This window comes from Melanerpes formicivorus, unplaced genomic scaffold (genome assembly GCF_026170545.1).
Source record: "Melanerpes formicivorus ecotype bairdi unplaced genomic scaffold, bMelFor1.0.p_v2 SCAF_53, whole genome shotgun sequence".
Taxonomy (NCBI): Eukaryota; Metazoa; Chordata; class Aves; order Piciformes; family Picidae; genus Melanerpes; species Melanerpes formicivorus.
Genome location: NW_027142405.1, coordinates 2,017,443 through 2,089,531, shown reverse-complemented (window position 1 = coordinate 2,089,531; position 72,089 = coordinate 2,017,443). Strand labels below are relative to the sequence as shown.

Sequence of the window (72,089 nt, the reverse complement as noted above, 5' to 3'; positions counted from 1 at the left end):
GTCCTTGTTGAGTGATCTATAGCAGACTCCCCCCAGGATATCTACTTTGTTGGCCTTGCTCCTGATTACCTTTGAACACTCAACTCTATAATCACCATCATCAACCTCAATATAATCAAAACACTTCCTGACATATAGGGCCATACCATCCCTTCCTTGCCTATCCCTTCTGAAGAGTTTATAGCATCAGTTGTGGCACTCCAGTGGTGTGAGACATCCTACCATGTTTCTGTGATGTTTACTATATCATAATTTTTCTCATAGACAATGGCTTCCATCTCCTTCTGTTTGCTTCCCATGCCGCATGTAGTAGTGTAGATGCAGGTCAGCTGGTCTAAAGGTCTTGACACCTTTTTCTAGTGAGATGTCCCAGTTTCTGCCTGGCTACTCTCAGATGCTCCTGTGTTGTCCTTGGGCTTACTTCTAGCAAACCCTATTTTGTGCCCTTTCCCATTCAAATTGGTTTTAAAGATCTTTCAAGGAGCCCTGCTAGCTCCTGGGCTATGATCCTTTTCCCACTCCATGACAGGTGTATCCTGTCGTTTGCCAGCAGAAATGTTGTCCTGTAAATCAGCCAAAGGTTAAAGAACCCAAAGTCTGGCCTGAGACACCAGGCTTGGAGCCAGGCATTGATCTGATGGCTTTTCCTGTTTATTACTTCATCACACCATGTTACTGGGGAGATAGAGGAGAAAACTTCTTGCACTCCCAGTCACTTAACCACTCTAACTAAGGCCCTGAAGTCTCTCTTAATTGCCCTTGAACTTCTTATCTTTCCTTCATCAGATCAGCTGTAGATAGTAGTCTGGGGGCTGCACTAGGGAAGGAAGGTTCCTCATCACATCACTAACCCTTGAGAAAATTAAGGTGATTGTAGGAATTCCTAAACCACAAAAGGTGTCAGGTAACCACAACAGGAAGGCAGCACAAATTCCCTGCAGACAGGACACAACTAATGAAAGGAAAATAAGCTTTGCAATAGATGTAAGGAATGACAGAAATAAAGGTATAAGAAAAGTTAATTCCTGCTTACAAAATCAGGACTTTCAGAAGATTTTGGGGTCCTGTTTATATATATACATGCTCATCTAGATGCACATCAAAAGTACTGTAAAATGGAATGGAATGGAATGGAATGGAATGGAATGGAATGGAATGGAATGGAATGGAATGGAATAGAATAGAATAGAATAGAATAGAATAGAATAGAATAGAATAGAATAGAATAGAATAGAATAGAATAGAATAGAATAGAATAGACCAGGTTGGAAGAGACCTTCAAGATCATCGTGTCCAACCCATCTTCCAACACCACCTAATCAACTAACCCATGCAACCAAGCACCCTGTCAAGTCTCCTCCTAAACACCTCCAATGACAGTGACTCAACCACCTCCCAGGCAGCACATTCCAATGGGCAATCACTCTTTCTGTGAAGAATTTCTTCCTAACATCCATTCTGAACTTCCCCTGGTGCAGCTTGAGACTGTGTCCTCTTGTTCTGGTGCTGGTTGTCTGGGAGAAGAGACCAACCCCCACCTGGCTACAACCTCCCTTCAGGTAGTTGTAGACAGCAAGAAGGTCTCCCCTGAGCCTCCTCTTCTCCAGGCTAAGCAACCCCAGCTCCCTCAGCCTCTCTTCATAAGGCTTGTGTTCCAAAACCCTCACCAACTTTGTTGCCCTTCTCTGGACACGTTCCAGCAAGTCAACATCTTTCCTAAACTGAGGGGCCCAGAACTGGACACAGAACTCAAGGTGTGGCCTAACCGGGGCAGTGTACAGGGGCAGTGTACAGGGGCAGTGTACTGTAAGCAGACTGCCAAGAATTAATTAAAAGAATATATGTATATTTTTCTGTATTTACTCTTTCCTGCCAGTATTTCACATAAACAGACCAGAGGAAAGGGGTGAGGAAACATTCACAGATAAAATGGTTGAATATTGCACTATCCTTCAAGGTTTTTGGCGTCAAGATTTTTCGTAGCTGCCAAAAAGAATGAAAAAAAATACAATTTAAAAAGAAGGGGGGAAAGGGAAATGTTTTCACTCAAGCAATCAAACAGAACTCATGTCCTGTTTAAAATCCAGTGACAACTCCCTTTGGTTCTAACACCAAAGGACAGAAGAATCATAGAGACCTAGAAACCCAGGGGTTAGCCTTTTCTCTTATCTGCTTATTTCTCACAGGATCATATGCACCCACAGAGGTTATACTGCTCCTTCATGTGCCAGCTGTACTAAACTTTTACAGCTTCCTGCATCCGTGAAAATGTGCACTAGCATTCAACCCCTTCCCTGTTACTCTTCCCAAGGGGCACTGCACTGGAACTGATTTATTCCAGCCCCTTTCCCTGCAGAGAGGCTGCAAGCAGCCGTGCTGAGAGCTCCCATTTTCCTTTGCACAACAGGTCATCGAAACAGCTTCTCTGTTTGTCAGCAGGTACTGTGCATGTATCATAACTGATGGACTGGACCTGTCACATAAGGGAAAATACTGAAAAGATCTGTTTCCCTTCTATAATACAGCCATGTCATATAAAACTACTGCACTGATTATCCCTGAGGCTTGGGACCATCACACATGGCTTCTCCTCTATATTTTACCACCTGCATCTTCTTTCTGTATCTCAACAAATGTAAATCCTCAGGAATGAAAAATACTTAAGGATTCCTCCCTCCTGAGTTCATGCACATTTTACAAACATAAAAAGACAAGCACGGTGCACAGCTCCATCAGAAAAATACACATTTGCTTTTTGGAGTTTTCTGCAGAGAACACATTACCTGAAGTACATTGAGGCAGGCAGAAAACACCACTTCTGCAATGTGTGACTTCAAAACACAGAAATATATTCTATTTTCTGAAGTTTTGCCTTTTTTCCCCTCTTTTTGTTTTTGTTTTTTTTTAATGTTTGGTTTTGGCTGAGATTTTTTTTTTCGGTCTTCTCCCCACCCCTGCAAAGCTGTTGCACTTCAGAGCTCTCAACTTTTTTTCATTCATGGGTCCTGGCTCTAGACAAACTCCAGAGGATGGGGCTCTATGATATTGCTAGGTACCTTTTTAGGAGACATTTAAAAGCTCCATCAGGAACACAGTGGTCTGAAAGCTTGCCACAAAAATGACTGCTTTTGTAAGGTCTATTAGTGGTCAGCCTCACTATCAGAGTTTGTAAGCATTGCCAGATTGCTCTGAGTGCAGTTAGATGTGTTGGTCTGGCTTAGCCTGTGGGTGTCCATCCCTCACAACTCTCCCCTACCTTGTCACTACCTTCCTGCTTCACATGCAATCATATAATAGTGAAATTAGAAGTGCTTCAGCTAACTGTGATCACATGAGCAGGTGCAGGACAAGGGAGACTGGGAGCTGTGGCAAGCTGGGAGACCAGGCAAAGACAGCAGGTCTCAGTAGTGAATCCTGTTTCAGGAAGACCTGTAAGGAGATCTCTCCTCTTGGAGGTTTCCAGCATTTCTATCCAACACAGTAAGTATTCAACCACTACAAAAGGCCATTGCTTTACTGTTTCTAATACAATGCCCAAAAAACCCACAGCTAGAATGCTTCACTCACAAAGACAAATCCTCTTGTTATCTCTAGGCAATTTTGCACACCAGGAAGCTTGCATTTGTTTCTATTAATAGCAGTAACAGATTATCTAGGAGGAATGAAAGGCAGCTGATGCTAAACTTGGTGCATGGGGTTGTCTGTAGACAAAACATGTTGCCTGTTTTGTTGTAACCATTCTAGCATAAACACAAGATATTTAAAGAGCAAACCTTAACTAGCAGTGCATTTGGGTGGGCTTATCCTCTCTTTTCCCTTCCAAACATGTATAACTTATTCATATATTTCAGTTCTGCTGTTTCCTACAAAATAGATTTTGGGAGAAGGAGAAAAGAGGTGATGTGTAGCACCCCAGGCAGTGTCCTGAGCCACACAGTGCAGTCCCCAGACCTGTATTCTGACTATGCAGCTCACTAGAGTGACCAAAGCTGTCCAAATCCTCCCCCCTGGCCCCCATCCCCTCCCATTCTTCTCTCCCTGTATAGATACTTCTACAGGATTGGCTCAGTTTTTATTGTGACACTACTTTAATTAATCATAAGGAAAACCCCCCAAAATAACAAACTTCCAACAGACATTGCTAGGACTGATCATCTATCTCAGCTATTGAATCCTCAAAAAAGCTCCAACCTAAAAAGACCCAGCTAGAGAGCTGGGATGTGGGCAGCCCTCAAAAGCACCTTTATAATTCAGCTCCTCCCACAGCCTACCACGAGACTACTGTGGGCTTGCTATACTTAAACTAGTGCTTGAACTCCTCTTTCTTTTTCTACTTCTAGTGGAAGTTTTTACCCAGGACACCTCCCACTGCCTTCCTTGCTACTGTAAAACTGAAACAGAATAAAAATCCAGCAATGTCTTGGCACTGTGACTACTGAGGTAACTCTGAGTGAAGGACCTGGGCTCATGAGAGAAGACTCTTGCTCTTTAGAAGGGGGAGCAGCACCTACTGTTATTGGAAAGAGCCAAAGAGATTATACAGCAATTCCGGGTGACTGCTGCATAGAGAAGCTCTGCCCTTTACAAGACTCTCATGAGACCTCACTTTGCAGTGAGCTGCAATCTATTTCCACTGGACTTCACCTCACAGTAGAGGAGCAACAGGAAGAGTCACTAGGCCCCATGTCCCCCAAGGGTACAGCACTCTACCAGCCAACTCATGCCCTCTTCCACTTCCAGGATCAGCAGACTCCCCTGAAAGCCTTCCCTCCTACAGAACAGCTAAGCTTCAATAGGATCACCTCTCCCCAGCAGGCAGATGTCAGTGATTAGCCCTTCCACCACCAGAACAAGGATAACATCTTTCTGGGACATGGGAGTAAAGAGAGATGTGTAATTTGAGGTAGTGAACCCATAACAGTACTGAGCACTGTGGGTACCAGAAGTGCCACGGATTTGTGGTTCTGGTGGGTGTGATTGTACCCAGTGTTGGTGTGACATATATCATCACATCCAGCTGTGTTGTAGATGCACTCAGAAACTAAACCTCTGTGAGGTATGAACTGCTGCCCTCATCTCAAGATGATTCACTTGGATGCCAAAACTTTAAATGTAACTATTGTTAACTCACAGCTCAGAAAAACACACAAGGGACTGGGAAGGGGTGGATTAGGAAAGTCTGCATGATTAGCATGAGTCAGAACTCATTTTGGCACCAACAGTGAACAGGCCATATGCCCACCAATTTTTCCTTGTCTTCAAAAATCTGAACCCCAAGGCAGGTCCTCTGAGCCCATCTACAAAGAGCCTAGTCTTCAAAGGGAAGCCAAACCAAAGGAACTAAGCAGAGCTCATGGGTATATTCCAACCCCACAGCAGAACATCTCAAAGAGTCTGCAAACACTTGCACAGGACAGTTTATCATAACAGAAACATATGATTTTCCAGCTCTAGCCATCTTCATGGAGGCTTAAGGAACTCTTGTTCACAAAGCCTACACAACCAAAGGCTGAATTTCTCTTCCCCTCCAGATCAGATACTTGTTCCATCCTTGTCTTTGCTAAGCAAACTTTTAACTGCAACTTTCCCAGCACAGTTAGCAAAGTGTATGCCTTCCTTGAACACAGCCTTGCATCTTACACCAGAAATGAAGGTAGGCTCAATAGCCACAATGCTGGATGGAAGCTGTGTTTGCTAAGCTGACACTGTGCCAAGAGTGAATGGTTTTGCTGAGGAGCGTGCAACACAGTGCCAGTTGCTTTCTGTTGAGTGTGGGTGAAAAACCACAGCAGAATCTCTATTAGATATAATGGAAACAGAGAATTTGTGGTAATGAATAAGGAAATTCCTGCAAGCCAAAGAGCAAAAGTTTATACCAGTGGATGTAGTGCAGAGCAAAGTGCACAGTTTGGACACTATGGATAGAAGGACAAAATTTATGCTAACTGTAGCCTATGCCATAGTGAGGGGAGCACAAGGACAGGAAAAATTCTTCCAAGCTGAGAAGAGGAGCTTCACATCTTTACCATTTCTCCAGTAGATAAATGTCACATCACTGTTGTTGGAAGTGCTGTGCTAATGAAGGCATTGTATTTAGAGTTTGTGGGTTTGCATGTCAAGAGGCAAACCAGTCTCACACCATTCCTTATGCTTTGTTATAGTCTGATTTGGTTGGCTTTTATTCCAACTCCAGCTTCACAACTAGAAGAGCTAGTCTACTCCTCCTGCCCTGCAATGGTGTGTGATATCCCTAGATAGCTATTCAACAGTGGGACAAAGCCTGCAGATCCATGGAGACCTGACACAATCTAAGTCAGGCTTGCGGTATGCTAGCTTTCCTCCTGTTTCTGCATTCCCCCTTTCTCCTTCATCAGTGCTGGAAGTTAACCACTTATGTGGCAAGCTCCCTTGCCACCACTAGCAGCAAACTTTGCTCCCTCGAGCAGCTCAGTCTGCAGAATCAACAGTTTGGGTGTTCAATTAGAAGTTAGCTGGTCAATACTTCACTTGCGGTTCTGTAAGGAGGAGGAGCTGGGGTGGAATTAGCAGGTTTCCAAGGTCTTCTTTGCTCATTTTTTTTCACCCAGAAAGCACTCCATGCTTTGCCTCAGGACTACATTCCCAATGATTCCCTGTATTCCTTATATATCAATCGTCTCTCACACTCAATGAACACAAACACATTCACCCTGCTGCGCTGGAGGATTTCTGCCTCTCTACTTCAAAACTAGTATCCTGTACACTGAAGGATGTCAGACTACACTGACTAGAACTTAGCTTCCTCTTCAGTGAGCACTGCTGCCCACCAGCAAGCAGGTTTCATCTAGTCCAAACTGCTGTAATATTACAGATAATGAGCAGTCCAGGTCTTTTTGAGGGATTTCAACCAAACTCCCTTACATACTGCCCTGATGCTGTTGATGATCAGTATGGCTTTAATTGGTTGAGGTTTCTTTCTATATGACACCAAAAAAATTCTGCCCAATGAAAACTAAATCTTGTTTAATAAATCAATCAAACTATCCACTCAGGAACAGATTCTCCCAAAACCTTTCCCTGTCAGTGAAGGGTGGTCTTAAATATTGTCCTTTGCTTCTTGATATGCTGTGAATAAAGAAAATGGACTAAGAACATTCCAAACTTGTTTTCTGCACAAAGTCATGTAAGTACTGCTGATATCTATTGCAGATGTGTGAGTTAAGTTTGGATACTGGCTTCAGGGTCTCACAGCTTTCAGCCATACAGAGATTGACAAAGACAGAGTCAAAATAGCTCTTTTTAGTTTCCCACAGCACCAATGTCATTCACCCTAGCACAGATGATCAGCATTTCTTCAATTCCCAAGCATCAAAGTGCCTCTTACAGAGCTGAACAATCCTTGTGACAAGACAGCTTGGGGAAAGAGGATTTCCCAAAATCCAGCATGACTTTTGGAGGCTGTTAGTCTCTGTGTGTACCTGTCATCAATTCATTTTTCTCTCTAGGACGGTGTAAACCATGAATGTGCCAGAAAGTTGCTGTTGTCACTCATTGCAAAGGTCTGGCTTAATTTCTGCCATGCAGAGCATCAACATGAGAGCACCCTTGAGCAGGTGCAGATCAATGTCTCTTGTAAAGGACTTACCACCACCCCCCAGCACACAATAAGGAGCTCCTGTGCATTGGTAGGGGGTGGGGGAAAGAAGGATGACATTTATTCCATGTTGTTAAGTATTATAAAGGCATTGGTTAGGTTTATCAGCAATGGATGGATTTGGGGTTAGGATCATTAGGATAGGAGGATTTAAAGAGTCTCTCATTTCCAATGTCCTTACCTTTTTTTTTTTATGGTGCCTTTTTTTTTTTTCCCCTCTCTCACAAGTAAATTAAAATTGTTGCTGCAGTATTGCTGACCTCTTTCACACAGGGCATCAAATCTCCAAAGAGTCTCCTTAAAGCCCTGTCCTTTCCCAGTGCCGTATCCTATTAGTGCACTGACCCTTTGTGCATCCAGCAGAGCTGCTAACCAAAAATGCCTTTGGAATCTGAAAGCTGTGGCACAAAGGCAGTCCTTTCATTTGAATAGGGCAAAGTGGAGGGTTTATTTCTTGTTGGATTGATCTCTTCTCCATGGCATGAGGGTTACAGTAGAGCAGGCGAAGACAGACTTTGGACCCTTCGGCAGATTTAATTCTCCTATTAAAAAAGGAAATAAACTGGAGTCTACACCAAGAGTTTCCCAAAACAGAGTTCTCACCAGCTGATTTTGGTTGTGTAAGCAGCCTCAGATACAGCCAGCTTCCAAGTCTAGATCACTGTAGAGGAAAAACTCTGTGAAAAATATGGGATTTAATTTGTATTGTAAAAGCAGCAGTCCAGTTGTGTACTACAGAGGGGCATCCCATTTAGAATGTAATAAAGGGAGCACTTAAAAAACAAAGTGTCTTCCAGGTATTAGAGCTAAAAAAGCCTTCTTGAAACATTCCTTAAACTTAAAAGATGGGAGCAGGATGTTCAGCAGCTTTATCAAGCCAATGTTTAAATAAGCTGCTGTGAGTTGGTTTAGAAAGCAGCCTCTTCCTTCATGTCTCCGAAAGTTTTTGAGAAGGAGTGAGAAACAGCTATATGTAGAGAGCAAACAGATGTCCTAGATTATCTGGGACTATCTCAAAATACAGTGACTGTTCTGATGAGTGTACCTGGTCTTCAGGAAGAAAAATCCAGTATTAAATTATATGCCAGAGACACCCCATCAGAGATCAAGGATCCTGAGTGGACCTATTTCCAGTACCACTATAAAAGACTATTAGGTGAGAAGCCTTGAACTATAAGGCATACTCCTGCATCCCAAATGCTTGCTTTTCTTTCCCTTTGCCAATCCCACCAGTGGATTTTTTTATCAGTATATTTTCTTGCTCAGTAAGAAACTTGGGGGAAATGACAGTGAGATGGATTAGGAACTGGTTACACAATAGAGTGCAAAGAGTGGTGATCAATGGCACCAAGTCCAACTGCTGACCCCTAACTAGTGCACCCCTCAAGGATCAATGCTGGGTCCAGTCCTGTTCAACATCTTCATCGATGATATTGATGAGGGGACAGTGTCTGCTCAGCAAATTTGCTGATGATACCAAATTGGGAAGCTTGGCTGATACACCTGAAGGCTGTGCGGCCATTCAGCAAGACGTGAAGAGACTGGACAGCTGGGCAAAGAAGAACCTAATGAGGTTCAACAAGGATAAATTCAGAGTCTTGCACCTGGAAGTGATCTGCTGGAGAGCAGCCCTGTGGAGAATGACCTGGGAGCCCTGGTGGATAACAAGTTATCCATGGGACAGCAATGTGCCCTTGTGGCAGACTGCCTTAAGAAGAGTGTGTTCAGCAGATTGATGGAGGTTCTCCTCCCCCTCTACTCTGCCCTAGTGAGGCCCCACCTAGAATATTGCATCAAGTTCTGGGCTCCCAGTTCAAGACGGACAGGGATCTACTTGAGAGAGTCCAACAGAGGGCTACAAGGATGATTAAGGGACTGGAGCACTGCCTTATGAGAAAGGCTGAGAGACCTGGGACTTTTTAGTATGGAGAGGACAAGACTGAGAGGGGATCTAATAAATATATATAAATACATGAGGGCTGGGTGTCAGGAAGGAAGGGAGAGCTTCTTCTCACTTGTGCCCTGTGATAGGACAAGGGGCAACGGATGTAAACCACAGCACAGAAGTTCCACCTCAAAATGAGAAAAAACCTCTTTACTGTAAGGGTCATGGAGCACTGGAACAGGCTCACCAGAGAGACTGCGGAATCTCCTTATCTGGAGACTTTCAAGACCCATCTGGATGCATTCCTGTGCAACCTACAGTATGTTCCAGGGCGGGCAGTTGGACTCAAAGATCTCCAGAGGTCCCTTCCAACCTCTAACATCCTGTGTGATCCTGTGATCCTGTGGTGAAAGACAGCTGAACTTCTGAAGATAATTATCCTATCACAAACAAGAGACCACATTAACACAGCTGTGTTTAGCATTTAACTTGAAAGTTTTTGGTATCTACAATTTCATCTGCAATTATGTTTACCCTCCAATCCCCACTTTCTTCAAACCACACTTTGTTCACAGGTCATTTGAGCTTTCTAATTTCTCTTATCCTTCAATTCAGGTGCTTCACATAGGAAATAAAGAGTTAAAGATTGGATGTCTGCACCTATTACAATACTTTCTACAATCTGTCTTTCACGTTGTCATTGCCACCTTCCTTCAACAGGTAAGTTAAGAACCCCTGCCAAGTCTTCGACAAGTTAACAGGAGGCTTACAATGATACATTTGTCACTTCACTAGAGCAGTCAAAACAGAAGTCTGCTTTTTCTTCCTTTCCCCACCTCAACACTTACTATTTATGTATTTAACTAACCTACCTAGCTGACTGACTGTGCCTTCCTGCATAAAACAGAGATTTCAGTGTCTGGTCCCCTCATTTGCTGCAGCCCAGAGGTATCTTAGCTCCGCCAAATCCCTGAATCACCTTGGCTGCAAAGGAAGCATGTGACAAATCCCTTGAAGTTAATATTGAAAGCACTTCAGGTACAGAGACTTGAATTTTCTGTAAAAGATTTTTTTTTTAAATATTGAGGGGGGAAAAGGGGATATGATCTTTTAATATTTAATCAACTTTGCTTAACATATCTCATCTTCAAAATGAAAATTAAAGATGAATATTTTGTGAATATTTTCAGCTATAATTTGCTCCAGTAGCTGCAGAGAAAATGAAACAAAGACACATGCTGTGGCCTCTACGTGGTCTAAAGCATACACTTCTTTTGGGGAGGTTAACTTCTTTAAATGAAGCCAGGAAAGATGACGATAAAATAAGAATATTGAGGCTAATATAGTGAAAATAATTGGCTCTTTCCCTTTCATTTCCAAATATTTCTATTATTATCAAAGAGGGTAAACTCAGGGACAAAGGGAGAGTAAAATGTGCCAGTACTATCATAAGCTTAATATCTGCACAGATCAACAAATAAAAATCTGTCCACACTGATTATATGTTTCTCCTAGCAGCAGACCTTCTGCCTTTAAGCCTGTTTTCTTCACAGCTCTGTGCTCCTGTAAGCCTTCTCTTACAAAGAGGATCTCTTGGGTCCCTCAACCATTCTGGGGTCCTCAAAGAAAAGGGGTATGAAAAGTAAGAGGGTGCAAGAGATTTTCCATTTCCCTTTCTTTTTGCTTTTTCCTGCTTACATTAGCCTGCTGTGCATGGGTATATGCAACATTAATTTCATTAATAGTCTACTAGCATCCTGGGAGGCAGGAAAATAAACTGGAAGCATTGATTTCAAGCTTCAGCTGGAACAGGCACCCAGCACCCACTGCACAATAAAAAAGACAGAAGCCAAGGCCTTTGGCGACAACCACACACCAGTGTCTCTAGCAGGGTGCTCCCACCTAGCTGCATTTGTTACTCCAGAACCATAGGACATCACACATCTCTGCAGCGCTAGTTCAATGAGATCAGTACCATTTCCATAGCTGACTCTGTTTACGGGCCACCAACACTGGTCCACCCCTCACCTTCCAGCCTCCCCTACTGCAATCACAGCTTAAGCAAACACCAGAAGCTCACAGCCATACTGAAGGACCTAAAAAGCTGTGAACAAATCCAACCTGGAGCATAAATTTAAAGACTACAGCTAACAAAACCAAGATGTTTTGCCCAGGATTGGTATGAGTCTAATACAGTTTTTAGGACTTTTTTTTCCTCTTGTCTTCTTTCTTGGCACTTAACTAATTGATGACCTGAGCAAAGTGGAGAGCAAACCCACCTCAAATTCACCTGCTCTTGCACCCTCTTATCTAGCAATTCTCTGATACAGTTCACCTTGTTTGCAGTTAGATATTTCCCTCATTGCTAGAAAACAGGTGTACAAATTTCTGTTATCTCAAGGTAAATAGCACACTTGTGTTAACCTGTTCTGAATATACAAAGCAGAAAGGCAAATTGAGCTCTTTGCCAACATCTACATGCCATTAACTCTAGCAAAGGGTGCCCACATGATCGCATTTATTACCCCAGAACCATAGAAGTCATTCTGCATCATTTTCAGTGCAGTTAGTTCATTGAGTCAGCTGCAGACAGGCAGTACTCCAGTGTAAAACTAGAGAGCTCTGTTGGCCCTGTGTCACAGGACAGGTCATATGCACCTCAGGGTTAAAAAAAAATACATCCTGTTTGTCTTAGTTAAGAGCAAAGAGCCTACCTCAGAACATCTTCTCCTAGTCAGAACCCTTAGTAAGACTGACAGAAGAGCACCACAGTGATCAATACAACTGAAAAGTATGAGGCAGTTTTCATAGCTTTCTTGCAGAGCTGGCTGCTGCAATCAGAAGTGTGCTGTCTAGTCCATCACTCTGCAAGAGGCCTCATTTCTGACCTTCTTCTTGGTAATTATCCCCTTATACAGTTCACAGCAAATGAGACTTATCAGGAGCTCCAGCTGCATGCAGTCACCATCTTGGTGTATATATCTTGTGACTCCTGAGGACAAGCAGGCAGAAGCCAAAAATAGCCTCCTCATCTTATTTACACAACAATCACAAGCACTGTAATAAACAAATAAGCTCTGATGAAGCTGCTTTATACAATTACATCAGATTTAAATAATTTATCTTCCACCAGGCAGGGTAAGCAGAAGTGCTAGCACTATCTTGAAAACAATAACCACATAGAAAATCATAACTGCTTGCTTGTTTATTCCTAATGTATGTGTGAACATTAAAGCTAATCAGAAGCATGGGAAATTTTTTTTCCTCCCTTCAGTTCTTATTAAAACATCTCAAGCAAATGTGTTTCATTCTTGCTCTCTTTAGCATAACCTATGCTTCAGTTCCATTGACCTTAATGAAACTTAGACAAGCACTTAATTTTTCTTTTGATTAAAGCGTTCCCCCAAATCAGAGTGCATAACTAAAGGCAAAATTAAAGTACAAAGAAGGAAAACTGCAGCAGAAACATGATCCTGAGCATGAAAGAGTTCACTCATGGGGAATCTGTTCTCTGCTTTGTCCAAGCAATCAGATCAATCAGTTAAAAATTTACAAGGGAGAAAGTTTTCATGCTCCTATTGCATGCTGGGAAGCTTCAATTCAGGTTTCTTGTTTCATGTAACTTTTATCAAGCTTCCAATTCAAGCAGTTGATGTTTTTTTAAGACCAGGATTCTGGAAACAAGGGAAGCAAGCTCTGAGCTACCTATCTGTTCTCACAATGACTGAGCATGCATGGCGAAGGCACACTGGCCTTACCATATCAGCTAAATCTTGTGATGTTGATCTGTTTGGTACCAGGACTGTGATGAGCAAGCTGCTGTAAAAGAGAGAGTCACCTCTGCAGCTGGAGAAACCTCTCACTCCACAAACCCAGTAGAAATTTCATGCCTCATTGCTTACAAAAGGTGAGCAATCTTTAAAGCTGTATGACCTCTGAAAGCAGCAGAGGAACTTACAGGGAGATCCTCATTTTAAACTTTGGTGGCACTATGAATGTCCTTGTAAGACTGATTTTAAAAAACACACAACCCCTTTTTTTTACCCTGCATAATGTACTTTATAAGTGGACTGGACGGATTTTATTGAGACTGCAATTACGGCCACTTTGAGCTTTATTCCGGGGAGCATTTATGTAAGACCTCTGTTGTTGGAGCTTGCATGGACTCCTCCCACAAGGATCAGGCACTAACAGAGGAATTAGGACTCCCAATCTCAGAATCATTCATTTCCACTTAAAGTACTTCCTGAAATCTGGAAGAAACTGAGCATTGCATTTGCACATTTGTATGCCAGCACAACATAACATATGCTTGACACGTCTAGAAACATTATGGTGCTGCTTCCATTTCCTGCCAACCACTACAACTCTTCCTTTTCGTTCATGATTTTAGGGTTTGTTTCAGTGCAGGAAGAGGAGGAATAGAAGAGCACTTCTGTACCTGGGAAAAGAAAGTGTTTAGAGGAAATCAGCAAAGCATGTGTTCTCAGGATCAGTTGGCAGAGGAGGCAGAAAATACCACAGAGCGTGACACAAACTGAGAAAAGATTTTGTACTTCCTTTTCGTTTGTTCCCATAACAGATGTGTGCTGGTCTGACTCAAACACTACAAGAAGTAGCAGCCATTGCATATGCTTCCAGATCTGAGACAACCTAGCTGAAGGCAAACGCACTGCTAACCAAACCAGCGGCTGAGAGGCTACAACCATGATGGCTACACATCCTCAGAGTTCCATCATAGCCTGCAGAGCCTAAGGGTCCTCCCCCAGTCCCTTCAAGATTAATTGGTTTTGGTTGTCTCTGCTTTGAGCAGCACTAGGTTCAAGGTACATAGCAACGCTGATAAACTTAGTATTCAGTTTTTGGAAGACCACAAATGGAGGATCCACCCTTTAAACAGGTTCAAATTTGGAAGGCAGTCAAACATTGGAATGATTTGCTCCTTATCTAAATGATTCAAACCATCTGAGCACCATGCAAGTCTGTACAAATGGACTGAACTCCCTAGAGAAAACCCTTTCTCATGAAATCTCGAGTATTTCCAACCCTGGCTTGGCAAGAAGTAACATGAGAGCAGATTCTCTTGTGGTATTTTGGTATTTCTGATTCCAAACCCGGAGCAAAAAGATGTATTTCAAGACATTATCTGAATTTATTAGACATATAAAGTATTTTAGGGTTTTTTTTAATTACAAACTCTCCAATATTTTTGAGCACAGACACAGTAATCTTGACTTGTGTGACACCTCAACTCTACGGTAAGCTTCAAAGCCTAGCTTCTCAGCATTGAGTTTTTGTTTGTTTCAAACATAATTGCATCGCATCGCAAAAATGTCTCTTCCCTCCTTCTAAAAAGTTACCTCAGTCCCATGGCAGACCACTGCTCAACAGAAAGGCAAGAGTAAGACTATGCTGACATTTCTACAACAAGAATTTCTCTGCCTGTTATGCTTGCTATTGGCAAGGTAAGTAAGCTGGCTCTAGCAAGGGTTGATGTCAACTCACATACTCCCAAGGGTCAAAAGGGGACTGTGATCTCAGGGCCAGTTTAAACAAAGTAATAAAGGGCATAGTCTCACACACCAAACCAAACCAAAACCACACAAAGTATTTTACCCAGAGTCTGACTCCTGAAGATGTCTGCAGTGGCAAAAATAGGATAATTGTAAAATAATAGCTCACGATCTTCCTGTTGCTTGCGTTTTTTCCATGCTGCTAAAAGCCATTCACTCAATCAGCTGTTGGCCATCACCAAAATTCCCTCCTTCATCTCTATATTCCACTTAGGGAGTAGCACACATAGGGCACTCAGTTCAGAACTTTTGGGTTTTTTTTCAAGCAATAAATATCTTATAAAAATGAAATTAGCTGTTAGTTTACTGGCCATCAGTTGAGCATTATGCTGGGAACAGGAGATCTTGAAAAAACTCATTCCATGACTATAGGGCTGATTGTCTCATATTAAATGATCATGGCATGATTCCAGATGCAGAAAAGCCAGCTCCTGCAGGATGGTTTGTTCTTGATTTTAACTAATCCTTCCACTCTAAGGACTATTCTGTAATAAACCAAAAGGGCTCCCAGGGTGCAACACTCCCCTTCTCAAAACTTGGATCTGTATCCAGTCACGCAAGCTAGTCTCATCCTACACCGAGGCACACATTTGTGCACCCACCACTAACTTCCAGAATGCCTTTAGCACAGACATTCTGGGAAAGTGGTTATCTTCCATCTGCAGTTTCTTTTTTCAGCTGGTCTTCATAATCAGCTGGCTTCCTTATACCCCTGTTGATCACAGTCAATATTTCTATAGCAAGATCTGTACGACTGCTTTAACCTGGCACAAGCCTGGGTGTTTTCTGCTTTTTCCACAGCCTTTCTGACAAAAGGTCATTCTTCCCAGAATATACCAGAGTGAACCAGCCTGCAAATAATTCAGGACCCAACCATCTCATTAAAGGCATACAAGACTAGTTAAAAATAGAAAGAAAAGGGAATTATATCTCGCATTTATTTTGTTTTAAATGCATCCAGCAGACACATCTGTTAAATAAAGGCTAAAAGAGGTTCAATTTGACTTTATACAGCAAAAAACTTACCATAATTACAAAGACCAGGTTCTGTGTAACAGTGATCTTGTGTGCCTCTCTCTTCAAGCACCCTCCCAGCAGGGAAGCTTCTTCTCTCTAGAGCATTATCCTGTCTCATTGAAATAACTATAATTCTACTATGCCCTCTCACAGTTTCCATGGACAAGATATCCCTTCCCTCCTCTCAAACCACTCTGTGACATTGTTATGCACAATCACCATGCTGTGCTCCATCTCAAAGGCATTTGAGGTCTTTTAGGATTAAGAAAAGGTGCAAGGTAAATGTTAGATATGTTATTATTACTTTAATTAGGTGTCTGTCTACTAACAGCTCCTCAGTGAAAGCATGAATTTAAAACGGGATTCTATTAACTTCCTGCCCATCGTCTGCCAGAGATAGCAGGAAATTTACTGGAGCCTGGGGAAACAGGAGACACCCAATTGACCACACAGTAAACATTAATGCAAAGAAGAACCCCTTTCAAATGCAGCACCCTGGTTTTGTAGACCCCGTGTGTTTCATCTCTCAATCTACTTCTTCAGAAGCCCAAACATCTGAAATTAGTCTGGAAGGTATGGATGGAGCCAGGTCATTCTTCCACCAACAGCTCTAAATACTGCCAGCACAAACCCCCAGAGCTATCAGCATTTTTCTTTTCCTTTCCTGCTCCTTCCTTGACAGCCCACTGAGACAAAGTATTTGTGGAAAGCCACTGAAAAAGACCATGTCAGTGGAGCAAAAGCCCCAACCAGTGAACCAGCCTCCAGTCCTAGAATTATCACCTGACCAAGCTGACATGAATTTCACTTGAGCTAGCTAAATTTACCCATAATTTGCAAACATTCTCAATTCATAAATCAGTAACAATTCAGAAGCTATCATTGCTGCATTACATAATTTTCTAAGAACGACATCACAATGCAGCTGCTTGCTACATCTGTGAGTATTTTATGGATAATATTCACAAGTCAAAGAGAAAAAATTTCTGCCAGTGCTCAGCAGTTATTAACATGCTGAAAGAGTAAAGGTAAGCTAAAATGAGGACTGATTTACCCTTCATTTCTTATGAGTTATGTTTCTATCTGCTTAAAGCTCCACTCTTTGAAACAGCTCATTTGAATTTCCATCCCCAAATCTATCCTTTCCAATTTGGCAAGGTAGGAAAATTCTCCATAGAGGTGTAATACAAGTTGCTGCAAATCAGGACTCAGGTGCTTGGCAGGTATATGCATTCAAAGTTCAGATAACACCTGGCTGTATTGTCCTGCCTATAGCTTGAATGGTGATTGCCTATCTACTGTGATTTCAAGGAAAGCAAAAATGCAGACACCTAGAAAATAAGCATAGTGCAGATTTACAGAAGCCACTGGGTCTTGAAACCTGGTAGGAAGCAACTAAATCTCATGGTGTGAAGAGGCAATCAGCTAACTCAGCTTGCTCTATCTCCCTTCTCTTGCTCTTGGATAGCCTAGTTTTCCTATCAACTATTTTAATAGTTGCTGAATAAAACATATTAGCTTTTCAGGATTTTACTTTAAGCAGTTGTGTGATTTGTGTGCCTATTTGAGGTTTAGCTATGTAATCCCCTTTGGCAATTTTTCTATCAGAGGTTCTAATACTTCTGGAGACAGTATCAAAATTATGCATATATTTATGATTACGTACAAAGCTGGCATTACTCAATGGCAAATCTTAGCCAAAAGAAGAATGGAAACTCCCTAAACCAAAGATTATTAAAGAAAAGAAAAAAAAAGTAATGTCTTTAGATCACACAATGTCTGGTGCAGCTCAGGTTGCCCTTTTTCCACCTGGTCCTTCTGCTTTATGTCCATACCCTATGGACTGAGACATGCAAGTCACTGCTCGATTCTTGTACCCCTGCCCACATGTTTAGGCTGCCATTAGTAAGAGACAAGCTGGAAGAGACACACTCCAAGGAAAGCAGAGCCAGAACAACCCCCTTCTCTGCAGCCAAGTACACTGTGCTGCCAGCACATCTGCTCTACACCAAGCCAGCAAGCCTCAAGTTTATTTTGGGACCTACCTACATCTACACCAAATGGTAGCACAGAGCACTAGCAGCATGAAACACAATAGCTGAAACCTGCAGTTCGGGGACCAGCAAGCACAAGGGCAACTAATTTTGAAAAAACAGGAGGCAGATGTGTTTTCAGGGGCACAAGGCCCTGCAAAGTACTAGATCATGATGCACTGAAGTGGGCACAAAAGACCCTCATAAGGAGGATTTGGGTTGTGCCTTTATCAAGACAAAGCTTCCAGCAAGAAAGTATGGCATGCACAGACTTCAGGTTGTTGAAGACCAGTGCCCTCTCCCTGACAGAGGCAGCAGGCAACCTGCAAGATGCCTTTTTCCTGGGTGAACAAATAAGGTCTGCTGCCCAGAGCTCAGTCAGTCATGTGGGGCTTGAAAGGGAAGATGAGTAAGCATTGTGGGAGGGCGGACAAGGTGAGTTCAGCAGGGACCAGTCCTCCCCTGTGAGTGGGTGGACCCCTGGGACTGGAACTAGCATGCTGGTCCCCTTCTCACAGCCAGAAGGCCTGCTCTAAAACATCCTGGCTTTCCTGTTACTCTTGTTTATCTGTCATCATGGTGGGGGAGGCTTGAGGTCAGGTGCAGCTTTTAGTGAGGACCCGATGCCTGGTGGGCATTCAGCCTCTAACTGCACAGGGCACCATTTACACCCTGTTGCAAGGAGAAGCTGCCTACCTGGGTACCTGTGCACCAGGTACCTGCCTGGTACCTGGCACCAGTGGGGCAGAGCACCAGTACTTGATCCTGGGCTTGATACTGGGTAGTAGATACTCCAGTGGGCTTAAGCGCCACAAACTAGTCCCCACCTTCACTGTAGCTGGCACACACAGTCAGAGCCATGCCTGCCTGCAGGGCTAGCACCTGCTAAAAGATGAACAAAATATGGCTTCGGAGGTAGGGAGGGAAATGTGGGAGACATGTCAGAAAGCCATAGCTGACAAACAATGTTTAACCACCTGTCCAAGCAGAAAAATGAGATCTGTGATAGCTAAAGCTGTAGGAGGGTTTGCCCTCTCTTCCTAGAGATGCAGTACAGCATCGCCTGAAATGCTCTGTCTCTTTGGTGCCCAGAAAAGTGCTCATGGGCTCCAGAGCAAGCCTGGTCATCTGCACAACTACAGGGTCTGCTCCTGCAAGAATGTACTTCTCCCTTTATGCAATCCTTGCTCATTTATACTCTTACATCCAACCCAGCAACAATGCTACTACTGCTAGAATTATGTACTTGAATGTGAAATCCGCAGAGACTGCACTTAGGGAAACAAAGTGAAGAAAATCTTGAAACAAGTCCAAGGAGTTCAAGTCTCACTCCTTGCTGCAGACCTTCACCAGCACATTGAGACATAACAGAAAGAAAAGTAAATAGAGAAGACACCTAAGCAATACAAATGCTCATTTAGGATTCATCAGCAACAGCCTTTCACACCCTTTAAATTTCCCTGAGGGCTACATCCCCCAGCCAAGATCCTCTCTGCTGTGCATGGCTGGAGTGCATGGTAGAGGCATCACCTGGCCAGGATCCAGCCCCTAAATGAGAAATGGGGCATGCAGAACTCCAGCCACAGCTGTCCCCCACAGCCCTGCTCCCCCAGGGAAAGCTGCAGTTTTCAGGCAGGTGATATTTTGGCAACACCTTGAAACTGTACACAGAAAACAAGCATTTTGCATCATTACTTATGCAGATACCGAAAACACGGGGGGGTTTCCCCTCGTAAAAATATTTCAACAACAAAATTGCTGTAGCCCTCCTTTGAAACCAACAAAAGCAGTACTCCCCACGAAGACATGAAGTGTACTAGAAACTGTATAGAACTTTGGTTTACAAAAGTAACGTGTGCACATCAAGGCATGCACATCAAGACCTGATCAGACCACAGGAACTATTTGCTTCTGGTCAGCCTGTGATTTACATGCTACTGTACATGGGAACATAAAAATAAATGTTTAGACATTACTCAAATAAACTTTGGCCTCTGTGCAGTTACATTTTAGTTGCCAACCTAAATAAAACATTCATCCAGCATGAATTTATATCCAGTCTATTGTCTGAAAGGCCTTTTCTGTTCATCACTTGAACAGAAATATGCCTTTTGTTTGTTTTGAGACATATTCCCAAAACATACAGTTCACAATTCTACCACTGCCTCTTGGATCATAACAGTACAGGAATTAAAATAGTTTCCTTTTGTTTTTCACTAGAGAAAGTATCCCTTCCTTTTTTTCTGGTCAGTCTTCACAATTGCATATCAAACGGCTTATAAAAGCACTACAGCTGCTGATTGACTAAGAACTGCACACAGCAACTAGTTTCTTGAAATATCCTGTGGTTTTGACACTTCCTATTTCCAGGTGCCTGTCATATAGACTTACTTTTGGGGCAAGGAACAGCTTTTAATATTCAAACAGAGCAAAGACAAAGAGAGGCTCAAGGCAGGTGGATTCAGCAGGCTCTAGACTACAATACAAACAGCTCAGAGTATAAACCTCACCTAGTTTTCACTTACAAATAATAGATATGCCACACTAACAAGTATCAGTTAGGGTCCACAATCAAGGAAGCATTGCCAGATTTTCACTTATTTATTGAAAACCCTAATGGCTGAAAGAGAAACTTTGAGGAATAGTGTTGAATAATTCTTACAGAACCAGCAGCCTGTAACAGAAAACCAGTCAAACCCTGGTAGATCTCCTAGTAACTACTGAGAACAGCAAAACTACTGCAGTTCACTCAACAGGAAAACAAGCAGACAAAACTACTCAGACATCTTCTGCATCCACTCTGATAAAGTGTCACAGGAGAGGTCAGGTCATCCTGTAGCCCACAACATGCCAATAATTTCTATTAAATTCTGGTGGAAAAACTCAGCATCCGGGAAAAAGAAAGCTTCCTTCAGCTATTGTTTCCTCTCCAAAGATCATTTCTTCAGCCAAAAGGATGGGGAAGAGGAAAGAAAGAATGGAACTGGGTGAATAATGCTCCGTGACTAATAGCCGTGGTCTGACCAGTCTGAAACAGCTTCAAGTATCCATGACCTTTTGAAAAGCCACAAGTTAGACGCTAACAAAAACGCATAACACAAACTCTCACACCCCCTTCCTTTAATCAGATAGGATGAATAAGCTGACAAAAACAACATGGAATTAATCTGCTGAGTAATTCCTCTAATAATGCACTGTGGGCTGGTTCTGAGAGTTTGAGGCACACAGCTACGAAGGCACTGCATTGACTGTATTTGAGATGACAAATTCTTCTTAATCACACACAAATATTACACATTGTTCCACAGCTGACACAGATGTTCTTCTGAAGCAGCACTCACTCAAGCCATTAAGAAATTGCTGAGCCCTCCCACATATTGCATTACACAACTTCTCCAAAAGGACATGAATGCTCTCACCCAACTACTCCACATCTCCTACTCCCTGTTATCATCCTATGTGAGTTCACTCAGTTCATGTGTTCCCCACACCATTTAATGGTCTTTGGTATGAATTCTTCTTTCAGGGGGGACCACCAGGTAACTGTTGGAGGGATTCTTTTGAGTGTCTCTTCTGTTGACCAACACAAATCCATCCCAGGCTGCAGCATCATTAGATCAAGTTTGGCAAAATTAGATAATAGCAACTCTGACACAGTGTTTTACTACTTTTCAGCAGCAGATTTAAGGAGGCCACTGACACTGTACAAAGGGGTGCAATATACTTCTGTGGCTTTTCCCTTCTGATCTTCACCTGCAAGGAAACTGCTTAGCATCTTTCATACTGCTGGACTGCAGATCCAAATTTCACTAAAGACACAGTGAGTCCTGTAAATATAACTTTAAATCACCAGCAGAACAAAATGCATCATATGATTACCATTGAAATAGAGGGAATAATTCATAGGACACAGTTTAAGTCTTTTTCAGCTACAGAATATATAACAGTCATAGTCATTGTGCCAGCTGTAATTTAGCATTTGAAGTTTCATGTGTTTTTATTCCAAAATCAATGTTATCACATTGAGTTTGACCTATTAATATTTAGATTAAATGATCAAAATTACATGAAATGCTGCTTTATTTCATAGATTCATAGATGCATTGATTCATAGATTGGTTTGGATTGGAAGGGACCTTAAAGATCATCTCCTTCCAACCCCTCTGCCACAGAGCAGGGAGCATCCACACCCTCCCCAGGCAACCTGTTCCAGTGTCTCACCACCCTTACTGTTAAGAATTTCTTCCTAATATCTAGTCTAAATCTGCCCTCCTCAAGCTTCATTCCATTTTACCTTGTCCTATCACTACAAGTCCTTGTATAAAGACCCTTTCTGGCTTTCTTGTAGGCCCCCTTCAGGTCCTTGAAAGATGCTATTAAGGTCTACCAAGATCCCTCTTTATTCAGACTGAGCAGCCCCAACTCTTGCAGTCTGGCCCCATAGGGGAGATGCTCGAGCCTTCTGATCATCTTTGTGGCCCTCCTCTGGATCTGCTCCAGCAGTTGGTGCCTTCTTATTCTGGGTGCACCAGAAATCCTTGTCCTGATGGTCACACTTCTTTTGATGCATCCCAGGATATGGTTGGCCTTCTGGGCTGCAAGTGCACACTGCCAGCTCATGTTGAGTTTTTCACCAACTGACACCCCCAAATCTTTCTCCTCAAGACCACTCTCGAGCCATTCCTCACCCAGCCTATATTTGTCTTTAGGATTGCTCAAATCCAGGTGTAAGACTTTGCACTCGGTCTTGTTGAACTTCATGAGGTTGGCTTGGGCAAACCTCTTAATCCTGTCCAGGTCCCTCTGGATGGCCTCCCTTCCCTTCAACTTGTTAGCTGGACCACATATCTTGGTGTTGTCTGCAAACTTCCTGAGGGTGCACTAAATTCCACTGTCCATGACGGTGATGAAGATGTCAAATAACACTGGTCCCAGTACTGACCCCTGAGTGATGCCACTTGTCACTGCTCTCCATTGGGATATTGAGCCATTGATCACAGCTCTGTGAGTGAAGCCATCCGGCCAATTCCTTACCTAGTGAGTGGTCCACCAGTCCAGACAGATGACATCAGTTGCTCTTCCTTTATCCACTGATGCTGTAACTCCATCACAGAAAGCCATCGAATTTGTCAGGCATGATCTGCCCTTGGTAAAGCCATTTTGGTTAACACAAAACACCTCTTCTTCATTTTCTGTATGCCTTAGCAAAGCCTTCAGGAGGATCTGCTCCATGATCTTGGCAGGCACAGAAGTGAGACTGATTGGGCTACAGTTTCCATTGGCCTCTGAGGACTCAAGATTTCCTTAGTAGACAAGAACACAGTTCTGGTTCAAATACAGAAACACTTCTCAAAACAACAAATGTCACAAAGCAACGTGATCCTTTCTGTAGTGCAGAAAAAAAATAACTATGGTGGTTACATTTTGAATGCATGCTGCCAAATTCCCTAATGATTGCATGATCAGAAAAAAAATGCATCCCGTTAACTATAGCTAGATAGCAAAGCTATCTCAACAAAGCTTAATGGAAGGTGTTCAAAGCTCCCAACTAAATCATCTACTAGCTGTACAAATCAAATCACATTTGCTTAAATGCCTAAGTATTATTTAGCCAGCACTCAAGTTGAGAACATTGTTCTGCCTTGTGGGGAGGAGAAGCCTGAGCCACCCAAATCTCTGGGGAAAGTCTGGCAGTGTATCCAGAGTTCACACCTACCTAGCACATGCTTGTGTAAGGCAGAATTCTAAAATCTGCATACAAAACTGAAATGTAAGGGGAATTTAACTTTCTGGCCACACCTATCTAAAAGGAAATGTGCTTGAAATTGTGAGCAAAACTCAGGATATTAAAACAATGCAATAGCACAACATAAGTCATATGAAGGGAACCAGGGTTCTTTAATATGAGGGAAAAAGAGGTTCATGGGAGACACTCTCACTTGCTACAACTATCTGAAAGGAGGTTGTAGCAAGGTAGAAGTCAGCCTCTTCTCCCAAGTAACAAGCAACAAGCCATAGGACAAGAAGAAATACTCTCAAGTTGCAGTAAGGGAGGTTTAGGCTGGATATTAGGAAAAATTACTTCCCTGAAAAGTTTGCCAAGCCCTGGAACAGGCTGCCCAGGGAATTGGTGGAGTCACCACTCCTGGAGGTATTTAAAAGGTGTATAAATGTGATATTGAGGGACATGGTTTAGTGGTGACTTGGTAGTGCTAGGTTAATAGCTGGACTTGATAATTTGAAAGGTCTTTTCTAAACAAAACAACTCTATGATGCTATGAACTTCATGCAGCTGTTGAACAACAAAGCAGAACATAGAGATACAACCTGAGTAGTGAATACCAGGAGACAAGACCAGTTCTGTACTAGGGAAAGCAACAAACATACCTAAAATAACATGGTGGCAGTACAACAAACTGTGGGACCTTCTCAATTGCAGACTTGTGAACAGGAACAAGAAGCCATGGATGAGAACAAAAGAGGAATGAGGAAATTAATGTCTCAGGCTCTGACAACTCTGAAGATGAGAGGTGACAGGAAAGATTTCAAAGACAGAAGTAAACAGACTGGAAGTCACAAACAGGAGAGCTGACAGCCAGAAATTGTTTGGATTTTAAATGAGCTCAGTGGACAGAGAAGGGGAAAGATCATTGAACTGTTACTCATGAATGACAAGGATGGAAGTGGAGCACTTTGTGAAAGAAGACATCCAGCATATTTGGCAGCAATAGCTTCAGGAGGGTCTTGAATGGGGACACAGTGGCAACAGATCTTGCTTAGTCTCTGACATGTATCAAAGAAGATGAGGATAAGGGGGAAAGCATCCAGCCTAGGAGAAGAGATGAAGAAGAAAGAAGCACCAGAAAATTCAGCAAAGACAAGAGAGGAAAGACCCTTGGGCATGTGCAGAATTGCTGATGAAGTGTTTACTGACGAGTGGTGAAAGAATCTCATCATGTCAGCTCAGCGAGCTGGGAAAAGCACCTCAAGACTGAAAAGGGGCAGAGGCAGTCCCTAGAACAAAGGCAGCAAAAATGCTACAGTAACTCATTCCTAAGGGAGGATTTTTAGTACAGCATTGGGAAGTCAAGGGGGAGCATTGCAGCAGAGTCCATGGGGAGTATGGACCCAATCACTTTTGTCCTGATCTGCAAAAGATGCACTTCCCCCATACACCCCAAAGAACAAGATCACCCTTTAAGTTTAAAATTAAGCCTGCAAATATTTGGGGACATCAGGGATATAAAGGAGAGGGGGAAAAAATACTTCAGAAAGCTTGTGAGCTAAAAATGTTTCTAACTCCATAGCAGAAGTCTCTGCAAACATCAGCTAACAAAGGACTAATGATGGCTAGCAATGGCCAGAGGCGCTTGAAGCACCATGAAGCATTTGCTGAACTAACACAATTATATTTCTCAAATAACATTTGTTACCAGACAGGTGTCACCCCCACTGTTTGTCCCCTTAGAAGATGGATCTCAAACAGGAGGGCTGTGACCACCAGTCTCAGATTTCATGACAGGTACTGTAACATGCTTTGCAGAAGAAGAGCCAGGAGTAGCTGTCTTCAGGCCACTAGGTCAAGCATGACAACACCAACATGTTGTCGTTTTTAAAGTGCCTGAAGACTCGCCTGCTCTGCAGCAATGGCGCTGCTGGACTTGCACCTCTTCAGCAGGGAAAGCTGCTGCTGCTACTGGGATCCAGTAATCCTGAGCCTTGCTTACCTAGGGCAAGGCAGAAAATTTTTAAACACTGTCAGGCAGCCAGAAAGGGCAGAAGCAAGGGAAGAAAAGAGCTCTGGCCTCTCCAACAAGGAGTCGCCATCTCTGGAAGTGGTCAGGAGGAGACTTGACAGGGTGCTTGGTTGCATGGGTTAGTTGGTCGGGTGGTGTTGGATGATAGGTTGGACGTGATGATCTTGAAGGTCTCTTCCAAACTGCTCTGCTCTATTCTATTCTATTCTATTCTATTCTATTCTATTCTATTCTAAGTGTCAGCTGCTACATTTTAAAACTCGGCTCATGGTACTCTACCAGGAAGGTCCACAGGCAGACAAGATAAGGCATCCATGAACACAACCATACTAAAATGCCCAGGCTGATGCACCTGAACTTGCCACACAAGTTTTCACTGAGCTGTTGCCATTAACAACAGCATCTTTTCTCCCAATGAGTCTCTGACCCCTCATGGCACTCCATGCTCACCGTTGGGCAAGAGCCACCTCCATTCCAATCCGTCAAACTCTGCTCCTGAGTGGCCCAGAGGGCTTCCTACACACCATAACACAAGGTGCTCTGTCCTCCCCACCAGACACCTTTTTCCCTGTATAATGGAACCTCTCAGCCTTATATGGATTAAGCACCCTGTAAGAGGAGCAGTGGAAAACGCAAGGTGGTATTGTATTGTATTAATGTCACTTAATGGTAACTGTCAATGATTGTGATGGAATAAATATGGAAAAGGAAATTACTGTAATTGATTGACAGTCTGGAAGCTTCCATATAGGATCTAATGAGAGAGACCTGTGAGAAGCTGCTGCAGTAGAGGCTATTAATGCAAATCATATGCACCATGCCTGCTCTCTGAATTATGCAATGCCATGTGAATGTCTAATCTATTTCACCAGGCTTGTCTCTATCCAGGAAGAATATTCCACTGACATGCTGATTAGTATATTAGGAGAGTTTTAGAAGTTCAGTGCTGGAGCAGGTGCCATCACAGTGTTATTAATTTAGTTCAGAACAAAACAAACAGGTCTGTACAACCATCAAAATCACTACATAAGACTACAAGTTTGTCACAGATTATGGGAATTTGCAGGAATGGCTGGTGATTCGTGGTAGGAAGTAAACAGGTAAGGAGGGTATCGCTTTCCCAGGAAACTACTGTTGAGAACTTGGAAATTGAAGACAAAGCAAAAAGCTTGATACAGCTTCACAGTATTTTGTGTGGATTTCCAGAAAGAACATTGTGATAACAGAAATAGATAGGAAATTCAGAAGAGGAGGCTGGCATATTTACATTGCAGCAGTGCTACAGACACTCCATTTTAACAAGAAATTGGACAAGATACTGCAACATATACAGGATTCCTTGCTGCTGTCTAAAACCAGCCATTTTATGGGTCTGAAACCTAAATAGTAAAGCTGAAAATTAGGCCTATGTCTTTCAGTCTAGCTAAAATGAACACTTAGGGCAGCCATTTTGCCTCAATGTCACTTGTATCAAAGGATCACAGGCTAGCTCTGTCTAAAAAGATGTGGAGAGCCCACAAATTCAGTCACAGAAGTGAAAAATTGCAAGTGCTGTGATTTCATTGAGTTATTGCTTGTGCAGAGATGATACAAAACAGCCTGCTACAGTCTAGGCTTTACAGCACCTAGATATGCCTAGGGACAGATGCTGGCAGCAAAGCCAAAGGGACCTTGAAGATAAGTACAAGGAATGATTCTACGGTCCTGCTATGGCAGAGGGGTTGGACTTAATAATCTCCTGAGGTCCCTTCCAACCCCCTGACATCCTGTGATCCTGTAATGAAGCAAGAGTTTCGTGTTTGGCAAGTCAGCACTGGAAAAGCAGAGATCCACACCTCATTGTAGCATCACATACTCCTGTATGGAAAAGATGCTGAAAACCCTTGTGGATTCAGCCATTCTTACTCCATCAGTGTTCAGTGCTACATCAGCCATGCAAACACAGCAAAAAGAAAGGGGGCCCTTGACCTGTAAAGCTTACAAGCACACCAACAGGCCATCAGTAGAGGACACCAGTCTTCTGAGCTAGGTGAAATGATCAGCTCTGAGGAATTATATTTGGGCCTTACTTCTGGGAGTGGATGAAAGGCTGCTTCCACCCACACAGGGAGCCAGGAGTCAGCTCCAAGCTGGACACTGAGCAGCTGGGTCTCAGCTGGGGCATAGGTACAGGAATGTCTGCTTCAGACTTGGGCCTCAGCAGCGTGATGGGTGGTTTCATGCCCAACCCTAATGTACTGTAAGATACATTTCTGCAGAGAAATCTCAAATCACTTCCCTCAGAAAAAAATATGTGTTTGGGAGCCAGTGTTTAAAAATCTCTTTGCAGAGACAAATATTTGTAAGCTCTCAAGAAATCACAGCTCTCAGTCAGCTACACAGCTCCTGAGGAGGCAGCAGTCACCCCGGGACCTGCAGATTGCCAGCTGGGGACAGGAGAACCTACAATGGCATAGCACCTTTTCCTGGTTCTTGCCCCTTTCTGCACTGCTTTGGGAAGGCAAGGATTCAGGATGTTTTGATCAGAAATGCCTTCTTAACAGAAAAGATAAACTCTCCAATGGCATTTTGATGTTTTGAATTTACACCACAAACTTATGCATGTTTCTTGGTGGGACTGAATTTGTCTGGGAGGGATGCACAATGCAGCAGTGGGAACAGGGAGGGTTTTCTGCACAGAACAAAAAGATTCTCTAGCCTTGGAGGCAATATTCGCCACTCAGAGGCAAACACATTTTCGTAGAGATTGATGTTTTCAACACATAGAAACACTGAGAGGAAAAGCATGTCTGTATGTGTTTGTGTTCAGCATCCAAGATTTCATTATTTTACTTGCAGAACAGACTGATCAATTGTCTCTGTACTCATTCAACAGAAAGTTTGCTTTTGGGGACGATAGGCCAGAAAGACAAAGTCTTTTGCTCCCAAAAGTGCAGGCACACAAGGACTACTAATAAACATCCCCCGACACAGGCACAGGCAAAGTATCTACGGAGAATAGATCCTATACCTTAAACCACGTGGCACACCACTTCAGGAGCTGGGTAACGAAGGAGGAAGGTATTAACATTCCAATCAAAACATCCAGAAGGAGGAAAAGGAGAACTGGTACTTCCAGTGTCAGCTCCAATTAGGAGGAAATAGAAGCCACAGATGAGAAATAGGAAGCATCTGTATGTGAAAGCATATTTAGCTTTGAAGCTGGTATGGGAATATTGGCTTAGTCCTTACTTTCCCCAAGTGTTATGTCATCTCATGTGTAATGTTGACACTTACAAGGATTACTTATTAAATAATTCCTTTACAAACAACAGGGAATAATTTTGGCCTTTGATATAGACAGATTATGATCTCAGATGCGACTATAAAAAGTCTCACATTCATCTTAGTAGGCTAAGCACATTAAGAATCAGAGAAGAAAATACATGAATGCAAAATATGGAAAGTAAACCAAAGAACAGGGAAATGAGAAAAGCCATGCGGAGCCACAGGGTTTAGTACCTGAGAAAGGCGAATTAAGAGATTTTATCAGTCCACATCAGACTTCAATGAAGTGAAAAATTATGTTCTGTGCCAATCTGGGCAGAAGCTCTCTATTTTTATTTTTATTTTAAATAGTTTCCCATTTGGGGACTGCAAAGAAAAGAAAAAAAAAAAAAAGGAGGGAAAAAAGGAGGGGTGGGGGGCAGGTAGAGTAGGGTAAGAATAGCCTGCAGGTATCTAATTAACCTGACACTGCCTTCAGGTCAGGCACAGCCAGCTCCCAATTACCTGCAGGTGCTTTATCCAGGTTGTGGATGAAGTCTGGCATGATGCAGAGACTCCCAGGACAGCTCTGTATGGGTGCAGCGCTGCACGTACGCTGCTATCCTGCTTGTCCTAGACCTGGAGCAGTTTAGCCTGTTTCACACAGCACAGAACCTGAGTCAATAAGCTTTGATGGGCTTGAACCAGCTCTGAGGAGATGGCCTGGATACTGCTGCTCTGCTGCAGAACTGGGAGCACACAGTACATGGACACCCACCACCACCTCAGGCTCCCAAATGCTGTGAGCAGGTAAGGAGACCAGCACAGTGATTTCCTCAGAGCTGTTTGTTTCAGGAAGGCTCATTATTCAGGCACAGGGATGGAGAGGCACAAAGCCCATCAAGCTCAGACCCTCACACTCAAGAGTTAGGGCGCTGTGTCCATCCGCACGTGACAGAGCGCCCAGTAACCTCCCCCTCATCAGAGCGCTTTGTGAAGAAGCAGCAAGACTCTTGTGACATTTCACAACAAACATGGAGATCTTCCTGCCTGAAGTCCTAAACAGGCAGATGCTAGGGGTCAAAAGATACCTCCCCCCACCCTGGCCTTGCTGCACATCTTGGTTTCAGGAAAATTGCACTCAGGATCACTCTGGCAGTAAATTCTCTTGTATTGTTGGGGTTTAGTTGTTGATGTTGATGTTGTTTGGAGGGTTTGCTGTTGTTGTTTAAAAAACAAAACAAACAAAACCCACCTTATCCTTTCCCTGGGACATTTTTTCAAGGTGTCCCCATCTGAGCACCTGCTATAATATTGACATGGGGGAATGAGTCCTTTAGAAACAAATGGAACTGATAAAAACCCCAGTGTTAATTCGATTTGTTTTCTCAAACTGCAAATCCTGGTATATGCTTGAAGCAAATGAGGCATTAATGCTGAGAAAAGGCATTGAGGCCCTTCGGCAGCACTTCCTTCAGAGGAATGAGAATGGGAAAGGCCCTTTTCATACTGTCCCATTGTCCCAGCTAGGTGTCCTGGCCGTGGAGCTCCAACTAGCTGCACAGTATGGGGTTACCCAGGGCAATGAGCAACAAACAACTTAAAACTTTTCCATAAATCTGAAAAACAAAGCAGCTTTTTATCTCTGTGCTGAAAAGAGTAAAGGAGCAGAGCCTCCATCCCCAGAGCCCACTGCACCAGCTTGATCAGAGCAATCAAGCTGATGGTCTGACAGCAGACCATCAGCAGGCAGCCCTGCTCATATAGTAAAGAGAAATCACTCAAGAAATCCTTCCCAGTTGCTTGCTACAAAAGGACAGACCCTTCCCCCTGAACCCCGGTATCCTTCCTGCGTAAAAAATAAAAGCTGCTGCTTTTCCTGCCAGTCACACCACCGAGAGGCACAGCTCCCTCCAACCCGAAGTGTCACAGCAACATGACAAAGCCCACTGTTAGCCTTTTCCTAAGCTTTAAGGAGAAGCTTATGCTCTTTAATAAAAGAAATTAAGCCAGGAACACTTTTTTTACAAAGCAGTGAGTGGAAAAGCAAAGCAAGAACTTTTATCCAACCTTGAGAGTGGCACAGAGGAGAGAATAGAAACTGAAATGACTGAAAGCCTGCAGAACATTTTATAAAACAGTTATTTTTCCCCCCAACAATGGTACTCTGTCCCTGATATGAATCAAAAATGTCACAAGGCAGTTTGGTGAGACCTCGTGTGAATGCTGGGTATTGAGCTGCAGCAGCTGCAGGCAGACTTTGTGGTTAACCCTGTGAGACTTTTACTGCTTACAGCTGGCTTCGATTCTGTCACCACGTCCAGGCGGCCGCTCCTTCCCACTACGCTGCTGCTAAATATAACCACAGCCTTATCAGTGCCTGCATTTCATTCTACCACAAGCATCACAGGACCAGTTCAACGGTAAAGACATCAAGTTCAGAGAGATATCTATATTACATATGAGCCTTCTTTCTTCTGAGGTCTTAAATTTATGCCTTACATACTTTAAAAACCTAACAACGCAAAGTAACCTGAACTCAAACCAGCAGTTATTCGGGAAGCATCCATTCACTTTGAAAAATCTTGAAGAAGAGAATAAATCATCTCTGCCTAAGGAACATCTCTCCCTGTGACACTTTGAAGCCTCCTCTCTCCAACATCATCACTACTCGGAGGTGCATAGCCATTCCTTTACAATTCAAAGCCCTGAAATAGGCTACCCGCTTGCATTTTTGTCTCCATGGTACCCAGTGGCACAACAGGACACTTTTCCTAGAACTTTCTGCATAAACTATGGTCTCTGCTTCTGCAACACCAACAGAGGGTCTGACAAGGCTATAAAGTTAGAGAAAAGAAAATAGTTTATGTCTTAAGTGTCACGAAAATTTGTGCAGTTCTTCAAGCTGTTGTTAGAAGCCTACAGGATTTTTCAGCCGGCCTCAGAAATCTTTCTTTCTCGTGACATGCCTTGCCTGCATTAAATAAAAAGGTAAGAAAAACAGGGCTGGAAGGAGTGGTGCACAGTTCAACACACACAAGTCTGATTTTGCATGAAAAACCTCCATTACAAAAACAAATAAATAAATTATTGCTACAGTTCTTGCAGTCAGTGACCAGTTTCAACCGCCACGTCTCTGGGCAGAGGTCTTGGCTAGTACCTTTAAATAGATTCAGAATTGCCCTAGTGATTTTGAAGTAAACCTCTCATGGAAAAAAAAAGTATGGAATTGGTTTTAAAGTCTAATCAAAACAATTTTGCTTGATGCAATCAGTTGCATGTGTTTCTATGCACCGCTGGTAATCCTTGCACACTGACTAGTGTCATTACAGAGGTATAGGCTCCCACAAAGGCAGCATATTGGACCACTCCTGGGCTAGATCCCTGTGCAAAAAAAAAGAAGGGTAATGTAAAAATCTTGCATTTCATCACTGGATTTATATGCTTACAGGGTTTTACTCATTGGATCAAGCTTTTTGCACCTTCATCAGCATAAGCTTACAGCCACGTTAACTAAGTGGAAGTTCTGTTCACTACTACAGAAGTGATTGAAGGCCTTATCAAACCTCCACCTGTGGCATTTGCAGGAAATTCTGCTGAGGTCCTGCTTTCCAACTCTGTGGATTTTTCTTTACAGAGGAGGCTTGGCCTTCTTTAGAAGGAAAGAGGTGAGGAGAAAGTTCTTCACCGAGAGAGTCATTCGTCATTGGAATGTGCTGCCCAGGGAGGTGGTGGAGTCACCATCCCTGGAGGTGTTCAAGAGGGGATTGGATGTGGAACTTGGTGCCATGGTTTAGTCATGAATTCTGTGGTGACAGGTTGGGCTTGATGATCTTTGAGGTCTCTTCCAACCTTAGTGATTCTGTGATACTGTGATAGAAGGAAAGATGCAATCCTAATAAATAGTGAGTGAGTTTTTGTCACTTCATCATTATCCTCTCCCAGCTTTATCACCTTGTTAACAAATTCTCTTCCACTGAACCCCATAAAGTGCATCACACTGCCTTGCAATCCAGTCCATCAGGCAGTATTGTCTTCCCAGCACACACAGGCAAGGGGTATTTGTAGGAGCATGGCAGAAGATATGTATCAACTGCAAACAGTTCTTTTGGATGTGGCCTCCCAAAACACCATGGCATGTGAACATGCTTTAGCAACAGCAGCCACCCCCACGTTGTTCCCAGAGTTTTTAGCAAGAAAGACAAGAAATGAAAGGGCTAATTCCAATGTAATTAAATTGCTTGTGAGCACACACGTGTGTGTAGGATAGCTGGGCAGCCCAGAGAGTTTCTGCTTCTCTCCATCACCCCAGCCTTCTGCTCCATCTGACAGGGTTTTAGCCTGAAGCATACCTAAGGGCTACAGCACAAACTGCCCACATGAAGAACAGAATCGTGAAAAGCTTCATCACCTCATTAGGCCAGAATTTGTGCTAATCCTCCAAATGCTGGTGGAGAAGGTAAGCATCTAGGAAATAGCCTGTCTTTAAAGAGGAGAACTCATGGCTGGATTTAGACTACCTGTCATCCTGTTCCTTCAGTTAATCCCTTCTCCACACTTCATCCCCATTTTCTTTACAGTAGGGGACAAAAAGAAAATTGGAAGTCCTTTTTTCCTAATTCTAATGCAAGCCTCCAGACAGTGAGCAGCGTTGCTTTAATAAGCCTTGGCAAACTATGCCCATTTTTAATCACACAATAGAAAAATTAATAAAAAATAGAGCCAGAGAGAGCAAGAACAAGAGAAAGAGAGACACTGGGCTGCACACAAGTGATGAGAATCAGAACACGGTGTCACTGTAAAATGTAGGATCTGCCAAAGCCAAAAAGCAGCCTGGCTACAACCCGGGCTCTGCATGTAAAGTCGAGATGGATGGGAAGGAGAAGGAAACCTTGGTTCTGTGCAGTGACAGGGTGGGGTTCAAAAGGCAGTTCACCAGCTGGTGTTCTGCCTCCCCTAAACCCTCACCTCTCCATCACCTTGTCAGGGCACACGCTTGAAGCTTAAGCAGCAAGCACCACCAGGGGATTTGTGGTGGATGTTGATAGTCCCTTCTCTTTCTCTCCCTCACTGCTCTTTCCTGACTTTGGCCCAGTGAACAATGTTTCACCATCAAAAAGCAGGGTTCTACCTTTCACATGGGAGGCAGAGGAGAGAGTCTGACTTTCTGTAGGCTGGAAAGCTTCCATAGCACACACTGAAGGAAGGTTGTTTATCCTTTTGCCCCAGCTAAAATCTGCCTTAATAATTGTATCAAGCAACCAATGTGCTCCTGTCTCCCCAACAGCAGGCAAGCCTTCCTGCCTTTACTAGTAAGCACCACCCATCTGCCTGACCTAGGGGACAGAGGCGGTCAGCACCAGCATCACCTCCCCAGAACCTTAGGTGCAGCAAAGATAAGATATCTGTAATTGCCCAAGAGCTTTGTGGCTGTTCTTGAAATTATCAGTGTGCCTGAAAATTAGCAGCCAAGCAAGAAAGCATCCCAGGAGTGACAAGCAAGTGAATGACAGCAGAGCAGTCCTGACCCATCCCAGGGCTTCCCAGGGCAGGGCCTGTCTCAGCAATTGCGGGGGGAGAGGGGGTAGGGGGGGGTAGAGGGGTGGAGGTGGGGTGCTGGGAAGAGCATTTTCAGATCATGCACCTTCAGAAGTTTTCTACATGATTTGCAAAATCCTCAAGGGCTAGGATGCTGCTTGGCTACGTGGGTTTGAAGCTGGACACAATAAAGCTCTGGCCTTTTCCATAACGCAGTGAAGCTGCAAAGTGTCTTTTTAGTCATAAAAAGGATTAATGTCACTTGACTAGCCCAACATCTTTGTATTACTGATATTTTTTAAGCATAAGCTATCCTGAGGTAGTAAGCCTCCTTCCTTGGAAGTACATCATGCTTATATTGCTATGCTGTCAGCATAACTTACACCTGGACATACACAATGCAAGCAAAACACTAAGATCAACTCCCAAAAGCTGTTGAAATAATTTATCAGCATTCCTCTAGGCTTTGCCTTTCCTTAGGCCCTGGCTCAGAGACTTTTTGCCTGCACATAATTTTCCCACATTGATTTGCCCTGTGAAATCAATGGGGTAACTCATACAAGTCAAGGGAAAGCACTCACAGGTCCAGAGACCTCAGCTGTGCAGTATTGGCGGATGAATTCAAAGCAAGAGTTGTCATTGTGAAAGTGTGCTTTAGGTTCACACCCTCCACAAGGACAGGAGATGCATATTGTATTATATGACCAAGTACATTACCTTAGTAGATGCACAGAGGCTTAAAAAAATCATAGACTGGTTTGGGTTGGAAGTGACCTTAAAGGCCATCTAGTTTCAACCCCTCAGGCACGGGCGGGGGGAACACCTTCCACTAGACCAGGTTGCTCTAAGCTCCATCCAACCTGGTCTTAAATACTTCCACAGAGGGGGCATCCACAAATTCTCTGGGCTTACATGTTCCTTGCAAAATCCTACAGCTTTGTTGTCACTAACAGGTGTGCATTATGCATATTTTTTAAACGTCTACGAAATAGATGTTTCCAAATTCAAAATGTTTGGACAATTATGTATCAGATTGCACATACAGGGGTTTGTTGCCAATTTTAAAGGCAATCTTCTGCTGCAATGGAACATTTTAAAAGAGCTCAAGCCTCATCACACAAGCCTCTTACAAAAAACTGTCTTGGTCAACTGTGCATTGCCATAATGAAAGCTAACTTTCTCTGTAGATCTGCCTACCATGTGAGCAGTGAAAAGAGGGTTAGCATATGACAGAGCTGTGTCAAATCTCTGCAAATTTGTGCAATTCAGAATTGGGGGGGGAGGGTTACTTGAAATTCTTTTGAAACAGGATTTTAAATACTATACCAGTTAAGCTCTGACGTTGTAGCTGAGGAACAATCCAGCTTTATTCTGGACTGTACTTAGCTTTCCAGTGTCTTTCATGCTCAGCACAGAAACAAGTTGTGAGGCTCTGGAACAGTCTAGAAAAAATATGTTTCAACAGTTCCTGCTATACACATTTCAGGGAGAATATGTTGGCTAATCACTTTCAAGGACTATCCTGAGAAGCAAGAACTTCATCAACAGTCAAAAGGGGAAGAAGGAAAAGAAGTTGTTCAAATTGTCAGTGCTGCACAGGTCTGCGTAAGGCTCTGTACAGTAATACGAATCACTCAGATCTGTTAGTGTGGCTCAGTAGTATCCACAGAGATACTGATATCACTTGAGATGCACCCTAGCATCTACTTGCTTTAGTTCTTTTCATATACCTCTGGAGAAAGAGTAGCAGAACCCACACTCCAAGCTCAGCTGCTAAAGACCATTTCTGCTGGGTTATTAGTAGACAACACCAAACTGTGCAATCTTAATATGAATAGCCATGACTGCAGGCTTTTGGAGGAAGGCTCGTGTTTTTGTTCTGTAGCTGCCAAGTGCCTCATAAACTTATGGTTGATAGCCAAGCCTCCTAGACATCACTGGGAGTTAGATGAGTAGCAATAAAGGCCAGAATCCCACCAGAATAAAGACTGGCTATTGAAACAAAACAACAGCGGATTTGGGATTTCACAGGAAGTATTTTCCTGAGACTTGCTATAATATTTCTCTTTTACTCAAGCTTCCCAAATTCTAAGGACAGTGTGGCCAAGTAAGAACCTGCATACAATAAAAGTCATCAAGGAAATGTTTCCTTGCCTAAATGGAGCTTGAAAGGCAGGAAAGGATAAGTAAGCTCTTTGTTTCTTGTTAGTTCAGACCAGACAAAGTATATATTAGCTTTCTGCCAGCAGTCACATATTTTTGAACCATTTTATCATCATCATTGGAAGTCCAAGATCTAAAAGCATCACTCACTTCCCTGACTGAGGGGGAAGAAGGGGAGGAGGGGGAGGGAGGGGAGAAAAAAAGAGGCTATTTTTTCTTTACAACATACCCTACAATTCCAGTTGCAGGCTCCCCTGGCACAAGCTCTGGCAGTTCAGCCTTAATCCTGCTTCATATAAACCCAAAAAGAAATTCCCCCATAATCAGTTCTTTTACAGCAGAGGGACTTCACTAGGTAAGGTGTTCCTAAAGGACCATATTGGTCCTGCAACTCCAGCACACTTCCCCAGCTTGAAGACTTATACTTAATTGATATTTTTGTGGCATTTAACTGGTAACTGAATGAGTAACAAAGCCAGAGCAAGCCCTCAGATCTGCTGCCACATCCTCCTATCTGCTGTCCACTGTGAGGGGTTTTGTCTTGTGCTAGAATAATCACGTCCTGCCATCCATGCTCTGACCTGTTTGCTCTGCGAGCCGCTGGTTTAAAGGGAGAAGTGAGCAATGCCCAGCCTGAAATCCCGTTACTGCTCTCCTCCAGGATACTCCAACCACAGCCTTTCCAAGACCCATCCCCAAAAGCCACCGTGGTTATAGCATGACCCTACTGCCCAGTGTCCCCCCTCTGACAACCACCACTCATTTTCCACTCATTGTCCCACTCCCTTTGTACCGGTTCTCCTACTGCAGAAGGGCCACAGCAGCACTTTTCATCCTTGAAATGTGGCACACAAATGGGGAGCACAAGTCAAACAAAAGCTGCAGCCACTCTGTTTACTAGGGGAAAAGATCAATGGGCTTCAATGAAAGGACAGGAAGCCGATGTTCGCACTGTAACTTGTTGGTAAAGCAGTGAATAGTGCTATCGAGGCTGACAAAGGCTCTTTTTTCCCCCTTCCTCTCTCTTTTTCTTTTTTTTTTTTGTCACACGAAGAATCCAATGGAGAGTGTTATCTCGTCGTTATCACAGGCCGTGAAATGGGGAACATCAGCAAGTTTATTCAACTCTTTTGTTTGCTCTTTGAGAGAGTTAAACAGAAGCCTCAAAGTGCACACAGGAAAAAAAAAATAAAAGGAAAAAAAAAAAGCAGGAAGAAAAAAAAAGCAACACATAAGCTAAAAGACATACTTTTAGGATTAAAAAGAAAGCCAAGGAAGAGTGTGGCCAACTTGCAGAAACAGCTAAACCTGCAAGGCCACTACTGTGACAAGTCAACCCTTAGAACCCTATTACAAGCACTACAACTGGTGTTTAGATGATTAGGCCCTTCAGGTACATCTGGAGTATACTAGGATGCTCTAGTCTAGTTTTGCCACCTACATTTTGGTATCTACCAGATACCACTGAAAGGGAGCTGTGGTAAGTGTTACTGAATTCATAGATTCATAGAAGGGCATGAGCTGGAAGCGGCCTTAAAAACCATCTAGTTCCAAAGTCCCTGCCATAGGCAGGGACACCTCCCACTAGACCAGGCTGCTTGAAGGCTTCCTCCAACCTGGCCTTGAACACACAGAATACATCCAGTTGGAAGAGACCTCAAAGATCATCCAGTCCAATCCTTCACCCAGTGCTGAAGCGATGCCTGCTCATAAGAAGTGTGTTGTCCTTCCACGGATATGCCTCCTCTTCTCTTACTAAGGTTTTCCTTTCACAGTGAGACAACATTTTGTAGCTACTCATAAAAGCATTCTTAAACCTCTGGATGTTTTAAAACTGTGGTGATATGAATGACACCAGAAATGATGCTACTGGAAAAGGGGAAAATGTGTATCAACATCGTATTCCCCAGTGTCCCCAAACTACACCAATCTGTCATGCATTTGACTTGTGCATTAAAAATAATACACCTGAATTTTTAAGTATATCCCATATGTTGTGCACATCACAGACATCACATTCATGCACAGATCTGCAATGTTGGTAAAAAATTAAAACACAACTAATGCCAAGTGTTTTGCAAACATGAGAAGTGAAAATCTCTTTGCTCTCCCAGGACTCCTTTGCGATGTCCTACATATAAAATTTCTGACTCCAAATTCAAAGTGAAACTTAGCACAGGGGAAACTTTGATTTTCCTTGAAGGCTCAAAGGAATATTCAGGATTATATGAAAGACATGAAGTTAGTTATTAGTGATGTTATTCTTCAAAGGACTATAGAAACTGAGAGGATTGATGTCATGGGAAAGCTAAGTAATTGGTGAAAATGTTTTCAGAGGTTAACCCTTTCTTTTAGTGCTTCTGAAGAACTGTAAAGAGCTTTGATAAGATTTCCTTCTTGCCTGCTTCATGCCAGAAGTACAATTCCTTGGGCACATCACTTGCAATGGGCCTTCTCTCCTACTTCAACTTTCTCAGTCCCATTTTATACATTGGTACAAAGCTGGTACCAGCAGCAGTTTATCCAGCAACCTGAACACAGCAACCCATCAGCAAGAGCTGGCCTTCCCGTTGAGCACACATTGGCTATTGCAAAGCCACCATGAGCCTTCCAGTCCACACTAACCTCCAAGGGGTCTGTCATGATACAGGTAAGATCTCAACATCTGCTTGTTTCCAAGAGTCCAGGACTCTTATTGGAACTATTTGGCAAAATTATTGTTTGTATCTGTTTTTCCAGTGCCCCACTTGCATGACACAGGTTCAGAAAGCTAAAACAATTAAATTGCCTAATTTATTAGCGCACAGATTCAGGACTGCTGGTGATAAATGCACTAACTGCAAAATTATCTCAGGACTGCTAAATCCAAAAAAGTCGGAGATGCAAACCTTTGCAATAGCTTCAATATGTAATAGAAACACAGCAGAAGCTAAGCCATATATTGCTAAGCAATTCTTACCAAGAAGAGTGGGAAGAGGAAAAGGAGCACAGTCCACTGACTGTCCTTGTCTCTGTCTTTCCCCCCCATCTGCTGCTGCACCTCTTGCTGCTGGTGCTGGTAGCAGCACCCCTCCACACTTCTTTGTGCTTGCACCCAAGCGCACCAAGAGATGTTCCTCTTACTGATTTTATGTCCTAGCCTCATGTGTTCCTGCCTTCTAGGTGACATTTAGTATTACTTCAATGGAGAGTTGAGCAACACAGTCATATATATTTAGCATGTACTCAGTTTGGTTCATTAGCATACCAAGGAGTGTTAACTTTATTATTAAAATTTCAGTTAATTAGAAAAAGGTCTTCACTCAGGCACTTTGGCCTTCAAAAATCTGGTTTGAAGTTGGCTGTTTGTGTTATTTTAGCCTTGCTGCATCAGTTTTAGCTAAAGCTATCTTCACAAGACTTCTTCTTTCAGCTCTTTGGCAGGCCAGCTTCACAGATTTTCATTTAACACAAACACTTGCTGATAGTAAATGAAATTGTTCATGAAGCATGATACATCAGCTTGCCTTCCTGTCCCACAGTGAGATACGCACTTATCTCACAGGGTCCTTAGTAGCCATGGCTGCAGACATGTAACTTTGTTCATTCCTTGTCAGTGCCATTTGCTCAAGCAACTGTCATGAAGCTAAATTAAACTTGAAGCACATGGGTAGTACACTTTTTAGCCCCAAAATCAGCATGCTTGAAAACTGGATGGGACACATGCTGGCCATGCAACTACCCTCCACCTGGTTACCTTCTGATGATGCATGCAAGACAAGTGGACTGCAAAAGGCACAGAAGGCAGGGAGGGATGCAAAAGCAAATTTAAGACAATCTCACTCACACTCAGTTTTGCTTACCTCTGCATCCTGTGTCAGACCTCAACAGAGGCAAAAAGGTAAAAGCGTGCTGCTTGCGCGGATCTGTGGCATATGTGCATGCACTTGGACAGACAGAAATTGCTCCTCTTTCTATTCTTTCTTACAATGGCAACTAAGAGGCCATTCCCTCTGCTAGGGTGGCTTGCAGCAGCAATAGAGAATGTGTAACAGTGACTCACTCCAAATAAAAGACACACAATCCTTTCATTTTACTTCAGTGTCATTTTCACTAGCCAGTGCCATGGGTTAGTTGTTTAGGTGGGTTGGATTGGTTGATGGGTTGGACGCCATGATCTTGAAGGTCTCTTCCAACCTAATTTGGTTTATTATACTCTAAATTCCTTGTTGTTGTCCTGGATATATATCACTGCAGGATTTTCACTAAATAACCACACAAAAATTATCTTCTAGGCATAGTTGAAATGCGCTTTGTATCTCTATGCAGATAGTGTCAAAAAAAGCTATCCTTTAATATCTCTGAACGTTGATGTTCACTCCAGAATAAGAGTTTACTTGACAAGGTATTCAGCAACAGTTACTACACTTTAAGTGTACATCCTGCCTTAATCCAACAGAACTTTCAGCTTTCTTTTGGAGGCATAACAGTTGAATTGATCTTTTATACAAGGAGACAAATTTAATTTTCTAGCTCTGATTTAGGAAAGAATGCCTATTATAGACAGCATTTAAGCCTCACAGAAGTCCATGGGACCTAAACACATGTTTACAATTAACCATGTGCTTAAGTGGTGGTTTGAACTAGGTAAATAAATGTGAAGTCAGTAGGTCTGCTTGCCTAAGAGAGAATAACCAGTCTGAGAGAGTATCACAGAATTTGGCTATAGGAGGCTGGAGGATTAGTAACAAATGTGTCACTCCTGTAAGTAATTTGCTTAAACCAAGGCCAGGGCAAAGCTATTTAGAGTACACACTCAGATTAACTTGAAGGACAGACTTAGAGCATAATTACCAACCAAGGACAGCTGTAAACTTGTAATAACATATCAGAATCACCAACTGAGTTTCAAAGGAGAGCTACAGATCCAAACATCCTGCTCAGATTTAAGGAGCTCCATACAGCCCCTTTCAGAGCTAAGTTGTGACTTCAGGCAGAAAACTGAGTAAGTAGCAGTGCAGGCCAGAGAAGTAATTGTGGTTCCAAAGAAATGAAACCAAAGAATGTATGTAAGAGCCTCCAAACCTTTCCAAAATTATTTTTACAGTAGCTATTTATGAGAAAAATATGGGAAGCCATCAAGAGGGCTTAAGGAGCTTAAGCTCCCAGCTCTCATTGACTGATAAAGGTCCTGTAGACTGTCAGACATTTCTCTGGGTACTCTTAAGATAACTTGACAGTGAGGAGAAATCCCTGTGTTGGCCATATTTAAAGCAGCATATGATTTGCAGGCAAGTTTATCATGTATATCACTTAGTCTCATTGTTCCCAGGCCTGCTCAGTAGTACAGACATGTAAATAGCTGGTATGTCTATCTTTGATGAAGTTTGCACGCTCCTGTGTTACATAGAGGAAGGGGAATCATCTCCAGATGTTACTCCAGCCCTGTAAGTTCGAGTTCAATGATTCAGAAAACTTGGACCAAAAGAGTCTTAGTGTTTTTATTTAAATGTTCTGACTACATTTTTGATACATTACAGTCACAGCTGGTATGGAAGGAGACACTCCAAATTGGACTGACACCACTTTTTGGTTTTTTTTTCCCTCAGTTTCAAAAAGATAAAATCATCAACAAGAACAACCTGAAGAGCATATAAGCGACTGCAGCCCTCAGAGGCAATACAGGGATTCAGCAGCTCCAGTTCAGTTCACAGCAAGGCAGCTGCATCCTGCTGCCCCCATCTAAGAAGGTTGCAAGTCCCTGCAGGACCCCGGGGCAGCAGTGGGAGCAATCACCTCCAGACATCTCCCCTCCTCTTTGCTGACTCCAAGAGCAGCAGAAACAGCCAGCCAGGCATCTGTGCTGGCTTTCCCCTTGGCAACAGATAACACTGGTGTCCTTGTGCTCATGGAGCTGTTTGTGACCGTTCTAAGGCTTTACAGGTAATAACCCAGCTCCAGAGGCTGGGACAGCTTGGAAGTTACTAATTAATTCACTGCAGCTGCTTTGCCTTCTGCACAGTAACTAGATCTGGTAAACATGTGGGTTGTCAGGCTAAAGAGGACAGGGCTCCGAGGTATGGGGAGGGATATACTATTTCCTCAGGTTTTCCCCTACTGAACTCAAGGTTCAACTAAAACTCACATATTCCTTCAGATGTGTGCCAAGCACCTCGTACATAGGGCACAGCATACACATGATCAGGTATGGCATAATTGCTGCTGAACTGATCTACCTGCTCCAGAGCCCTAGCAGGGCTGTTACTTTATTTAGATGCATCCCAGCTACCAAAGAAAAGCTCCAGCAAGGTGTCTTTCCTGGGACATTCTCACACACATCCAGTGGGCAGGCTCCCTACCTGCACACCCTCTCACAGAAAGAGGACTGCACAACCCAGCTGCCTTGGGCTCCCAAGACAAGTTTCTTAAACAGACTTTCCCCCAGAATTTAGACATCACACACATGCAGAGCTGGTCTCAGAAAATTGAAGCAGACGATAGTCTTGTCTTCCAGTAGATCAAGAAATGTATCTGTCTAAACAGCAACGAACTACCAATACCTATTTACCTGCTGCCACTCCTTCAAGATTCTGAGACACTTCTGAGGCTGACATCAGTCTTCCACAGCACTGGAAACCTTTTCTCCACCACACAGGTTCAAACCTCCTGCTAAATCACCCAGTATAGCTCCAACCCCTACAGTCCCTGTACCTGCTGAGGAAGCTCTTTAAAGACATCACAGCAACAGAAATAAAAGATTTACTGTTACGTTCCCACCTATGAAAATGTGCTGATTCCAAGAACCTCCTCTTTTTGCCACTGTAAGCCTGTCCTGTAGCCCAGCCCACCTTATCTTGTTGAATTCTAAAGCTTCAGCACCTTCTCCAGTTCTTCGCTGCTCCTAATAAACAAATACATCTCAGTAGCAGGCCTAGCTACCAGTTCCTAGACTGTTCTTAGCAGAAATATGATCAAATGAGGAGCACTTGATGGAACTGGGGTTTAGCCTGGAGAAAAGGAGGCTGAGGGGAGACCTTCTTATTCTTTATAACTCCCTGAAACCAGGTTGAGGCTGGGTGGGGGTTGGTCTCTTTTCCCTAGTAAGAAGAGACAGGACAAGGGGAAACAGCCTCAAGTTGCACCAGGGTGGGGGGCTCAGATTGGAGATTGGAAGAGACTTCTTTACTGAAAGGGTTCTCAAAGCCCAGAACAGGCTAGCCAGGGAGGTGGTTGAATCCTCATCCCTGGAATTGTTTCAAAGAGGCAGTGAGGTGGTGCTGAGGAACATGGTTTAGCACCAGACTTGATGGAGTTAGCTAATGGTTGGACTGGGTGTTCTTAAAGGTCTTTTCCAACCAAAGACATTTCATAATTCTATGATGCTATTTGCCACACTGTGTTCAAGACAGACCAGATGTCTGCTAAGGAAGGTCTAGAGATAGTCTCCCATTTTAGAGTATTTGTTCTGCCAGAGGTGGACAAAGAGCAGCAAAATCCTCTCTGTTTCAGGGCTGACCCACTCATCAGTGTCAGAGGACGGCAATTTGCTCCCTGGGCACAGGACAGGATGCAGAATGTGAGTGGCAGAGCAGGTCTCTGCCCTGCCCCTGCCTCACCAGCCCAACCCAGGTATGACAATCAGCACCAGGCAGCCATCACAGAGGAGCATTAAGCTCCACAGCTTCTGGCTGGTTTTGGATGCACCAGATGCAGCTGGTCAGCAGGCTGATCAGCAGTATTTGGCAGACAGACTCCCAAAGCTGGAGAGAAACCACAGCAGAGTGCTGGGAATATATGACTTGTCAGCACCACAGCAGGAGAGCAAGAGACAGGGATGAATGGAGGCCACTGAGCTGGTTAAATCCATGTCTGCACAAGAAATGACTGCCAGAGGACAGGACAACACAGGCAAGGAGCCTGGGGCACAAAGGGTCAGGCAGCTCAGCTAAGGACACATAGCAAGTTGGTGGCACAGTTTGTTACCTGAAGAAGGGACCACGACTAACATGAAGGGACATAAGTCTCCTGGTTTTGAGTCCACTCCCCTCGCCCCTACTCTAACCAGCCCCCTGACCATAGAATGTCTTTCTTCAGCTTTCTTTTATCCTCGTGGTAAGACAGTGCCCTGGCTTCCAAAACACAGTCTCTCTGCTCAGCAGGTCCTGTGCCATTGATCGCCTGCTGCCTTGCAAAACCCTCCATGCCAGAATGCCATGCTCAGCACATGCTGCTGCTGCAGAAGCTGCTGCCATCAGAGCTGTCTGTCACTCGGCATGAGCAGCAAGTGGCAGGGGGCTTGCAGCAAGCAAAAGGGAAAAAAAGGCAGAGCTGGAGTGGCAGAGTGAGCCCATCCAAGCAGCAGACCTCTTCTTTCATGGGGATGCTGCAGTGTGGTTTGGAAGCAGGAACAGGCATGCCAGCATCATGACCAGGGAAATGATTGTTCCACTCTATTGGGCACTGATGAGGCCACAATGTGTTCAGCTTTGTGGTTCTCACTACAAGAAAGAGATTGAGGTGCTGGAGCATGTCAGAGAAGGGAACAAAGGTGGTGAAGGGTCTAGGGAAGAGTAGAGTAGAGTAGAGTAGAGTAGAGTAGAGTAGAGTAGAGTAGAATAGAATAGAATAGAATAGAATAGAATAGAATAGAATAGAATAGAATAGACCAGACCAGGTTGGAAGAGACCTGAGAAGCAGCTAAGGGAACTGAGCTTGTTTAGCATGGAGAAAAGAAAGATCAGGGGAGACCTTCTCTGTCTCTACAATTACCTGAAAGGAGATTGTAGTGAGTTTGGTATCAGTTTCTTCTTCCAAATAACAAGTGATAGGATAAAAGGAAATGGCCTCAAGTTGTTCCAGGACAGGTTTAGGTTGGATGTTAGGAAAAATTTCTTCCCCCGAAGGGTTGCCAAGGCCTGGAACAGGCTGCCCAGGGAAGTGGTGGAGTTGTCATCTCTGGAGGTATTTTAAAGACATGACAATGTAGTGCTGAGGGGCAGGATTTAGTGGTGACTTGGCAATGCTGGGTTAACAGTTGGACTTGATTATAAAGGTCTCTTCCAACCAAAATGATCCTGTGATTCTATGATCAAGAGGGCACTCGTCAGCCATGATTCTCATCATTTTTCCTTTTATTTCCATTTTTTTTTATTCTTGTCTTTTGGGAAGTAAACTTCATGACACACTGCATGAAGTATTTTGCCTCCCTCACCCACCTTCCATGCAACAAACCCAAGATGTTCTACTTGCATCCACAAAAGGCTGGGGCAAGGGTGCAGGGAGGCAGCCAGGGAAATCCAGTCGATAAAACATTTGAGCCATTTCAGAGAGCTGATAACATTCACCATCTGCAGCTGCAAGCTGGAACAACTGCTCAGGCTCTTGCAAGAGTGTACAAGACATCAGGACCCTTGGGATAGCCAGGCAAGCAGAGGAGTGAGCATGGTTTGACAGCAGAAGGAAGTAGGATGGCCGTCAGCTTCCTTCCAACACCTGCCACATGACCAAGGTGTTGCTGGCAAGAGAAGGTCTGGGGAGAGCAGCTCAGTGGCAGTGCATGCTGTGGGTACATCAGACCTACAGAAATACAAAGAGGGTCTTTTTTTTGATGCTTTGGTAGTGGGTAGATATGGCACTAATGCATGCTGGGCAGCACAGGGCATGCAGATCGTCTGTAAATGTCAATGCAGGGAAACTCCTAGTCATGGGATACTGTGGGCACAAGGAGTTGGCATGAGTTCAAAAGGCAACCCAGGAAATCTAGGACAAAGACATGCATGGAGGGCTAATAGCTATGATGACGTCAGTTCTTGGTCAGACAGTCTCTGAGTCACAAATCACTGGGAAATAGACAAAAGCTGTGGATGAGTGACACGATTTGCCTTCCAAGTCCTCCTGCTGCATCCTTGCTAGCTGAGCTGGGTGGACCACTGCTCTCAGTAAAGAAGGAGGAAGTGGGGAGTACCATTTTCCCAGTCTCTTCTTGTTCCAGACAGGTGTCTTACACCCTGGGGGCCCTGGGAAGCAGGGGACCTCTTCTGCCAGCATGAGATGGGGAGAGCTGGCCCCTGCACACATGTTCCTGCTGCACAGTGCTGCCAGTTCCCCGGGGATGGACAGGGATATGGCTCCCAGGACCCTGCAGCCTGCTGGCAGGAGGATAATGTGGATGTGTAACACTAATGACTGGCTGGGGCAATTTATTGAAGCTCTTTTGTGGCAGCTCATGCCCTGTGAAGACAAAAGAGACATTCAAGACATTAGATCACCAAATTCAGGGCCTGACCCAAACTTTGAAATAAAGCTTCATCCGAGAAAGAAAAGCAAGGGAATGACACAACTCCCTGTGTGTGCCCACGTGTGTGATCCAGGCGACCTCCCTTCACTTCACCAGCTCTCACAGGACATCTCACTGCACAGCAGGATTAGGTACATTTGCAGGCTTCAGGCCTCACATCAGCCACTGGGATGTTTTATGAAGCAGAGTCAGACAAATCCAAGACGCAGCCCTGGGCTGCTAGCATGGTCCCTCCCCCACTGACACAATGCTGGCAGGCTGAACAGAGAGGCCAGGGATGGAAAGGACCATGGAGAATAGGCCTGCCAGACAGCTTTCTGTTGAGTAACTTGCTGAGCACATTTACCACTGCAGCGTTTGGAAAGAGCCCATGTGGCACATATAGACTGTGCTAGAGATGTATAGAGCAATTTTCTGACCTAGCAGCAGGCACAGTGCCAGTGCTTTTATATATATTTCTTATTTCTTTTAAAGTTGGCTACTTATTTACTTGCCTGTCCCATTTTGGGGCAGGATCTTCTGAATAGTCATTTGCAGTAATTCTGAAAGGCAGGAAACTGCTTGTTCCCACACTGGAGACTGACCATGACATCACACCAACAACTGATAGGAAACACTCCCTGCAGACGTCCCAACAGCTCCACCTCACCAGCACACACACACCAGCCCACCCAGCGCTCATCGGGACAAGGAGCCTCCCTCAACACACGCCCACCAAAGCTCAGACAAAAGTTACTTGGCAGCATTTCATACAGATGAGCATTTTCTATACTGCAGAGGCTGAGGGAGCTGGGATTGTTTAGCCTGGAGAAGAGGAGGCTCAGGGGTGACCTCATTGCTCTCTACAACTACCTGAAAGGATGGATGTGGCACTTGGTGCCATGGTCTAGTCCTGAGGTCTGTGGTGATAGATTGGACTCGATGATCCTCGAGGTCTCTTCCAACCTTGGCTAGACTGTGATACTGTGATACAGTGATAGAAGAAAGTGAGCTGTAGCCCAGGAATGTCAACAGCATAAGCAAAAGCTCCCTTTGCTCTTCCTGCCCACAAGGAAAAAGGCACAGAGATAGCAAACATCATTTATTGATCAGTCTGTGCTGAAAGACCCTGTATGCCCCCCATGAGAAGCACAGGAGCAGAGGCAGCTTCTTAGGCTTCTTAGGTAGCAGCTGTTTGCATCATTAAAAATACCCCTGGCAACCATGGCCATCTTAGCAAGTGATACTGAGGATTTAACTGAAAAGGATACCATAAATATTCTGCTTTTGTCGGTCTAGATGACACCTCAGCCAGGCCTAAGGCATATTGATGGAGAAACTGCTACCACCTTGCTCTGCATCTAGTGAGTTTAGTTGCTGGACTGGCAAAAGTATCACAGGGAAATATTTGTTTAAACGCTAAAGAATCCCCAGAAAACAATTATCTAACATCTGCTGAGCTGCTGGCAGCTTGATTTATCTCACTATGTAGAAAACTGTATATTTAAGAAAATGCATTCATTTAGAGCTGGTGTGTGACAATGTTAGAACTGAGGGCTTCAAGCAGCAAACTTTTGTTACAAAGGACGACATCTAATGGTTTTTTTTTTGTTTTTAATGATGCAGGGTAGTTTCTCTGCAGCCCTTTCCCTAGCTGTGCTGGAAGGCTGCTCCTCAACATAAGCCTTGCTCTGGTAATGATGGGAGTTAACATGTCTTTTTTTCACTAGAGATGTAAAGGAATCAAGCTTCAGACTCACATCACCTTATCTTCTGTGGTGTCTTCCACACGGATTTCTGTCAGCTCTGGGGCATGCCTTCACCTCTGGAAAGTAAACTGAAAGTAAGAATTGGGGGGTTAGTTATGTAAGTCATTTCTAGGGTTTTCATCTCCTTTTCTCCTCACATCTGCCAGACAGAAATTATCACACTAATCCCAAAACAGCAAATCACCTCTGAGTCCTGGGAAAGTCTCTATAGCTAAGAAGCAGTTAGGATTTTACTTCAGAGAGTGAAACTGTAGATTACTAAAATTTGCATACTTTATATTCATAGTAAGTGAGCCTGGACCTAATAGGCAGTTAGTGCTTGCTACTGCTTGAGTCCAGTAGCCAGAATCTGGCCATAAATATTGCAGCTATCCCAGAAATTTTGCTGTACCAGCAGCTTTTATCTTCACCTAAAGTTTTGGAAAAAACAGTCATCTTGCAGTTCTGCCCCCCTTAACTACACTTCCATTACATTTTCCCCCATATAAATATATTGTAATCATCTGTGAATTATAATGAAGGATTATGTATCCAGTCCATCTGTATTATACCATGTATATATGAAGTAGTTCTATTTACATGCTACACATAACTATAGGTTTGTTTAGAAACGTAGCATACAGATGTACTGCACCATTTTGATGCAGTAGTTGTGAGTACACTGAACTGCAGCTCTAAAAATGAGGGGAATATCAATCCATTGTATGATGTGTCATCACTTATTTTTTCCTCTTTGCCCAATAACTCAGTGTCAGAAAGGCATCCTCAGCTGCTACTGTGAATTCACAAAGTTCCTGCTGTACAAACACAGACCTCACTTTACATTTGCTCATGCCTTGAACACTTGTTTAGTAGGCAAGGGCCATGCTGAAGGTCATGCACAGGCCAGGACCATGGTGAAAAGCTTCCCCTGTGCCTTGCACCTTGCACCTGTTTATGGTTGTTCTGCACAACCACAGTGGAAAAGGATGTCTGTGGATATTGCTTCTGACTGAGACAAATCAATCCAGCTACAGAGGCTGGTTTTGGGCGCAGTTGCTGATGTGTGATGTGCATATGGAAACAAACTGAACCTAGGTATACGCTCTGAATGTGTCCCCATGTTACAGGGACAAGCTTTGAAGTCATGTTTAGCAAGTATCTGTCCCCAGCACCAAGTTGAGGCTAGTTATTAACTCTCAGGCCCAATCTTAGTGGCATGTTCTACCTCAGGGCAATTAATGTGTGCAACACATCCTAAGGCAATAAAACAGCAAAGAAAAGGCTTTAGTCTTGTATAAACTAAGTCAGGCGAGGCCAACACTCACTGTTGCTATGAAGGAGAAGCACATGTTCTTGGGGTTGATGTTACTATTGAGACAAGGAGCCTTAGGAAGATGACAGCTTTGTGCCAGTTCCTGGTTTTCTGGGTTACATTTTATGTATTTCCTTCAGTCATATATTGCCTTTACATATGAACAAGGACAGAGCTGAGCAGAACACAACAATAATTAACACACAGCACTGAGCTCTGCTTTGGAGAAGGTGAGTAAATGCACTGGCTGTGATGCGGAGACCACTGCAACAAAGCAAAAGTCACACTAATAGGAAAGATGATGAATTCAAATTCAGGAAAATTAATAAAAGCTTGAGGCTGAATAATATCAGTAATTTTCTTCAAGCAGCTCTCTTTTGAAATCGAAATTGGGATTAAAGACATGTTTATAACAAACGACACCCCCATCCACCTGCAGCCCGGCAGCATATATCAGGAGAACAGAGAGCAGAGCAGGATTAACCTCCAGGGAAGAAGCTGCAGTGGGTGGTGGAGCCTCACAGATTCTGCTCAGGACAAACCCCTTCAAGAGGGGCAGAGGTATTAGATCCCAGGTGGAGAGCTCTCCCCAAGGATTACCATCCATAAAACATAAAAAGAATAGAAACAAGGACAGTAATTTGTGCATTCAGCTGTTCATTCTGGCCAGTAATATCATAGGGCAGTGACCAGCAGCCTGTGCCATAAAATATGAGCTGACCTGAAAAGGAACTTTTTTCCTTTCTGCTTTTTTCTCAGCTGAGCCACCTACATGGAGAAATCACTTATCCCCCCAGCTCCCCCTGCTCCAGCAAGCGACAGAGCTGGCAATTCTCCCGTAGGCATTAAGGTCCTGATCTTGCTCCCAGCAAAGTCGAAAGCAAAATTCCTGTTGTATGAAGGATCACAATTAATTTCCTGCAAGCTTGGTGAAGTTGTTCAAGCCAGCTTCCCAAAACAAGCCAATGCATTTTAAAAACCACAGCTGAGGGTCTGCTGTATTATAATGTGACCCCTGAGAGGGTAAAAATTGCTGTGAGGTGAGTCCTCCTTGCCATTGTTTTAGGCTGCTGACTCAGGGAGACAGCCCAAGCTTGTTTCACATCTGAAGGGACTTTCTTATTTATTTCAGGACCACACAGGATAGAAATGGCTTGGGGTTGTTGGCTTGTGGGTGGAAGGGGGTGTGGGAGGCTTCCTCCATCAACATAAATTGTGAGGAAACTCAGGGTTCATGAGAAGCCCCTTTCCAGTGCTCAATATGGCAGAGGCCAGCAGGGCTCTCACCAAGACTTCCAGTGGGTGTCGATGCTGGAAATCTTGATGGCAGGATTGCAGGTGCAACTGGCAGTGTCCCTGGGGCAGCCAGGTGGGGGGAGTGACCTTCTGGAGATCAGACGGTGCCCCACAGGAAAATTCTGGGGACAGACAAGTTTGAAGAGGAAGCCAGGGCTGTGAGAGGTGTCGTGTGATTCCTGTGAGCCACTAATAAATGCCAAAGAGGAAGGAAGTTGAGCTGGGATGCTAACTAAGGACCCCCCTGCTCCACAATGGGCAAAGGAGGGCCTGCAGTGATGCACCTTTTGTTTGTGGAGGTCTAGAAATCTGGCTGCAACTGAGGTTGAAGCCATGGTGTGCCACTGGCACAGCCTACTCCATGCCTCTGCAGGTCTCCCAGCACATGAACCACCAGTAATTCCTATTGAAGCAGGGGCTGATGGGTGTACCTCAGGCGCAACTGCACATGTTGCTAAGGGAGCTGTTGCCCAAGTCTGTTTGACTGGTCCTGAATTAATCCCCACTGAAACACATGCAGGAATGAAAAGGGTCCACCGCTTTCCTAGCAGCAGTTTATGGAACATTAGAGCCTGAACTGGCAAAAGTCCCACTTTGCTGAGAGCAAGATCAGGCACTGGTGCAGCACTTTCAAGTGTGATTGCTTTTACTTCATCTCAGTTACCAGTGAGCTATAATATCTGTGAGAATTTTTTTAACAGATCATTTTGTCAGGTTTTCCTCCTTACACTTGCTCTGCCATAGACACTTGTCACCAATTTTATTTAATTAGCACCACAATTGTATTAACACCACACTTTTTTCTTTTTTTTTTAATTTAATTATCCTCCTGCAGTACCCCAGCTTGTTTTGTGCAATTAGCACTCTACTTTCATACAAATTAACCTCCCTGGAGAACTGCTTCAAAAATAGAGACAAAAGAGACCTCATTTAAGGGAAATAACAACATCAACTGACTATATATGTATAGAGACCTCATATGTTGCCAAACATGCAATCTGAGGTTTGTGCCTCCCATATAGACAAAATGATCAAGTGGTTTTCTCAGGAGTGAATTCAGTCATCTTACTTTGTTGTGGGCTTTCTGCCCTGGATGTAAACCAAAAAGTTAACTCTGTCTTCTGCTCTATCAGGCAATTTAATCTAAAGACAACGGAGGAAGACTGGTTCCTGTATCTGGTAAACATTTGCCTTATCAGGGAAGGTAAGAATGCCTCTAACAGCCCTTTCTCACTTCAACCTCAACGGAGAATTTGAGGAGGATTTAGGGTATTTAAAGTGACTGACTGCTCGGTTCCTGTGATGCTCTTTCTGTGCTGAGGTTTGTTTAGCGTTTTGACTGCCCTCGGCATAAACCAGCAATGAACCTGAACCACTAACTTATTCTTCATCTTGCTTATATGCCAACAGCAAAACACAGCCAATTCCTGCAGCAGAAGCAGCCAAGCATGTCGACTTTACTCATGACTCTTCTTTGTGCCGCGGTGTCAGAATTGAGCCAGAAGCATGGCCCTGTAGGGAGTGTTTTGCCCAGTTATTTGCTTTTAATTTTTTGTGAGCTGTCTTTTATAATAATTTGCCATCACCTGCATGTAAGCATCTGTCTGCATTTAGCTTGTTTCAGGAACTAGACGATAGCAGTTGCTCTATTGCCTGATAACTCCTTCCCAGCAGAGAAGAAGGATCAAGAAAAGGAGATAAGATCCATGGGTTGAGATAAAAATGGATTTAACGAAGCAACAAAACTAATACCAACACCAATATAAAGTATATAAACTTATACTCGGCCCAGTGAATGCAGGATGGTGACAATAAACAGGAAAGCAGTCTTCAGGAGCAGAATGGTGAGACCCTTCGATGATGGGGAGAAGACAGAAGAGAGGAAAGAAGAGAAGGAAAAAGGAGAGCAGGAAGAGGAGGAGCAAGATCAGAAGTCTTCATCCTCAGCAAACTTCCCTGTTTATACTGTGTGTGAAGTTTATGATCCCAGATGCAACTGTAGCCAGCTCAGGTCAGCTGCCCTGTCTGACTCCAATCTGCTAATGGCCGGCAGCCTGTATCTGGCCTAGGATTCTGACCCAGCAAAACCAGGACAATGTGTTTCACCAAAAGGAAGTGTTTGTGGAAAGCCCACGTGAAAGCAGAGTGTGGGACCCAAGGGGTGAACACACACCTACACAGCCAAGTGATGGGGTGCTATACCCACTACTAGGGGAACTGTATCTGCCCCAGTTTATTGCACCATCAATTGAGAGTCACAGAATTATGGAATCACAGAAACATTCAGGTTGAAAAAGACCCTCAGGATCACCAAGTCCAACTAATAACCCTACTCTACAAGGTTCACCCCTAAATCATATCTCCAAGCACCACATCCAAACAACCTTTAAACACATCCAGGGTTGGTGACTCAACCACCTCCCTGGGCAGCACATTCACCACTCTTTCTGTGAAAATTTTTTTCCTAATGTCCAGTCTGCAGAGAGTCTGCAGAGCAATGCAAGCAGGCTCAGGTAAAAGCTGAATGGTGAAAAAGAGATCGAGAAGTTTGTGCCTGAAGCGTGTTCACTCACATTCATTTCTGCCCTAAAGCCATGGTGCTTTTCTGCCAGTCTTCAGAGGAGTGAGTTCGAGGAGTAACTTTGAGAGACTTCTGGAAAATATTGTCTACATCACAGAGGAAATGGAAATGTCTTCAGAGAAGGAGAGTTTGGGCAGGTCAGATATTATCCCAAATCCTTTTTGTCTATTAGAATGGTGCTAGAAATTTTGTGCAAAGACACGTTCACTGTTTGATCAGAAATACTCCAAAAATGCACTTACTGTTACGGCTTCTACTGCTTGCTCCAACTGTATGGAGAACAGATACACTGAGAAGAAAGGCACAAATAGAAAGCTGGTTAAAAAATGGGGAAGAGTCAATCAGACACACTGAACTGCAAACAGATCAAAGACTGTATCAGTGATTAACAGGAGTACATCAGGGGTTTGGTTTTTCAAAGCTTACTCTCAGCCAGCTGAAAATGGAATGTGATGTGCTGCAACCTTCCGGTGTGTTTTAGAGTGAAAGAAAGTCCTACTTAACATACATCAGCAAGCTACAGGCTCAATTTCTTTTCACAACTGACTTCTTGAAACTTTACCCTTTAGCCTGTCAAAGAGGCCACTTTGAGCATCTGAAAATTTTGCCCTACCTAGCCAAGTCAAATTAACTCTCAAAGAAATAAAAGCCCAGGATTTGCCTGGCTATTTCTGTGTTCTGGAATAGCTGAACATAAAAACAAGGCCAACAAGACCCTTGGCTTCACCATGTTGCCACCAGCCTGTGTTGGTTTGGCATCTTTCAGTTTTGGGTATATATAGGACAGAAGGAAATTTGTCATCCCCCAATCACATAATAAAGTGGAGAGATTCAGATTGCTGTGGAAAAGCAACCAGAAGTTCAGCAGCAGTCTCCCCCTCCATCCCTAGATATGCAGTGGAAGACCCTGGAGCTATAAATATCTGGAAAGCACACTGCAAGCTGTACCAGCACAGTCCTTGCGTGGAAGAGCCATGAGGCTTCCAGCACACTCCTTGTGTGGGAGTTTCCTTGTGCCTGTGGCAGAAGGGCTGTTTGCCACCCACCTTGGGCAACCAATGGCAGAAATGCACCCACCTGCATTTCTGAGCTGCCACAGTGGGCTGCAGAAGCAGGACAACACTTCTTCATGTGGGAAATTAGGAAAGCTTTAAAGCCACTTCTGCCTTCACATTCCTCACAGTCTATGCTGTGGTTTGACCTCAAATCCAGCTCTGTCTCTGTGGTTGACCATGCTGTCTAACATAGGCAGCTTATGTCTCTGGTTTTCAGTCCTCCCCCAGCCTGCAGCAGAGTTGCCAGTGTGAGTATTCAAAAGGGTTGTGCAAGCCATTTTCTGCTCCATGCCAAGGTGTAGACAAAGGCCACATTTTCTGCAGTCAGTATGAAATTATTCCCATGTTTTCCACTACAACAGTGCTATCTTTCTAAAGCAAAATGCCTACATGATACCTCAGGTAGGCTAGAGCCAGCAGCCCTAGGAAAACCTGGCACCTTCAGAGCTTCCCTGGGCAGTGACTCTCCATCTTCCCCTATTTACACCCCCAGGGCTAGCACTCAGAAGGATGTTTGGGGCCAGCATTGCCCTCCCTCAAGGTGCCTGGCAGAGGGAAGGGAAGTGACATTTCATCCCTCCTCTCCACTCACCAAGCCAAGGAGCACATTACCACTGCATTCAGGGCAGCTGTGTTTCCCAGGTATTCCCATGGGCACCCCAAGCACAAAAGTCTGTGGCTAAGTGTCATGGTTTAGCTTTAATTATTCCCAGGAGACAAACTGTAAGGGCCTCATCTATCCCAGGCATCTGCCTCGGTTGCAGCCAGCAATGATCTCACTGGCAGCAAAAGTCTTCCAGTGTAGACAGACACAGCCATGCCAAAACATCATTCGCACCTCCATGGTTTATTTGGCAGGCACAAGCTTGTAGATGAAAGCTGCATTTGGCAATCCTCTGTTAGGGGTCTGGTGTTACACGGGTGAAGCCATTAGTGCTGCCAGCACTGGTGCCTGTGTATCGCCCCCTCTTACTCTTTTCTGGTGGGTCTTTCCTCTTTAGATAGCTCAAACACAAAGCACTGGAGAGTTTTCTGGTCAAAACCCTGGTGAGTATGGAGGCTTCTGCCAACCTCACAGGACTGGCATTTCAAGACTCAGCCTTATGCCTGGGTGATACTTCCTAAAGGGTTTCTCGTTAGCACATTAAAGCACTGCTAGCTAAAAATCCCTTGTTAGTGCTTGCTGCACGGAGCAGTTGATCACTTCAGCGGCAGACCAAGTTACTTTGGAGATTAATGGCACAGTCGTTCAGCTTTGTCCTTTCTATTTGTTAACTAGTTCCTTCTGCAAATAATAAATAGGAAGGGGGGAAAAAAAACCCAACTCTATTCTCCAGAACACCACTGTGAGGAGACAGGATTAGAATGACATCAAGTGGCTTTCAGCGTGACTTTGTGCCGTGTCAGGGTAGACATTCATACCGCAATACAATTATTCAGTCAATCCCACTCCCTGTGAAGTCAATGGATACTGTGCCAGGGACTTCAAAGCAAGAAGGATCATGCCCTCCTGTGCATTTTAGGGCTCTAACAGAGATTGCTAAAAGCAGTTTTAAAACAAAGTAATCCCATTTATTTTTCAGAGGAGCATGCAGAAACACTAGACTTGCTAGCTGCTAAGGGAATTCCTTTTTTTTTTTTCCCCCAAGTTAATTGTGTTCCTAAGCAGAATGAGAATGAAAACTAAGATCTTTTTTTCATCTTCTACAAAATGAAAATTCCAAAGCCTGCAAAGCTCAGTTTAGATCAATGAAAACCTTGTTTTCTGGTAACATGAAAATACAATTTTTTGGTTAGGATATCTGCTACATAAGAGATTATCCTTTTTCATACATCATGCAAAGCAAGTACCTCAGTGATATTTTAGTTAAGCAAGGCACCAGAACAGTCCAGTCCAACAAGTCCTGTGAGGAGTGCCTGGACCACATTACAGACTTCCCATTCTGCTTTTTTTGTTTGGTTGGTTGGGGTTTTTTTAACTGAATTCCAGAACACATTGATTTTTTCGTTCTCTCTTAGGGAAAAAAGGAAGTTTTTGAGTAGTCTAACCATGGTCAACTAATTTACAACATGCACTAAGGGAACACTGTATAAAGAGTTAATAAATGATCAGTAGATATTACAGACTTGCTACACACATTAATATTACGGATTATGAATAGAATAGAATAGAATAGAATAGAATAGAATAGAATAGAATAGAATAGAATAGAATAGAATAGAATAGAATAGAATAGAATAGAATAGAATAGAATAGAATAGAATAGAATAGACCAGGTTGGAAGAGGCTTTCAAGATCATCGTGTCCAACCTATCATCCAACACCACCTAATCAACTAAACCATGCAACCAAGCACCCTATCAAGTCTCCTCCTAAACACCTCCAATGATTGTGACTCCACCACCTCCCCAGGCAGCCCATTCCAATGGGCAATAACTCTCTCTGTGAAGAATTTCTTCTTAACATCCAGTCTAAACATTGCCTAGTGCAGCTTGATACTGTGTCCTCTTGTTCTCATAAGCATGCAGGTGTTACAGAAATTGAGAAGCCCATTGACCTCCTGTCTTCTATAGTAACCAATTAACCATATGCTAAACCAAATATTTATCCTGTATTAACCATGTATTATCATGTATTAACCATGGGTCCAGCTTAGTCTACTGATAAGGCCTCCCCTTCATATAAGGTATTTATGTGACAGCTGCATTGCACCAGCACCTGGGGTAACATTTCAGATGTGGAGGCCAGGCTCCACAAAAGCTTTGCCTTCATGCAAGGCAAAGTACCCCAGGTAAGACACCAAGTGCAATACCTGGAGTTGTTTATACCCCTGCTCACATTGAGCTGGGTATGGCATTGAAGGAGATAAGAAGATTCAGTGGAGATGGGAACAGAGTGGACGTCATGAGGCTGGTGGTTCTCACATTGTCCAACTTAATGTACTTTTTAAAGGCTACAGCAGTGAAAGCATCATTTGTAGAGTCCTGAGCAAAACTGTCCCACATCAGCAGTCTCCTGAGGCTCCCTGTCCCATGCTGGTTCCTGATTGTGGAGCACAGATGCTCTCCACATGCATCAGGTGATGAAGTGATGGTGCCTGGCACCACAGTGGATGTCTGTCAGCAATCCCACTTTCTGCTGTGGCAGTCAGTGCTTTAGCTTCATTTATGAGACAGAGATGTGGTGACAACCTAAGACATAGTAATTTATGGGCTTCTGATACAAAGAGCCAGCTCCTTGCAATGTACCTTTCAGACTCTCCTCTTACCAAATGGAAACTAAAGATGATCACAAAACCTGGGAGCATGTGGAGGTTCAGACATTCAGAACATCCATTTCCTACCCAGACAGGGAGGGAGACAGACAACCCATAGCACAATTTACTGCCCCAAAACAACATCTTCAGCTAAAGGCATAACCATAATCGTTGGTGAGAATAGAAATACTTCCCACTAACGTGTGAGTGTGGTTTACAGTACATCTCCCTTCCCAGTACAAGGGCCCTTGGCAGTCAGGAACTCTGGGCATATTGTCTTAGGGCAGTAGCATTAGGGCCTCTCACAGGAGGGGTGCTTTCTCCTTCACTAACCTGACACTGTGCAGCCACAACACTTCAAAATGCATGCTGTTAAAACACAAATGCAATTATGATAACCACAATGAAGAACAGGGCACTGAAAAGGTTTTAGCTTTTGAGATATCCCAGTTAGTGTTTCTGGTTTACAGAAATCTAAAGAAGCTTATTATATTAGCTTTGTTTCCTTGGTTAATCAAAATCAGCTTTAAATCACTCTTCCCCAAGAGAGGCAAATGGCAAGTATAGGTGGTGTGTATTAGAGGAGCTTGGATTTTACCAAAATGACTTTGAATTAACACTGAAAATTTCACCACAAGTATTTGCTAGCTCACTTAACATGGGGCACGTATCAGTTTAAATTGAAATAATAGAGGTTTGCTTCAACCATTACAGAATAAACTAGTTGAATAGACTTCCATCTAGTCTTAACAGCTGTTAATATTATCACTACTTTTAAACTGAACAAGACATGCCAGGCTCAGGCTTCGATCTGTAGCTGAAGATGTTAGAGGTCTACAGTCATCTTTCAAATTAAAATAGCAAAGGCATAATAAAGGTGTTTCTCTCAAGGAGACTGTAACACATACAAAGCTTAAACAAAAACAGCCCAGAAAGAAAGGTCTTTGTTGTGAAGAAACACATCTACAATTTTAGAAGGTGGTGGGTAAATTCAGAATCAATGCTCTTGTATACAAGCATATACATTTCAACAGAACTGTGATAGCTCAAAATGCCTGAATTTTGAGCTACAAAATGGCCTCAGTGCCATCACAGTTGTTGCATAAAGTAGCCTCCTCTTCCCATACTTTAACTTCTGGAATGCTAGGAAAAGCTACCTTCTCCATCACCATGTCTCTCTCTGTGTCTTTTCTGGACCCTAGCATTGTGTCTGGACCTACATGAGCAACCTCTAGAGTGCTGGCTTTGCAGCTGCAATAGTGTCTCCCTGTGCCCCTCCAGATATGGTATCAGGTCTTCAAATAGCAAATTCCTTATGCAAGTGCCTGTCTCTTTAATGCACAAGACAATTCCCAGGAACTCAAAAACTATATTCCCTCACTCAGAGGTCAGGACTGCGTGAATTTGCACAGTACAAATCCAGATAGATACAGACATATATGTGTATGTGTATATGTATACACACACACACACACACACATATATATATTGTCCATCAGGACCAGGGAAGTGATTGTCCCACTCTACTCACACTGCTGAGACCAAATCTTGAATACTGTATTCAGTTGGGCCCCTCACTACAAGAAGGACATCATGGTGCTGGGGTTCATCCAAAGAAGGACAACAAAGCTGGTGAAGAGTCTAGAGAACCAGCTGAGAGAAATGGGGTTGTTTAGTATGAGGAAAAGAGGCTCAGGGGAGACCTTATCTCTCTATATATCTACCTCAAAAGATGTTGTAGCAAGGTGGGAGTTGGTCTCTTCTCCCAGGTAACTAGCAACAGGATGAGACAAAACAGCCTGAAGTTGGGCCGGGGGAGGTTTGGACTGAAAATTAGAGGGGGAAATAATCACTGAAAGAGTGGTTAAGCATTATGAACAGGCTGCCCAGGGAACTGGTGGGAACATTGTCCCTGGAAGTGTTCAAAAAACATGTCAATGTGGAACTTACAGACATGGTTTAGTGGTGCAATTGGCAATGCTATATTAACAGTTGCACTCAGAGGTCTTTTCCAACCTTGATAATTCTATAATTCCATGGTTGTACACACCTATTCCTGAAATGCCTCTTTTGCTTATAAGTGTTTGAAGGCAGCATGTGTGTGGGATAAATAATGCTTCTATAGGACTTCAGTGATGGAACCAGTCATCCCATATACTTCCCATGGTGTAATAAGGCATCCTAGTACCATGACCCATCATTATACTTCACAGGCCAGTATCACTACTTTTTGCAAAGTGTAGCATGGCTCAAGTCAATAAAATGAAGTCACTACTCAAGCTTCATTCAACAGCATCACTAAAAGAGTGAAAAAAAACTCACAAAGAACAAAACAGGAAACAAAGGGCAAGGTGGACCTCCATTTCCTAATTCTCAGTAGATCATATGTAAATCTCCATATACTGCCCTAGAGCAGGACTGTTGTATGTCAGTTAACTCATACTCTGGCTTGTTCTTATTTTGCTGCAAAATTACTGCTACTTTATTACAGAAGGAGGAACTGAAATTCAGAAAGACAGAAAATGGGGGAAAGAGCCTTGTCCTACTTCCAGGATTGCACTGCAAAGAATAGATGGCATATAGATGACAGAATCAACCAGGTTGGAAAAGACCTTTGAGATCACCAAGTCCAACCTAACACCCAACAACATCTAATTAACTAAACCATGGCACCCAGTCCCTCATCCTGGCTCTTCCTAAACACCTCCAGTGATGGTGACTCCACCACCTCCCTGGGCAGCACATTCCAATGGCAAATGACTCTCTCAGTGAAGAAAATAGAATAGAATAGAATAGAATAGAATAGAATAGAATAGAATAGAATAGAATAGAATAGAATAGAATAGAATAGAATAGACTAGACCAGGTTGGAAGAGACCTTCAAGATCATCGCATCCAACCTATCATCCAACACCACCCAACCAACTAAACTATGCAACCAAGCACCCTGCCAAGTCCCCTCCTGAACACCTGCAGTGATATTTCCCATCCTACCCAACACAAGATTTATAAAAATTATCCATATGAATTATTTCCAAATTTTAACAACCAGCCACTATTGTTGTTGTTATTACAGAAACTGTTTTACTGTCATGAGTCAGTAATAGCAGTGACCCCGAGTACTGCATCAAGAGGCAGCAAGACAAATTTGCTAAGAGCATGCAATGAGTACAGTCACACCTTCGTACTAGATCAGAGATTCTGGTTCAGTATGTCCCATTCAGCTTGTTGCCTTTCTCCAGGTATTTCCTGCACAAATTCACTCAGGTGTAATTAATCCAAAGGGTACTTTTCTTCTACCAATTGATCTACCATTTGTCCTTTTTCAGGCAAATATCAGGTGGTTGGGCAATTTGCAGTTACTTTTTGAAACAGCTAATCATCCTCTCAATAGAGCAGAGGTGTCTCAATAAAAGATGCAGCAAGAAGAATTAATTTGGTCCTGAATGAGTGAATAAAGGCTTACTAGATCTTAATAAATCATCTGCTACTTCCTCGTGTATCTCATGGGAAAAGCTTTGAAGATACCTAGAGGGCCAGATTCACTTATTGATGGCAAAGACCACAAAGAAATCTACTTATAGTTGAAAGTCTGGGAAGTTGAGGAGGAAATGATGAGGTTGGATTACTGCCTACAGCCAGCTGTATTCAAAACTTGAGAGAGCTCAGGTGGGAGCCTGCCATGTGAGTGCTCCAGGCTTCTGGGAGGTGAAAGGGCAAGAAGATATCTGTATGGAGTGACCAGGCTCCATGAAGATCCTGGTGCTCTCTGGCATCATTGGGAAGCATCACAAAAATCAAGGAGCTAGACCTCAAAGAGAGCACACACTGGCTGGAGGTGAATTGTTGCCATCAGAGATGAGTGGCTGCATGGAGAAGCCCATTTAAAATTAATGTGGCAGTTAGTAGCTTCTATGGCTCCTTAGAGAAGAGGTTGTAGAAAAGGAAGGAAGCTCCTCAAAAAAACCAAAAAACAAACCAACCAACAAACAAAACACAAACAAAACCACCAAATCAAAGTCATTTTGTCTTCTGAATGAGATCAGGTAAAGCAGGACTCAAGAGAAAAGTGGTGACCAGAGCCCACCAAATATAAAATGGGTGCAAGTCAAGACACCCAGATTGTTCTTTTAGAGAATATTCAGTGCTTCATAGAATAGAATAGAATAGAATAGAATAGACCAGGTTGGAAGAGACCTTCAAGATCATTGTGTCCAACCCTTCAACCAATCCAATCCACCTAAACAACTAACCCATGGCACCAAGCACCCTACCAAGTCTCCTCCTGAACACCTCCAATGATGGCGACTCCACCACCTCCCCGGGCAGCCCATTCCAATGGGCAATCACTCTCTCTGTATAGAACTTCTTCCTAACATCCAACCTAAACCTCCCCTGGCACAACCTGAGACTGTGTCCTTCTTAGGACCCTCCAAAGAGGAAAGTAGGAAAAAAAAAACCACAAAAACAAATGGACAACTCCCCTTGCTGTCACATCGCCTTGCATGATATGAGCTAAGTATGGTGTGCATGGCAGCAGCTGGGTATCAGCAGAACTACACTGATCTGCCATATAGCCAGGGTAACCAAGACTTCTTCATGCTGCTCATTGAAGGAATAGAACCTCCTATTCCTCCTCACCAGCTGGTGAGGCAATGGGTGACTTCTAGGGGGTGAACCAGTGGTTTTGCTCTATCCCATTATGTTGCACAGGAGAGTGATGCTCACATGTTTATAGAAATGAAAGCTGCACTGCCTTGGACTGCTGCTGAAAACAAGAAAGATGTGTGTGTGCAACATTTCAGACTAGCTTCCTTTTAATGTTTTTATTATGTTCAATGACTTAAATCCAGTCTGTGATTTCATGTCCCTGGAGGTACTGTAAAAGTATAAAATAAAGAGGCCCTGTCTCAAGAAGTTTGCAGTCTAAACACAAAACAAAAAGGGAACAGATGAACAGAAGTAGGGAGAATGGCTGAGATTAACCAGGGATAAGATACAGAGGAGGAAGAGGTGGGGATAAAAGGCTCAGCCTGATAAAACCCATACAAAAGCTGGAGGAAGATAAGAAGGTCCTCCAAAGGATGTGCTGAAGGAGATTAAAGAGGTAGGAGGAGAGGCAGGAAATGATAGCACCATGGAAGCCAAAGCAGAATAAGTTTTCCGGTGAAGCAGCATTGACAATCTCAATGGGGGCTGGCAAGTCAAGAGGAGAGCACAGCAAAAACAGTTTGACCACATTCCCACTGCTTTTTCCAATGTTTTTCAGTGAAAGTTCAAGGGTACCTATTGCTACAAACCATTTTGGGGGAAGGGGGTTTTGGTTGGGGGGTTTGGTTTTGGTTTTCTTTAACAGGGATAGAGCTTGAGAGAGTCCTTGGAGCATATTCTCTTTATAATCCTTTTGGGATTAAATAACTCCAGACACATTTCCCTGAGGGCTGGATCCCCTTTCAGTTTGGCAGGCTGGATAGGCAGCTGCAAGCTCTGCCTGCAAAGGGAGAGGATGTTAACCATCTCCCTGCCATAGATTGTGTGCCACATGCCCAACATCCTTTAGCCTGGGATCAACCTGATTTTACCTTCCAGGTATGCTATGATACACAGAGCAGCAGAACACTGTGCTGCCATCTTTGAGAAGGACAAGGCTCCAGAGGACTTTGGTGCATCCAGATACATAGCAGAGGAGCAAATGGCCAACAGAGCCTGATGTCCAAATGCCAAGCTGAATGCTGCAGTCGTGGCTGCACAACAGAGGGTCAAAGAGAGGAAAGCAGTACTGGCTATTAGAGCAAGTAAAAGCTTTTGTGTTTCTGAACACTTATGTAATATAACAATTCATATATTCAGGACACCTACTATACTAAACCACTAGAAAACACAGCTTGTTTTCTGGGTATGTGCAAGGCAAGAGAGGAGTCTTTTTCCTGCTCTGATAAGATGTAATGAGAAGGAAAAGCCCATGTCTTCTCATCAGATTTGGAATCTTACCAATTTACCCCAAACTGCAAGCGTCCTGTTTGGGATGCTCTGCTGCCTGGCACAATTGCACTCTCATAGGTTTCACACCACTTGTGACAGGTCAGTCTATATGGAACGATTCGAAACATGAACTTCCCTGGTCCAGAGATTGTCATACTTATTTCTTCATAAAGAAAAAAGCCCTACTACTTGCCTCAGTGAGGAGAAAGTCAGGGCAACCCAAGCGACAACCTCCTCCATATCATTTTAGTCTTTCTGTTAGCAGCTCTGTTTTAACCCTCCTGTCAAGAAGCTCCATGTTAGAACATGCCCACTTACTTGGTTTCAGTATTAGGTCTGTAGCTAACAATAAACCTGTCCAATATCTCCAAGGAGAGGGCAAACGTGACAAACCTGCAGTGGTGATACATTTAGTTTTGTAAGGATGTGATGGGTAGTGGAGCAAGAAATCTCCTACTGAGACAGCAAGAGAGAATTGGAAGAGTTCTTGTGCTCCCTGAAAGTGATACCGTGAGGGGAGTAGCTGGTGTAATAATTTACACAACTCTCTAAACTTCATTAGTGGAAGATCAAGTAAACATTATTAGAACCTGAGCAGCCCTTGCTCCTTGCTGGCTTCGTCTGGGGAACTCACAGCACTGGAAAAGCACTGAGCAGAAGGCATGTTTTTCTGATCTAAACTGGAATGTCCCCACCACATGGGGACACAGGCCTTTCTTCTTGGTTAAGCTGAGCTCCAATGCAGTGTGTGTGGGAACGCAGCTATTGCTGCTTCCCCTTTACTGCTGAGAAGAGGGGGAAGCATCTGCAAATTTATAGAAAGATTAAATTAGGGAAATAAATGTTTCAGTGATACCGGCAGCACTGCATGGGTGTCATGTGCATGTGGTCCAGCGGATGTGTCATTTGCCTGGTGTTCCCCTCGGATGGAAAGTCAGCACAAGCCTCATGCATCTTGCAGCCTTGGGGCTTGTAGCTTCCTCTTAGTGCAGCCACACTAGATAAAAAAGCTACAGCTCCTTCACAGAGGGAGGGTTTTACCAGCCCAGCTGCTCCCCTGCACTTAGGGGAGCAGGCACACTGAGCTAAAAAGGAACTAGAGGTCTGCACAGGAGGAGGGATGAGCAGCACATGGTCATTCAGGTGGGCAGCGCAGCCTCTGCGGTACCCAGGAAGCACAGATGCCCGCAGCTCCTGCAGTCTGGTTTGATGCTTCAGGATGCATGCACTTAAGGCCACGGGGCTGGTGTGCTGCCTTACTGCAACAGGGTCTGCTTCAGCCCTGTTTTGCATGGCAGATCCTCTGCGAATAGCATGATCTTTATGTAAATGGCAGCTATATGTGTTTATTCTCTGTGGGCACAGAGTAAATCTAATTAAATCAGAAGGCTTCCAAGGTGCCATTAAGGTAAATTGGTGAAACATATTAAATTACACTCCCACCATTTTCCTGTGGTTTTAGGCTCCCCATCTGAGGGACAAGAGCTTAGAGGAGATAAACTGATGGAAAGTTCCCCAGTCTCCAAGGAAAGATGGGAGAACAAGTGGTCTGTTCACATTTTCCCATAAGTATCACAGTAGCAGTCTGTGAGGGAAGGATTTATTTTAGGAAGAGCTATTTTGAAAGCTAAAGTGTCACATCCTGGCTGGCTCTTTTCGTGGTGTTACTATAGTCATCCAGTTATGACAAGCTTAAAGCAGAAATAGCAATCTTTTTTAAAATTCCTTTCTTTTTTTAGGGAAGGAAACAATGTAACCAGCATAATTTTGGACAAAGGCTGTCATTTGATTTCTGTTTCAGTATTCTTATTTTTTTTTCCCCTGTCATCTAATCCTGCTTATAAAGAGCCAGACATTAGATCTAGGAACTGCCTATCCTTTTGGATGTAGAGGTCCATGCTTGGAAGCTCTGCCTAGCCCTGCACACTTGGGAGGCTTTTCCAAGTGTAGCGTAGCAAGCTCTTTTCTGCCTGGCACACCAATGTCCAAGTTCCCCTACTCTTGCCCAGCTGAGGCTGGAGGCAGAGAACAACAACCAATGAGAACTCACCATTTCCACTATCTGAGACAGCACTCTTCAATGTTAAACTGATGCACTCAAAGATTGAAATAGAATAGAATAAACCAGGTTGGAAGAGACCTTCAAGATCATCGTGTCCAACCCATCATCCAACACCACCTAATCAACTAAACCCCATCAAGTCTCCTCCTAAACACTTCCAATAATGGTGACTCCATCACCTCCCCAGGCAGCACGTTCCAATGGGCAATCACTCTCTCTGTGTAGAATTTCTTCCTAACATCCAGTCAGAACCTCCTCTACCTGTTGTCATGTTAGGAGCAAACCTACTCTTCCCAGGACAATGCAGTTAGGTGGGCAGCAGTCTAGCTGTTGAGTCTGAGGTGGAGGAGCTAAGTCTCAGCTTAACAGGCATGATTGCTGATGGGAAACCAGACTGCCTAGTCTTCCTGGTGCCACACACAGCAGCAATCAAGTCTTATAAATCCATCCTCCTTTCTGCTCTTCATGCTGGACTGCAGATGAAGGCCAGGGTAGCTCAGAGCAGGACTAAAAGACTGGGTGCTTTCATAAAATAAACTTCTTTTTGCAGCTGGAGTAGCTGCAGCTGGAGCACAGTAGCTCATTCTGACTTAAAACGAATTTTCTGTTGACCAGATAGACAAACAAGACAAACACAGACCGTATCTTCCCTTGCACTGAAGTAGCTCCTGCCTTGAATTCAAAGGGAATAAGTAGGAACTTGATATACTTCCTAATTTATTGGAGGGAAGACAGCTCTCAAAAAACCAAGGAGACTGCTCTCAATTTATGGGAAGTGGTGCTTTTAAACACTGAATGAGTGAATATTGAAAAAGTCCTGCCTATAGAGCTACATGCATTTAATATTCAGAAGACTCACAGGAGATGCTAAAGTGCCCTCAGCTCAGAAAATTAATAAAATATTATCTCATAAGTGAACTTCAAAAGCTTTGGCAGTTACATTCATTCCACTTCAGATAAGCAGCCAAAATATTGCAATATCCTGCTAACTTGATGTGAAACATCCAGCTTTCCTTGGCCAGTAACATTAAGCTGGAAATGTGTGAACAACCTTTATTATTAAATATTTAGCCATTTCATCTACTTTGTTATGCCTCCCCATGCCTGTATTTAGTAATTCCTACTCCTAAAGGTGGATCTGGGCCCAGATGATCAGTGAGGTTTTGGTGCAACAGCAAACATCTGAAGACCGTAGAAATTAAAGACTGTTTTTGACAAACATCGCAGTTCTGTATTCAAAGGGTGACCTCTCCAGAGGTTTTTCTTTCTGGGGCAGGAAGACCCTCTTTGGCAAGTGGATAAAATGACTAAGGTGTAAATGTTGTAGCAAGAGGCCACCATCTGAATAGAGGGCATTTCAGAGAGATCCTAGAGTTTGGTGGCTTAGTGCTTACCTTGCCTCTTAGCAAACCACCTACTCCCAGCTTCCTCTGGAGCATCCTGAACAGCTTTGGATCTGGGCTCTCAGTTTTTTCTCTCTTCCTTCACAGTCTTGTTTTTTTTCTTTTGTTTCCCTCAGACTCCTGCTGCCATAAGAAATTACCAGCAATGCTGTAACGTAAGCTATTGGTACATCCAGAGATCCACCTAGTCTGTTCTAGTAACTGAACTGCATCTCTTTGCCAGCAAGTAGAGCCACAGACTCTAGCTATGCTGTATGTCATCACCAAACAGCTACAACCTGTTTATGCAAATCTGAAAGCCAGTATCCAAAGCTTCCCCACCAATGTCCAAGGAGCCATTTGATCAGGCCATGGTCAAGTATCAGGTTACTTGAAATAACTACAAGCTTTGTAGTTCTTTTTCTATTGCTAAGCCTTTTCATTCTGAGCCAAAAGTAGGAGGAGAGAGGATGTCTCAGAACAATGCATGCCAACATGTAGGGTCTGTACTCTGAACTGTATTTTCTGAGGGTGCAGGTGTTGTTTTTTTCAGTGGTGGAGAATGGTGCCACATCCAGCTGGCAGACAGTCACTAGTAGTATCCCCCAGGGACCAGTGCTGAGCCTCATGCTCTTTAATATCTTTATTGATGATCTGGATGAGGGCATTGAGTCCCTCATCAGTAAGTTTGACACCAAGCTGGGGGCAGGAGTTGATCTGTCAGAGGGTAGAAGGGCTCTGCAGAGGGACCTTGACAGGCTGGACAGATGGGCAGAGTCCAGTGGCAAGAGATTTAACAGATCTAAGTGCCAAGTTCTACACATTGGCCACAACAACCCCATGCAGAGCTACAGGCTGGGGTCAGAGTGGCTGGAGAGTGGCCAGGCAGAGAGGGACCTGGGGGTACTGGTTGATAGTAGGCTGAACGTGAGTCAGCAGTGTGCCTAGGTGGCAAAGAAGGTCAATGGCATCCTGGCCTGCATCAGGAACAGCGTGGCCAGCAGGAGCAGGGAGGTCATTCTGCCCCTGTACACTGCACTGGTTAGGCCACACCTTGAGTCCTATGTCCAGTTCTGGGCCCCTCAATTTAAGAAGGATGTTGACTTGCTGGAACGTGTCCAGAGAAGGGCAACGAATCTGGTGAGGGGTTTGGAGCACAGCCCTATGAGGAGAGGCTGAGGGAGGTGGGGTTGCTTAGCCTGGAGAAGAGGAGGCTCAGGGGAGACCTTATTGCTGTCTACAACTCCCTGAAGGGAGGTTGTAACCAGGTAGGGGTTGGTCTCTTCTCCCAGGCAACCAGCACCAGAACAAGAGGACACAGTCTCAAGCTGTGCCAGGGGAGGTTTAGGCTGGATGTTAGGAGGAAGCTCTTCATAGAAAGAGTGATTTGCCATTGGAATGGGCTGCCCAGGGATGGGGTGCTTGGTGCCATGGTTTAGTTGATTAGATAGTATTGGATGATAGGTTAGACTCAATGATCTCAGAGGTCTTTTCCAACCTGGCTAATTCTATTCTGTTCTAGGTGTGGGGCCTAACACTGAGATCTTGAATTAGCCTGATGTCTGTGGGAGTCAACATGTACTCAAGTTTCCCTGTTACATCCTCCCTGCTGCAACAGCTATTCACCCAGCCAAAAATGGGATGGTACATCTCAATGGCATGCCAATGTGAATATCACCAGCAAATGATGTTTCAGTAACTCAGTGTTATGCTGGCAGTATAATTCAGGACTGAGAGATCCTGTATTCCTCACCTCCTCTTCATTGCCTCCTGGCACCACTTCACCAGGGACTCCCAGTAAATGTAAGGGATAGCTACCATGCTCCACTTTCTGCTAGCAGAGAAGACAACCTTAAGCAGCAGTGAATAAATTCCCATAAATTCCTGTGTCCATGACTGGATGTTGCTGGACAGAGATCCATTTCTTAGCCATCAGTTCAATAAGAGGCAATATAAGTCAATAGCTAGCATCATCTCAAGGCCGTCTGGTTATCCACACTGCATCAGCTGTCTCTGTTAGCCCAGGCATTCACCTCACCCCTGCCCAAACTGACACTCTTGTCAGTGTATTCTACAGACAGAACAAAAATCAAATCCCCGTGGCATCCGATTCTCCTCTCATCCCTGCTGCTGGTCCCTCCACATGAGGAAGGGAGCTCAGGGAAAGGTTTATTAGGCTGTCAATGAAGATAAAATGATAGCACTTGCAGGACTGTCAATCCAGAAAAAGTAATGAGGTCAATATATATATATATCTATATTTAATTGCAAATTCATCAGTAATTCCAGACAGATGTAATCCTTGCATTTCAGGTCAGCTTGACATCGCCGGCACTCAAAGGTCTAAGTGAGCATTGCCAAATTTAATGAGCTGCGGTAACAATGTCTCCACATTATTGGACTAATTACTAGCTTCTGAAAAGAAAAAAAATAATGGAGAGGGGGAGGAAGAAAAAGAAAATCCTCTAAACAGATGAAACTTTAATTAACAGCATTTTGAGACATCACTTATTATGGAGCAAACGCAACTTCAAAGTGAAAATAGCCTCTAGGTGGATAATAGATCTAATGAAAGGTACAGTAGTCAATTTAGTACTAACTTGCTTCATATGTACATCTTTAAGCCTTTGGAAAAACCAGACTTCACGGCAGCAACCAGCACATGCTGCTGCTCACGATGCAAAGCCTCCATTTTCGCAGAGTGCAGACCATCCAGAAGGGTTTGGCACAAGTGCAGCCTGCAGCAGGTAGCTCTCATCCATTGAAGCGAACACACTTCAGCCAGTGGCCAGCAAAACGAAGGCTGAGCAACTTGTGTGGCTGGTGCTGAATTTCCAATGCAAGATTATTACATTAAAAATATATTCATTAAGAGTAATGACTACAGCTTGCACCTCCATGTTGAAAGCACACATTTCCTTGAAACCAGCGGAAATGTTGCACATCACACTCATGGAACTAGTAATAGAATTTAGTCTCAAGTTAATGAAGCAAAGGCAAGGCTAATTTCTTCAAATTAAGTTTCGGTAACACACACACACTCTCATTCATACGCTTATCTAAACAGACACTGAAAAAACAAAGATCCTAGCCTTCAAATGAGTCAAAATATTTTTCCTGTGAACTGAGAAGGAAGCAAAGGAAGAGGTTTATTGCTATTTCTATTTTTGAGTACCAAGTGTTGCTGGGATGTGCTATGGTGAGGGGCCATGTCCAATTGGATAGATCAAGTAACAGAAGGCTGCAAAAACCTTTCCTTATCCTGCAGAGACCTTCATGAATCTATTCATACCTTGCCCACTGTACAAACCAGTGTAACGACCTCTATAAACCCCACAGATGTGAACCGTAACCACACCAGCCCAAAGCAGGCTGGCACCTCCCTGCAATAAATTCAGACTATGCCTATTTGCACTTGGAGAGCTTGGTTGACAGAACAATATTTGCCTGCATTTAGGTGCATTCCCCAGATGGCTAAATTCGGCACTCATGGAGATCCTGTGCAATCTTGCAGGACTCACCCAGCCAACCACTGCCTCCAAGGCAGGAGGCAGGGGATGATAAAACTTGGCATCTTCTGGCTCTGCAGAGCACATGCTTGCTGCAGATTTAGCTTGAATATTGCTTGGAGGCAGTGGAGGGAAGGAGAAGGCATCAGATTTGCTTAGGCATAAGGACCCATCTCAATTTTTTCCTTGGTTTTCTTCCCACTTCTGCCCCAGTAGGCCTATTATTCCCCACTTCAGAACTAGCACCTTTGCCAACAGAACATAAAGGCGATGGCTAAGGAAAGCTGCAGCCTCTGCCCTTGGAGCATTTTCTGCCCTGTTGATGAGACCTTAATTGAAGCCATTTGCTTTGGGAACAAAACACCAAGTGCTCTGCTGCCAATATATGGAAACACAGGGGGCTCTGTGAATCCATGTTTCCTAGGACACTGCCAAAGCACGACCTAGCAAAGTAGAAGAGAGCAAGTTCCACAGCAGGCATCCTGCTCTGCAGAGCTCTCATGCACACCTTCAATATTGCCTTAGGTTGCCGTAGGGAGCGCTAGACATGTGGTGCTAAGGGACATAGTTGGCACAAAACTTGGTAGAGTTAGGTAATGGTTGGGCTTGATGATCTTAAAGGTCTTTTCCAAACAAAATAATTGATTCTCTACATCATAGCTTCTTACCTCTCCTTGTGGAGTTCTCTGCCCTTCTATCATGTATTATGTCCCAACAAACAAGATAAGCAAAATTTCTACACTTTGGTAAAGGCCCAAGACCACACCTACAGCCCCTACAGCTGGGCTAGTCAGAATCCAGG

General features: G+C 43.7%; 1 long non-coding RNA gene across 1 annotated transcript; it reads right to left on the bottom strand.

The window, feature by feature from the left end:
* Window positions 1–46,938: 46,938 nt before the first annotated feature.
* On the bottom strand, window positions 46,939–48,937 carry LOC137452396 (uncharacterized). The gene is made up of 3 exons (XR_010990068.1): window positions 48,866–48,937; window positions 47,974–48,084; window positions 46,939–47,054 (listed from the first exon to the last, which is right to left on the bottom strand). It is a non-coding gene; the product is annotated as an uncharacterized lncRNA (long non-coding RNA).
* Window positions 48,938–72,089: the final 23,152 nt, after the last annotated feature.